The following is a 72,089-nucleotide window of genomic DNA, read 5'->3' as shown; positions in this document are numbered from 1 at the left end:
CCCATATCTCCACCTGACTTCTGCTCCTATGTCTTTCACTGACTTGCCTTGTAACCAGCTCATCTTGCAAATGGATTCCCTTCCAGTTCATCAACAGCACCAAATTGTCTGGGATTATTTTGAAGGCTCTAGCTGTGATATTTATTCACAGGCTGCTTTTTGAGGGAAGCTTCCTCTTAAAGCTTAGTACTGCACGAAGCATTAGTTTCCATGCAATTAATGGTCTTGTATTAAAATGACACAGATGGTCTGCTTAACAATCATTTGCATACTGTTACTTATTTTATGCTCCAACCAATGGAAAAAAATTATTCTATCAATTACTGCAAAATCAGTATCTGAAGCTGATCATAGGACCTTTTACCCTTTAATTTTATCTAGTTTTGGAGTAACAGTAACTATTTTAACTTATCTCAGAGAGGTAGCCCCATTTGCCTCTTCCGGCGTCTTTAAAGTCTAACAAATTTATTGTGGCCTAAGAAAAATACTTAAGCTGCAATAAGTGTTAAATTTCCAAAAGACTTCCTATTGGGTTTTTATGCTGTGATATAATAGGCTTGCTGCAATGAAATTCCTAGGCTTTGTCCAAGTGACACATGACAAATTTGAAATGCTATTTTTTACAGGCAGGCAAAAAGACTCATAAGAATGGTTCTGCTTTTTTCAAAAATAGGCAACGAAGCCTTGTAAAAAAAAAAAATAGGGGTGGGTGGTATTGTTAGGAATAGCTGTTACTGCACTAATGTCAAGCTAGCATGTGTGCAATGAACTTGCCAATGGAGTTTACATTCCTAATGTTCACCACTAGACAACAGCATCAAGAGATGACTTGTATGTGTGAAACACAAACAGAACTTTAACTCAAAACCTCTGTACTTTCCTATGGTGACATCCACATGCTCAGGCAAGAGTCACCAAGTACCAAATGATCAACTGATGACAAATCAAATAATGCCTATGTGAACTGACTCTGAAAAATAACTAATAAGTCCTTCAACAATTGGCAAACATGTTCAAGGATGCAGCATTCTTGAGTCTAAGAATAAGTGGTAGCTAGCATGTCAAAACTGTCTTCTATTACATTGAGAAGATCACGTGGGATAAGATCCCTGAAGACCCTCTGAAGATCTTATTAAATAATTTACATAGAGCAGTTGAAGAGATTAATTTGAATACGGTAAGTAATTTGCTATTTACAGCGTACTATAGTTTATGATGGGGGGAAGCCTTTTCCTCTCACATAAGGTTAATAATAATAATAATAATAATAATAATAATAATAACTCCCAGAGTCAACTCCCAACAGAATATTAAAAACAAGATAAAACATCGAACATTAAAATTTTCCATAAACAGGGCTGCCTTCAGGTGTCTTCTAAAAGTCATATAGTTGATTATTTCCTTGACATCTGATGGGAGGGCATTCCACAGGGCTGGTGCTACTACTGATAAGGCCCTCTGCCTGGTTCATAGAATTTAGGACACCCTAATATATAAACACATATATTATATACAAAGGTGGGACTAATTTCAAATGAAACACATGCTTATTTATGGATGTGCACAGTTTGTATTATTTTGGAATGATAACTTCTAGGATGTGATCAAATTATATACATTCTGCATACCCAGACAAACTGTTTAGGACTTTAAAAGTAATCACCAGCATTTTGAATTATAGTAGTAGTGCACATCTTCTCTGTGCCATCTGGAAAACTTTGCAAAAGTTCAAAGTGCTATTTCGTCACCCTTGAAAATGGCAGATGGCATGTAACACCAGGATATAAACTTTTGGTGTGATCATCTGCATATTGTGGTTGTATTAACAATAGAAAAATTATTCCCAGAGAAAGTTGTCTGCTGTTCTTAATAGAGACAAGACATGTTTTAAGATGAATATTGGATTTATTGTGGGATGGGTACAACTCATGCTTGCCATTTCTGGCAGCACCCACACGATCCCATTGGCATCAAAAGGTTACCCCATATTTACCCCCATTTCGGCATTCTGTGGGGAAGTGGGGGCCACCGGAAAAAAGGTGTGATGTTTGAGGTTTTACAGTGCCCCACATGAACTTGGTGCAGACCTCAGAACATGCTCTGCCATGCACATTGCATAAGCACATGTCTGATGCGCAGGGGGACCCCAACAGACAAATTTGTGTGGGAAGCAGGTAGAAACATACTAGCCAGCTTTTCAAGGCAATCAGCGCCATCTTAAGTGCCCCTGTCGCCATGGTGCGCTGGATCTCTCCGGCGCCCTTCCGCCCCGTTTCCCAGCGCGGTGGGCGGGTGGGCGCGGCGCTGCTGCGCGGCGGGCGGGCGGGCAGACACAGCGCGATCTCTCCGGCGCCCTCCCGCCCCGTTTCCCAGCGTGGTGGGCAGGTGGGCGCCGCGCGCAGCTGCGCAGCGGACCGGCGGACCGGCCGGCCAGTGGGCGGGTGCAGCTCGCGGCGCCCTCCTGGCAGGCCGGCGCCATGGTGCCCTGCGCCACCGGGGGTCTATGATGAGCCGGCCCTGAAGGCAATGTTCAACAATCAAATACTGAAGTAATGCAGCATTGGGTTTCAAATATAGGCTGCAAACATTTGGAGAATATTACAAATGCATTCAGGCCACATCTGGAAAATATTTGATCCCAAAAATTAACAAAAAAAATGATTCATGGGGAGTCCCAGCCTGTGACACTTTGAAAATCCCAATTATTTTTGAAAAATAAACCTCAGGACTGAAAACTACACAGCATAGCCCATTCCCCTCAATATAACTGAGGAGCACAGTTTTACTTCAGTCCCCAGCATATCCCAACTCAAAGAGCTGCAACTGGCTTCCTACCCTATTCTTGCTATGTTAGTCCATATATACCCTAGTAAGAGGCTGGGAAAGATTCAAAGGTATACGTACTGCCAGTGTGAAGTGTAAGTATGAAGAATCAACAGTCTTGTGGGGAGAGTCTTAATAGTACATTGCCTTTCCAAATGAGGCATTAGCAAGCCCGTTGTTGCTCACTGTTACTCTCTTCCTTCCAGTGCCATATGCAAGCATCACTTTGATATTTGATTGTCATTTATAACTTCCATCTAATTAGTTTATCTGCCTTCTCACAATTCAGACTTACGTCACCAAGCTTTATTTTGTAGCTGCAACATTTCTTGTGTTTCAGAAGTGTGTTTTGGAAACACACACCAGTGACGCCCTTGCATGGACCAAATTGTTCTTAGAACATTTGAGCATCTCTTCCCAGTCATTCTCAGTTCTATATTAGCAGATAACAAACAATAAATGGAAGCATCCTTGCATATGACAGTGTGAAGGATTTCAACCTTCCCAATTCCAATTCCATTTTCTCCAGTGTTCTACAAACTTCGCCTTCAGTCGGATAGATGCAGAAGGCTTGATTTGATTCATCTTTACGGAGCTTGATTCACTTCTCACATCATATAAAATGTGATACACATGAATATTGTCCTGGTTTTCATTTCCTGTCACCAATGGTGAAGAGAGAGGGGAAATCAACTGCAGAGAGGTATTGTTGGTCTTGTAGGCCATACCTCTTCCTTTAGTCATGGTCATTTAGAAACAACCCCATCCCAAAATATGCCTTGCCCCGTCTCAATTTTCTTTCAAGAAAAATAAAAGTACTTCTGGGCATGTACGGATCACCTCTCTTACTATTGAACAAACTGTAGACTTTCCCAATGCACACACAATTAAGGTGAAATACTTCTTTCAGGGGCACACAATGGGAACATAAAAGCAAAAGGAGAGCCCTGTTGGATCAGCCCAGTGGTCCGTTCAGAAGTATATTGTATCCAGCAGTGGAGGTAGAAAATAGCCATCTAGGTTAGAAGCCACTGATTATCCTATCCTCCAATGGTCTTGTCAGAGGTTGTTACGGCTACTCTCGAGTAACGACTTTCCACATACTTGTCTTTAAAAGAGTCTTTATTGGTGCACGTTATTTACAGTGTGGTGAGCTGTCGGTTTCATGTCCGCTTATTCCGTCTCAGAATCCGGCACTGCCCCTTTTCGTGACTTGGACCAACATAATAGCCTAGGGACAGCGAATCTCCTCCCCTTTCTCCTCCTCCTTAATTCTGGTGCCGGGGGGGGGGGAAGGGTCTACGCTCTGTCTTTTCCCTCTCCCCCCTTGCCGTCTCTCTCTCTTCCCGCCTGTGGAGCAGGGGCTCTCCCATGCTGCCGGAGACCTGGCTCTCTCCGCTTCCTGACTAGCCCCTTCAGGCCCTGCGCTTTCATGGCTGCTTGGGGACGAACTGCTCCTGATGAGAGGGGGAGGTTCTCTGTAGTCTCTCCCCCTTACAGGTCTGCTCCCTGATTCCTCGTTTTAGAAGCACCATCCACACAACCCTGAGAACAGCCTGAAAAACCCTCTGGAACTTTCAAGCCTTCTGGCATACGATGTTTCTCCTATACCACTGCTGGGTCAATATGATGCAGTCATTAAAGTGTTGACACCTCAACATTTTGTAACCAGTCTATTTGTGTGATGAACCAAGCAAGTGGAAAGTGCTCAAGCCACATAGTCCCGTCCCCCCTTAAACAAACTCTTGTTTGTAGAAATCCACTCAGGCAGGAAAAAAAAACAGGAGATTTTTCAGGCCCCTGCAAAAAGTCCAGAGGTTTTGTTGTGCAACACTTCACAGTCAGCTATAATTGCACAAGCTGCATTTGCCAGTGCATGATTGAACCCCACCCCAAAATAGTGACAGCCTGGAAGCACCCTCAAAGTGGGTTTTGCTTCCAATGTTCTGCCGCAATGGAATGCCACAAGTGTTAGAAGGACATTGGTCAGTATGCTGTTAAACTTGACAAACCTTTTTGCAGAGACAGAATCGCTGAGTGTGTGCAAACCACAGGAAATAATGCTTTTATCACGTTCACCGTTAATATTGAGAAACCAACAACTACCATGAGACTTTAGCCAGAAAGACATGCTTAGCTTCATCGGTGAAACTTCCCTTGGTCCTTCCCCCATTATCACTTCATGGGCCTTTCTGTTTTTAGAGACATAAGTCAGACATGAAAAATAATTATGTGGCACCTTTACAATGAAAACTAACCAATAATTGCAGAAATGGGGTAGATGTATTTTAGACACTTCCAGATTGTCATTTATTATGAGGAGCAATCAAGAACCTCACCTCCCCATGGTCTCATCCAGCATGTCAAATATGTGTCATGCCGGATGCGACCATAGTAGAATGAGGCCCCTCGTAATAAATGATGATTTGGAAGTGTTTAACAACATATGGTCTCTTTTCCTTGACATATATGATTAAGAATATATATATTTAACATCAAAATATAAAATACCATCTGTCAGAAGTAACAACTTGGATATTGGTTTTACATATGCAATTAATTCACTGTACTTCCTAATGTAAATATTTCTCTTGTTTCCTCTCTTTTCTTGTTCTGAATAGATATTTATATTATGATATTACGATATATGTATCGTTCATGAGAAAACAATACGATGACTTGATATATCATTAAGAATAACAGCGAAAGTCTGTTGTCACTTTATATTCTAAAATGCCAGTACTGGATCTACAGGTTTCAAAGCTAAACTCAAATCAGCATCAGGGGAGATGTAGCATTTTTGCTTCCAAGGACCCCACCACTGGTGCGATTTTTTTGAGGTGTATTCTGCAACATGTCACTGATGCGGTACTTGTGTATTAGTGGTGGTTTAGACTGAACCATCCACACACCGTTCCCCTTTACTATTTGTTCAGTGGTGCTCTCCCAATGTAATCCCATTATTGTCATCTGGAGAGGTGCTTGTGCACTACAGCACGGGAAAAGTGTGACAACACACCCACCCGCCCAAAAACATTTGTGGCATAAAAAGTAACAGAATTTCAGCAAGAGGTTCCAGGGCATACACTGACTGGAAATGAAGCAGGGGTATCCATCCTGAAACTTCTGCAGGCACAAACTGTATTGAAAGTTGAATTATGAATCACTGCCCTGGAACCATAATCAATGGTGTAGCATGGAAGAGGGGCCACAGAGGTGGTTGCCCCCTGCAGACAAAATTGTTTGGGGCGCAAAATTTCAACACCTAGGTCTGCCTCAAAATAGGTGCGTGCTTCCGTCACTGGGCTCTGTTGAAAATGGTTTCTCCACGTGAAGCAGGAAGTGACCTCTCCAGACAATGGAGCAACTCTTTTTTTTCTTATCTCTGCATCTGCAATATTCTGGGTGACACAGATGCCGTTAGGCCGTTGAATGTGCATGCATACTCTATCTGTTTCCCTCTCTCCCACCAGCTCCTTCTGTGCGGCCCCGGGCACTGACAACCCATGCTACGCCACTGAACACACGCAACACAAATTGTGATGAATGCCCAATAAAAAGAGGTTCTGGAGAGGCCCATGTTGGGTTTGATGACTCATAAAACCAGCAGCAGATGTGTGCTCATGGACTGCAGCCACCTGTGACTCCAAAATGTTATTTCACAGGGTGCTTGCTGTAGTATAGGGTTGAAGATGGCAAACATTTATTTGGCATAATGCTCTTGTTTGCTGTCTACCTGTGACTGCAAAAACTGAGGCTTTCAAGGATGCTGCAGGTCACAGTACACATGGCTATGTAAGTTGTAATTAAATCTGATTTAGATTATGCCAAAATTTCTAATGTTCTCCTCCCTCTCGTGGCAAGCATGCAGCAATCCTGTTTTGTAGAGATGAGTGATCACCAAATCACAGTGCATTCACTATGCCGTTCAGTTAAAGTCTGGGTGCCACAGTTAAATATATCTCCAGAATGTACACGTTATGAGATACAGCGGAGTCTGTTAATATGTGTTAAAATTTCATGCAAGTTCTGTAAAATCCTGCAGGGCAGAGACAGTGCATTTTAATGGTTATTTCTTCAGGAATGTAATACTCATTTGAGACTCAAAGGTACCTCTGCCACGCACATACCTGCTGTTAACTCTTTGTTTATGAGAGCAAATTGACATCAGAAAATACCGAATGCCCAAACAGAGGCTGAAAAACACCCCAAATACATATTTGATTTATCCACACAGCTTCTTTTCATTTGGATTATCCTGTGCAACTTCTCTTTGTGTTGGATTCTTATACCTCTGTAAAGCCCCTAGAAAACAGAAATCAAGGATCTTGGACGTGCAAAATTCCAGTCGGAACCCCGTCATATGATGCATTTTTTATCTTAATTCCTGCCACTATGTTCACAATGGGATTATCTTTATTTTATTAACCTGTTCATGTAAAAAGAACTGAGTGATATATACTACCTTTCTAAGTATTTGTACACTGCTAAGGGTGGCGAACAACATTTTAAAATCACAGTATCATATAAAGCAAGGCACTCAATAAAAAGACAAAAAAACACAAGAGAGGAATCACATTTTTAATTGAATTTATTGTTTTGTTTGTAAAGTGGTTGTAAGCTGCCCTGAATATTGGACATAGAAACAATACAAGATACATTAATTCATTTTTTTTTATCTGGAAGAAGCAAACCCCATTTGTGTGACGAGTAAATCCCAAACAGATTTGCTGTTTTCAGGTGATTTTTCAGGATACTGCGTACTACAGAGATTCTTAATTCCACTTCCACTGTTCCAATTGAAATAACAACTGTGTTATTGTTTATATGGATACTTACACTGAAATGAAATGGAGATGAGTTGAGAAGACCTAATTATCTAGGGCTTCCCCCTCACTTCCAGCTCACTTTGGCCTCTGATTAAATCTGTGAACATGTAAACAAATTAGAGATGGAAGCTAGTTAAGGTGTTGATAACTTGGGAAAATGGATCGCATAAACAAATTCTATATTTTGGGCTCAGCTCTGAAGGTGGTGGTGGGGAGGAAGACGCCTATTGATTATATAAAACCCCTGAAGCGATATTGTAAAGTAAAAATATTCAGAAAGTACTGTATATTGAGTTCTCTATAAAATCGATTCAAGATAGAATTAAGGTAAATGTCTAAAGGCATAGCTATGAAATAATGGTTGATAAAACAGTTTTTAATATGATGTCATACTGGGTTACAAATCTAAAAAATATATGTCAAAAGGGCTGATTATGATACAGTTGCAATAAAGGACAGTAGGTTTAAGAATTAAAGATGGAACAGTCAAAATGCAAACTTTAAATGTGAAATTATTTTATTTACTCAGAAATTATTTGTCATGAAGAAGAAGAAGAAATACTGTAGTAAGAAACAAACACAAAATGAGGTATGGAAGTAGAATAGAAGACATTGGTTTTATTTTGACCATTGGACATCCATAGATGCTTATCAGACCCAACTCTAAGCCCTTTAAAGTCCAGTCCAGTCCAGTTTATAGTACACTGATTCTGATTTTGGACAGTGCTATCACCACCTAGAGCAGGGGTCCCCAGACTTACCAGCGTTTGGGCCGGTTCTCACTGCGCCGATCGCGCGGCGGGCTGGACAATGGGGGAGCGCGCGCCTGTGCGGGCCGGCGGGCGGGGGAGTGCGCGCCCGTGCGCATGCGCACGGGCGCTTACTGACACGGTGGCGCGCTTCCAGGGTGGACAAAGCACCGGAAATCCATTGTGCGCATGCGTATGGGCCTCCCCCGACCCGGAAGTGCACCAGAAATGACCTCTTACGGGTCGGGAGAGGCCCATACGCATGCGCACAAAGGATTTTCGGTGCTTTTTTCCCGAACCGGAAGAGCGCTGCCGCGCTGCGCGCCATAAGAGCGGGCAGCGGCGGGCGGCGGGGGTCGTCGCGGGCCGGATTGGCAGGCCAATTGGGCCGCATCCGGCCCCCGGGCCGTAGTCTGGGGACCCCTGACCTAGAGGCTGCGGTGTAGTATGGTGACATCTCTACCACCTGCCAAAACCTGGAGGCATGAGCTAGTGTGGTGTAGTGGTTAAGAGTGGTAGACTCATAATCTGGTAAACCGGGTTCGCGTCTCCGCTCCTCCACATGCAGCTGCTGGGTGACCTTGGGCTAGTCACACTTCTTTGAAGTCTCTCAGCCCCGCTCACCTCACAGAGTGTTTGTTGTGGGGGAGGAAGGGAAAGGAGAATGTCAGCCACTTTGAGACTCCCTAGGGTAGTGATCAAATCCAAACTCCTCCTCCTCCTCCTCCTCTTCTTTTTCAAGGATTGCTGAAGTTTCACCAGTCCACCCCTTTCCCCTGCTGGCAAAAGGAAGTAAAATAAAGTACTAAGGAAAAAACCAGGACTGGAGTACATGGTAATATGTTAATTTGTTTTGGGTTTTTTTTTAAGGATTTTTTTTGTCCTCCCTTCATTGAAATAGCCCCCACTACCTTACCATCCCTAAGCAAAGACAGCCCTTTCCAGCCTTAGAGGCACTGCTTTGTCTCCTAATTTCTCAAATGCTTTCTTTATCTGGGCACACCCACAGCATATTTAAAGCACATGGCTCCCCCCGCCCCCCACAAAAGAAAATTCTGGAAATTGTAGTTCACCCCTTACAGATGTTGATTTTCTCCCCAATATTTATTCCTATTTTGTGTTTAGTATATCTCATGTAAATCAGGGACCCAGGTGGCGCTGTGGTTAAACCACTGAGCCTAGGGCTTGCTGGTCAGAAGGTCGGCGGTTCGAATCCCTGTGACGGGGTGAGCTCCCGTTGCTTGGTCCCAGCTCCTGCCAACCTAGCAGTTCGAAAGCACGTCAAAATGCAAGTAGATAAATAGGAACCTCTACAACGGGAAGGAAAACGGCGTTTCCATGTGCTGCTCTGGTTTGCCAGAAGCGGCTTTGTCATGCTGGCCACATGACCTGGAAGCTATACGTCGGCTCCCTCGGCCAATAATGCGAGATGAGCGCACAACCCCAGAGTCGGTCACGACTGGACCTAATGGTCAGGGGTCCCTTTACCTTTACCTTTATATCTCATGTAAACTGCTTAGAGATTGTGTAATATTAAGCAGTATATTAATTGTATGTTTTCATAAACAAACCAACGCATAAATAGGGACCTCAACAGGGTCTCTATCCTAGTATGTCCTAATACATATTATCAGCTCACATTAAAGCTTACAGGATTAGTCTGAACCCAATCTAGATGTGGGGTTCACCTTCCACATTATCTTGGAATTTGTTTCTTTCACTTTCCCCACATTTCATTTTGCTGTGATAGTTGTTAATATATTTATTTGAACACTCCAATGTAAAGTATGAACTTTTGCCAGGATGAAATCATTCTATTGCCCTCGTCACTCTTACCTGAGACTCAGCCCCATTCTACACATACAGGATTGCTCTGTAGATTTGGTTGCCTCAAGGGGGAAGGGATGCAGTATTTTCCTAAAAGCTTGTTTTACTTCATGTTGTGAGAGTTTTACTTCATGTTGTGAGAAATGTGTTCTTGATGGTGCAAGCTAAGAAGAGGGGAAAATGGCCTGAACATTCATGTCCAGGGAAGCAGGAGCTTCTCACACAAACTCATTCATGTGCTTGGAACTGCTTCAACAGTTGAATAAGAAATCTCTTATTTGAGTCCAGATTCTTGCACCTGCAAGAAACTGTTGCATTAAAATGATTACCTCGTGAAACGCTGGAATCCTGTAATAGCATTGCGTGAGTTACAAATTGTCTCTTCAATAAAGGGAAATATTGGCTGGGTTCCCAGTCAATCCAATCCATATAGAATGGACACAAAGCAGGCTATTTTGTAATGAAAGGCAAGCAACTCAAGCCACCTTGTTATGAATGGCATAAACTGAGGTCACACATTCAAGATTATTTAATTCTGTTCCTCCTGTCCGCCACATTCTTAATAAACTTTCTGCACATTTCGCAGTTACATAAGAAAAGAAAAATGCTATAAAAGGCTTGGGGAACCAGCTCCAGAAAGGGGGAAAAGGAAAGTTCTACTTGTTGATAGGCAAAAATATTTAAATACTATTATGGTAGGCAGTTCCATTTCATGAAATATGAAAAGTCTTTATGAAACTAGCAAAACTTGGGTACAAACTTGCTTTTTTCCGACACTAAGACTTTCCTGTTTGCATCACAGCTGCTTTTATAATTCCTAAATTAAGTTCTTAAATGATCACATTCACCAAAATGTGTTCCTTGTGAAGCAACCTCCACCCAAAGACTTCTGATAGTGTGTTGATTTCCCTACAGTAACACTTTCCTTACAAGTGCCACACTCCTGGGTAGGAAACACATGAAACCAAGGTCTAAATCACTACATGTGACCAATGCAGATGTGTTGCAGATGCACATGCCTGGAAAACGCAAGTGGCTGTGATGTTTGGACAGGTTTCACTTTCTTTTAACCCTACAAAGTTTATTATGTGGAGTAAAAGCATAACACATGAAATGACCTGAGTAACGCTGTATCCTTAAGAGACAATCGTGTTTCTGCTTACCTTGATAGAGTTTGCTGCTGTAAACATATGCAACCTGTTTGTATGTGTGATTTCAGCAGGATTTGCTCCTGGATAAATTCTTTTTAGGATACCGTCCATAACCTGCAGTGCAGGGATGGGAAACCTGCAGCCCTCTAGATGTTGTTGGACTTCCAACAGCCCCAGCCAGTATGGTTGATGGGAAAGCTGCAAGTTTGCCATCCCTCCTGTAAAGACTGTGCTGTAGTAGTCATATCAGACTTGGGAAGCTTATTGTGGACTTGGTACTGCTCCAATTTGTGCAGGGTCCACACAATGCTCTCATCAAAATGCTGGTACGTATCCCCTCCCTCCAATCAATTAAAGAAAAAGCATATCGGATTTTCTGTTGAAATGGGGAATATGGCCCAGCTTTTCGGTGATGGTATTGTGTGGCACAAAACTTGCATGCATGAGCAACACCCAGTTCACAATAAACTACTATGTGGAAGCACCCTAGGAACAAAGTGAATAATACTCAGCCAAGTGTATAAAACTCAGCCAAGAAACTTACAGGGTGAGCCTGGGGCCATTTGCTCTCTCTCAGCCTAAGACACTGCCATGACAATAAAATGGGGTGTGGTGGTGAGAGGGGCCATAGACCAGTGGTGAAGCTTATGCTTGCACGCAGTCAGAAGATCTCAGGTTCAATTAAGGGAAGAACTGGGAGACACCCCTGGAAAACTGCTGCCAGTTGGTGTTGACAATACTAAGGGTCTGACAATTGAAGCACATTGCTTTCCCCCAAGGATTCCTGGGTACTGTAGTTTCCTTTAGGTGCCAGGCAAAAATGGTCCTCTTTAACCAGACCTTTGATTGACAGACATCCAATGCCCTTTTAAAATGTGTTGCGGGGGTGTTATTGGGTTGTTTTTATGATATGTATTTTGTTTTTATACTATGAGTTTATCTTGTGAACTACCCTGAGACTTGCGGGTATAGAGCAATATGCAGATTAAATAAATGAATGAATGCAGTGCTTCCCCCCCCCAAAAAAATGTTTAGGGGTACTCTCATTTTGACTCAAGAAAATCAGCATTTTATAGTTCAAATCAGGAGAAATAAATAAATGGACAAAAGTACAAAGATTCACAAAATGTTTACGTTCCCCCAGAAAAAAAACACTGAATGAATGACTGATTAAATAAATAAATAAATAAAACCCCTCACAGAGCTACGATTCCAAAAACCCTTAAGAAACTACAATTCCCAGGATTATTTGGAGAGGGAAGAGCCATGTGCGGATACCGCGTAGATAGATAGATAAAGGCGGGAGTGAGTCTCAAAACAACAGCAACCATAAAACAGGCACGCGCTGGGTATCGTAGCCAATCAGGGTCCCGCGCGTACCAACACACGGTCAAACGCGCTCACGTTGCACGCCGTAGGCGAGTTGTGAGGGGGAGGTAGGGAACAACAGCGCTGAGGCCACGAAGCTAGGGGCAACCCAGGAGGCGGGGCGTTGCCGGAGAAGCAGCTGAAGCGGCGAAAGGGAGTCAGCGTAGGCGGGACGTCCCGTCGCCATGGCTCCGAGTTCGGTCGCGCTATTGGCCGCCGCCGTGGAACGGAAGCCTAGGGAGGAAGCCGAAGACGGGTGTCGCCCTTTGGCCTCCGGAAGTGTTCGGGGGAAGGCTGTTGAGAGTGCAAGGCGTGAGGGGGAAGGCCTGGGACGGTGCGCCGGCTTTGAATGAATCGGGCTGATTCATCGCGGCCCGGCTGAGCGGAAGGCGGCGAGCGGCGGCTGTCGGGGAGACGGAAGGGCTCGAGCGGCAGGTAGGCCGCCCTCACACGCGCGGGCAGTAGCTGGCATGGTTGCCCTCCGGGCTTCGTTGGGTTCACGAAACCCCTTTTCAGGCCCCTACCAGCATGACCCGATAGCTGCGGGGTGAGGGGCGGCGCCATGGGAGTTGCAGGCGAGCCAAGGGGGCGCTGGCGACTTCGTCAGGTTTACTTTGCTTTTTATCTTGATCTCCAGGATCTAAAACAACAGAGGCGGCTGCGAAAGACGCAGTTCAGAAGCAAAGGCCGGCGTGCTTCTCTGACCCATCGGAACTCGGGTTTCTAATTTCGGTGGGGGGTATATATGTTGTTGTTAATGATTGTTTAAAAACTGGGTCATGAGCCTTTTGCTGGTCTAATGCAGGCCTCCCCAAATATAGATGTGTGTGTGTGTGTGTGTGTGTGTGTGTGTGTGTGTGTGTGTAAAAGTATTTATTTATTGTGGCCTGCATTAGAAAATGTATATTTGGGGTGGCCTACACACACACACGTAGGTATGTGTACACACACATGAATACATACACCCACACCCCTCCCACCCACCGTTGGTTTAGCAGCATCATGGGGGTCACGTTTTCCCCAGCCCTGCTTATACAAATCCACCATCGCTGACTTACTCTGTTTGAACGTGTAGGGCTTGGCTATGCCATCATAATCTCTGGCTACGGTCTCTTTCTATCTTCTTCTTCTTGATCTAAAGCTGTTGCCAAGAGAAGGACGGAAGGAAAGGTAGTCAAACTTTTGATTTTTCTCTGCCACGGATAGTACTAGGAAAAAAGGGGGTTAAAACCCTGAGGTGAGAGGGACGTGTTGAGTCTTCAGCTCTGCACCCAGGTACCCTGGGAGTAAGTCCTGTTAACGTAGAGGGCTGTCGGCCTCCCAAGTTCAAAATGCTGCTTTGAACTTGTGGGGTGTTTCCATAATTTCAGGTCCTTTTCAGAATCATGTGTGATGTGTGGAAGTTTTACTGAGGGGTGCTGTTAAAAGGACCTGAACTGAGGATGCAGTCCAGTGATCTCTTGCTGCCTCTGATAAGAACTCTGAACCCAATAACTGCCTGTGGTGGTAGTAGTCCCATCTTTTAAAAGAAAAAATATATAGCTATTTTTAACTGCTGCACCACTGTAGCTGTGAGTTGTGTACCAAAGCTTTTGTTTGTTATATCTTACTGTCTGTATGTTTTTTATTGAGAAGAAAGAATAGTAGTTTATACATTTTGTAAGGGCTTTATAATATGTGTAATCTCTCGATTCCCCTATTTAGATATGTTTGTGTGAGACCCTATGTCCTTCTAATGCAAGTTATTCCTTTATGCTAGCGGCTAGAGGCCTATACAGTTGTTCACACTTCAAGATGAGCCAGTCATTGTAATAATTTTGTATTATTCTTATGTTTTCTTGTGGTTTCCCATCTGCAGAGTAATGAAATTAATGTAGTAGCTTAGTGATTGTTAGCAAATGTTATATTCTTTGACTATAGTATATTAACTACAACAAACCACTTTTTTGTTTTTGTTTGCATTTTTAATATAAAATGTTCATGCTTAGCATCTTCTGTGAAAAAATAAGGGACATACAGAAGAAATTAGATGGAAAAAGCAAGACAAATATTTAACAACAAAATTAGCCCAAACTAGATAATTGCCTTATGTGTAGCATTGGATCTTGTAATCAACAATTTTGTTTTTACAAGTAACTCAGTTATGCTGCATATTTATCAAGGAGCTAGTCCTTTCATACGATCCAAAACTCTAATGTGAGTTGGTTTCATGCTGCACTATTTGGAAATGCCTTGGCAGTTCGTGTCAGGAAAAAGCGCAAGGTGCCTTCTCTTGTCTACCGGTAGCAGTTGAGTTCAAATCAAGAGAAATCTGAGTACCAGGTGGGGGACCCCCTGTCTCTTTCTATTGTACATAATTGATAGCTTTCTCTTGTCATCCCAGAATGTCTGGGTAGAGAATGCTCATATACACATGTGGTAGGTGTTGAAGTTAATTGAAAAATGGGTTTGTGGACCTTGTAGCCTATTAAAGAATGTATAACTAGCTATTAATAGAATGTTTGACAAAACCAATAGTAGAATGTTTACATTGTTTTCTTGGCAACGCTTCCCCCAAGCTTAAAATTCTAAGTAGCATTTTTGCATTGGAATAGTTATTAAAACAATACTGCATTATGCATACATATTTGCAAATACAAATATTTATGATAATTGGAGATCCTGTTGCATTTGTGCAGAACTCCTGGTGTACTTGTTCATTAACTATAATTTTTTTTGGCACTTCAACAGCATCCATCTGCAAAAAACTTGCCCATATGAAAATGTGAAAAATGCTTTTTCAGCTTTCATGCAATGTTTAACTACTGTAAATGGCTAATAAAGGCTTGCATCCAACATTTTCTTGGGACTGGTGCATACTTACAATTAACTTGGATTTAGGGATTGATCTGTAAAGCCTGCAAATCTTTCACCTTGCATCTGGTAAACACCACTTAGAAATGTTACCATTTTATTTAAGGTATTTATATACCACTTAATCGTTAATAAAATAAAATAAAATGGGTTCTGCATTGTGTGACAGTTGCCAGCCAAGATTAAAATGACCTACGGGGTGCTCCTAAACATGCTTTGAGGACAATAATGAAACTAGTTTTTCAAAGTGGATTTAAGAGCTTCCTTAAGGGTTGGTACCACTTGTATGTAACACTGAATCTGTGTGGAGGGCAGAATGATAAAGTTTGCTACAGTATTCCTTCAATCAGCCCTGGAGCCTCAATTTTAAATACAGTGGTACCTCGGGTTACAAACTCAGCTAACCCGGAGGTAGTACCTTGGGTTAAGAACTTTGCCCCAGGATGAGAACAGAAATCGTGTGCCGGCGGCAGCGGGAGACCCCATTAGCAAAAGCGCGGTTAAGGTTAAGAACGGTGTCAAGTTAAGAACCGACCTCCGGAACAAATTAAGTTCGTAACCCGAGGTACCACTGTATTGTGGCAATCTCAAAGTCCATTATATAATTGTTGATATGTTTTAACAATGGCTACTCTGTGTTGCTAAATAGATAATTTTAATTTGCCAAGTTGAATCAAATTGGTATTTAGCACCTATAAATGTGATAATAAGAGATAAGGGTACATGATTCAAGTGGACAATAGGAAAAGGTTACATGATTCATGTGGACAATAGGAAGAGTTTTCATGGGTAATATAGCAGTTAGCTTGTGCTTGGAGAGTTCCTTCAGGATGTATTAGCTAATTCTGGTTTTTTTATTAGCTTAAAAATATTTCTGCACACAGCTCTTCATTAAACTGATATGCGTATCAATAAATAAAGCTTGAATAAGAGACATTACACATACTTTTGTAAACCAAGAAATCTTTAATAAAAATATGTTTTAAAAAAGAAAAGAAAAAGAAATAAAGCTGAGTGTATTGGAACATCATTTGTTATTTTAAATACAATATGCATCTTTCTCTTAGCGTTCTTTGATCATAAAACCCTTTCCTACTGATTGCGCACAAATTTGTCACCACCTGTACTTTAAAAATAAACACTACAATTGCCCAGGGTTTGAAATTAGCCAAGCTCCAGGTGCATTTTGAGACCAGGGATTAGCAGATTGTGAGCACTTTGAGAAGCCTTGGCACCATGTGTGGCGACTGAGACACAGGAAAATCGCTGCCACCGATGACTGAGGGCGCAGGAGAAATGCCTCCCCACCCTGCACACAAGTTAGATCGCTGCTGCTTGTACAGGGAAGTGTCGGTCACCTCACCAGGCTGGCACTGACAGCTGCTGCCACTGCGGGCATGACAGTGTGCCGCTTTGCCTCTTCCTGCCCCACAAGTGAGGTCACTGGCTGACCTTCCCTTTGCCTCTCCCATATGTGTGTGTGTGTGTGTGCGCGCGCACGCACGCACGCGCTAAAAATATGCCAGTATTTGTAAATATTAATTAATTCAAATAACATGATTTTGGCCACTATTGCAGGGGCGGAGCCCCATTTATGTTTGTGTTGTCCAATTAAGAATTGCTTTTAAAAATATGATTAAGAATGTGTCACTGATGTGAACTGTGTATTAGTTCATGTGTTTCAAAAAAAATAAATAGAAAGTGTGACTGAATTGGAAAAAAAATGTGGCTAGACATCCTGTTGTGGGGCCCATAACCTAGGTTTCAGGAGCCATGTGGCAAATGGCTTTTCTATCCTAGTTTCTAACAATGCTATTGACTATACTGTATATATGAGCACTGAATACTTAAAGAAGTGCAAATGCTCTCTTACTCTAAATAGTTGTTCCTTCTGTTTAGGTTGGAATTAAGCTTTACCTACGCTAGAATTTGGACATCCAGCTGAGATCAGGAAGAGAGTTGTTTAAAGGAACATAAAACCAGGTGAGTACAAGGTAAACATAGAATAGATCCAGTTATTCCTTTAGATCAGGCATGGCCAAACTTGGCCCGCTAGATGTTTTTGGACTACAATTCCCATCATCGCTGACGCACTGGTCCTGTTAGTTAAGGATGATGGGAGTTGTAGTCCCAAAACATCTGGAGGGCCAAGTTTGGCCATGCCTGCTTTAGATGTTTGGCTGTGTGTTACTTAAATTGTTTAGGAACATAATTATGTTATCTAGAGCAGCAGTGAGATAAACAGCAGCGAGATACTTCTGGCCCACGGGTATAATTAAGCCATTTTGGCCAAGCCATAGCCACCTGCCTACACCTAATCTAGGACAGGTAAACTTGCAGCAGGGCCAAAAGAGGGTTTGCAGGTACCATCAATCACCTGTGCCCACCACTTTGCAAGTATCAATAATCAGTTGATTAATGAGTATTTCAGCGAACGTTTGTCTGCATTAGAAAGCTAGTTCCATGTTGCACCTATGGTTTAAGTGACTTTGAAAGCCAGTGGTCTTTTACTGCTAGTTCTTTTCTCACTAAAATTATTAAATCTTAGAAACTTTTCTCGCCATAAAAGTTAAGTTAAATGAGTTAAATGTTGGATGTAATATTGAAGTTTGTTGGCTTGCTCCAAAGCTTCCATCATGGAGCTTTTGTGCAATTATAGTCAGTCTGGAGCTACAGTGGTGGTGGTGGGGAGCTTCATTCAGGTGCAGATGGTGGTGTTTAGAGCTGCCCTGATACTGAAGTTGTTGAAAGGCCACATTTGCATTATGTGGGAGCTTTATCTACATGTTGGAGCTCACATTTGCATAAAGAACCCCTTGACTGTATTTATCTACTCATTCAGAAATTAATAGGAACCAGACCAAAAGGTAGCTTAACACTTTGGGCAAATTGCATATTACATTCTTACCAACTATATAGACACCTGAATAAGAGGAAGAGAGAAGTTGTAGCAATCAGTAGATGAAGTATTGAAGGATCCCTGTCTCTTAAATCCCATCATATTCTTAGGTCAGATCTAGAGCAAGCATATCTAGAGAGATGTTCTTAGTGCACCCCACCCCACCCCATGCTATTATCTAGGCCTGCTTGAAGTTATATGCCAAGGGAGGGATTTAGATTGGAGCAATACCATCCACCTGTCAAACTTGAAAGAAGTTGTTGTGCTCCTCAGCCAGGTGATTGTCAGTTAGAGCAAACCTCCTTTGACTGTGTGTGCAGATTGGCATTCCTAGTGCACCTTCTAAGAGGCTCTATTTAACTGGTCACCAGGTGATTGTTAGAGGGTGCCCCTTTTACACCTTTGTTTCCAAATCTCTAACCACAGCTCACTGACGCACTAACATTCATTAATTTAAGCGCTGGACAAAGCAATTTGCAAAGTCTTTCATTCAAGCAGCTCTTCAGCAGACATCATATACAGGTATATGACATCAGGTGTAGGGCAGGTGGGTGTGGCTTGACTGCAGCTGTCTCGCGGACCAAATAGGGAAGCCTAGTGGGCCAAACTAGGCCTGTACGCCAGAGGTTATCCACCCCTGTTGCATGCCTTCTGCCCTGGAAGCCTTTACCACTCATCTTGGGGACTCTGTTGATAGTGGAGAGAGAGAGACGTTCTGCCTCTTTTAAGTTCTGGCGCTAGAGCCTGTTGAGCCTTGGCTCAGGACGTTGAGCCATTCTGAGCACTTTAATGCATGCTTGCTTTTAATTTAAGATATTCAGGATTTCAGAACCTAGTATTGACATGTTGTACCTGGAGATAGGTTAGGACTAGATCAATATAGCAAATGGTAGAATGCTGATGGCTTAATCTTTCCGCATTTAACAAGATTGGAAATGTACAGAACTGTAGCCCTTAGTATTTTAACTAAAGGCATTTAATGTTTACAGCATTCTTTTGGTGTAATGAGTTCATTAAGAAAAGCTTTTGATGCTAATTCAGAAATCTATAATTTGTTCAGCGTCTTTCACATGTAGTTTTGATGCTAACTGACAAGCTGTAAGTTAATTAGAACAGAACTTACTAATGAGGATGTTAAAAAATTTCACTTTTGAATTATTTTTATATTTATGCGTTCTGGACAAATTGATGGGAATCCTATTATACTGGTGATGAGTTTTGTTTACTTTGCTATGCAGATGCTTTTTCAGGTAAGTGGGGTGAGAGGAGAATGTCAATGATTTTTGCAAATGCTATATATATAAAAAACAAGAAATGCTTGTCTTTTTCAAATCCAGGGATAACCCAAAACCAATGCAGTTAAAGTAAGGTTGTTAATTAGTATGGAAGACAGCTTCTTGAATTAATATGTGGTGTTAATTAACAGGAAGTCTGATGTTGTGTTGTAATTACTACCAATATTTTTGACATACTGAGTGACTGAAGGTGAATTATATGGGGAACAATTTAGTAAACAGATCAGAATCTAGGTATGCTTTCTTTTTGTTTCTTTTATTTAGAAAACATGGATAGACTTCTACGACTTGGAGGAGGTATGCCTGGTCTGGGACAGGTTAGTATACAGTACATTATGTTAATTAAATTTTAAAAAGTTTTAATTATACAGTATCTCCTAAAGTCTTACTTTTAACCTTAAAACAAAAAGCCCAATATGATCAAACGTCCGCAGAACGTTGAAATACGGTAAGTGCAAAGAAGAGGGTGTACTGTTGCATGGTTTTGAGTGAACATTATTGTATATGAATTATTGAAGGGGAGCTGTGTATGTTTCTTGCAGCAAAAGCAGCAACAGGGTTTCTTGTGTCAACGTGAAAGCATGATTATTATGGCTTGAACTTTCATACACAAAAGCCTGCTTTGTCTGATACATCAGTGTAAATTATTGCACCATCTTAACTTTCCAAACATAATTTGTCTGTACGCAATGTGTGAAGTTGTAGGATATTTTTGTTAGTCGTGTGGGATCATATGTTCACAGATGATGAATTGGCAAAATCTGATCCAGCAGTGGAAAACAAGTTGCAAATAAAACCTTCCTGGCTTAGTCAGTGATGATACAGTAGTTCAATTTTCATTCATATGATGCAATGGAAACGTGAACAGACCTAGTTTACACAGACCTCATGGTTATCACCATAGCCATAGTACAAATTAAAAACATTGAAAACTAACTGCTGTGTGTAAGGAAATAGATCTGTGGTACTGCAACTTAATGCTTGTTTTTGGGTGCAGGAAGATGATTATTTTAAATAACAGCTCCTCCAATAAAGCCTCCGACACTTTCCACCCAATGTACTTTATTCTCTCTCACAACAAAATGCCATACCTTAAAAAGTCCTGAGGTCTTTTTTTGCAATGATTTCCATGTATGTTTCTATCACTGCTGCCTACTGGCATATTGATAACCAAGTCCGTAGCAATTTCTTTTCAAGCCTATCTTAATTTAAATTAAGCTTGAAATTCCATCACTTTATAATTTCCAACAGATGTGCATTTAGGCTATAAGAATTTCTCCTTAGAATCTATAAGAATTTCTCCTTAGAGTGAAACGAAGAAGGTTAGAGGCTTTGTAACTATTGTAATGGTCCTTCTCTCACCAAATCAGGGAAAAGAACACATTTAAACTTAATTCCTGTGACTCAGTTTATTATAAAATTGCATTGCAATTTTTTGTTCTGTTCTGGTGACCTGTTTTGTAAAACAATTTCATGATGAAAAAGGCAAATAAGCAAAACTGTTGTTAGCAATAGTTCTCCATTAGAGGGAGAGACAATGATAGCAGAATACCTGTTTGAAAAATTATGCATGATATTTTCATGTGATGCTTGAGAGTGGGGTCTCTTGGCTTGAGTTTGGTCTGAACTCTCCAGGTAGCCAGGTAAATGGAGAGGAGTGATAAATGAGGATACATTCAAGATAGGAAAATAACTCTGGTGTAGAACTTCTAGTCGCAGTGGGTTCCAATTACTGGGAATTACTGGCTTAGGTCAGAACTTTCCAAAGTGTTCATGTTGGTGACACTTTTTAGGCATGCATCATTTTGTGACACAGTAATTCATTTTTACTAGTAAACTAGGTTTAACCCCTTTCCAACCCTGGGAGGAGTGTGGGGACCGTTCGCGCGACACACCTACAGACTGCAGCAGACACACTAATGCAGTGGTTTTCAACCAGTGTGCCATGACACCCTGGGGTGCCTTGAATGGTGGTCAGGGGTGCTGCGGGCAACACTGGCCTCTGTCCCTCTTTCCTTCCCTCCCTCCTCTGATACCCTCTTGCATCTCTGCCTCCTAAAGGCTTGCCCAGCTATTTGTCGCAGCAGCCCTGGTTACAAGCTCCCCAGGTGAATGGTGCCTTTGGGGCTGGCCAGGGGGTGCTTCCCAGGCCTTTGTGAGGAGGCACCTCTCTTTGGAGTGGGGGGGGGCAGCTCAGAGACCAGGAGGGGCAGCTGTAGTCACAGAGGACTGCCAAGGAGAGGGGAGAAGAGAGGAGGCTGAGGAACACTCCACAAGGGTGTGTTCAAAAAGGACTGAGGGTCTGCAGGCAAGGGGTGACATAACTGGGCTCCACAGGGGTGAAAACCTCTGCACTAAGGTGTTGCAACACAGTTTGGAAAGCTCTGGCTTAGAGGATTGTATGTAAGTAGAGATAAACCTTGGGCTTGCATATTCTCCTCAAATCATAGCTTCTTTGCAAACTAAGATCACCAATAACTGGTCTTTGGGTAGTAGTCTCAATGTGGCCATTATCTGTTTCCTTGGAGAAAGAAAGGGCCTTTCACCTCTGAGGGGCGACAACCTTTTTCAGGCCAAGGGCCACATTCTCTTTTGGCAAATGCTCCAGTGATCACATGCCAGGGGAGGGTGGAGCCAGAAGCAACAGTGGATGAGGCAACTACTGTAAATTTTACATTAAGGCACTAAGCTAGTTTCTGCACTCACACATCCTCCTTCCAGGGAAGCAAGAAACACCAGAAATAGCACAGTCCAGCCAGGCAAAAGCACGAAGCTGAAAAGTAGAGCTTGTAGGTAACGTGGCTGAGGGGAGTTGGGAGGATTGGAGAGCCACATTCTGTCCCCAGGCCTGAGATTGCCTATTTTTACTTTAAAGTAATTCAGACTGCCTCTGATGACTCTATTTTAAAGAGATACATTGAGTGTATAGGGGAGGTACAATAGAATAAATAAGTGTTGGAGCACATCTGCCCCTTAAATAGCTTCTTCCTTTGAAAGTTTAATAAATGCAACATTTTCCACCTTGGATATTTTTCTTTTAACGACCACATGCAGAAGATCATAATCATTTTTGTTTGGCCAGGGAATTGGTGCATTTGGGCGCTGTCATTTTTATATTGGTCATTTTAATTATTGGGTGTTTACTTATCAATTTCATAAAATTTATATACTGCTTGGTTGTAAAATAAAAAAAACATCAAAGTGGTTGATTGCATGCAGCATCACTGAATCTTATATTAGCTGCCGTGAGCCCTGTTTGGAAGGAAGAGTAGGATATAAATTTAATGAATAACATTTTTCCTGCCTTACAAAAGGTGGAATTGTGGCTGAGAACCTGGGCCTGTCTCATACCCATTCTTTCCAGTGAGCAGTATGGAGACCAGTTCTTAAAAATAAGACTGATTGCTTTCATAATGAAAGATTTGTGTTGTCAACAGCCATGTTTGCTCATGTCTTTTGTGTACAGGACAGATGAGGGATTTCTCCAGTGGGTTGCAGCAGGAGTGGGCATGATTTAGGCTTGGCAGGCCTACTTTGTGTTTTTTTTTCCTAGAACCCCAAGATTACTAACAGGAGCCATGTACAATAGACACACAATGAGGATTTAAAAAATGATTCTGCTTCTGAGTGCATTCAGAACCTAGTAATGTGTTTTCAGTACCTGTAGTGAATTGAGCTGCGTTCCTGTCACATCAAAATCCACCCCTGATCTGCTTTCTTAATATCAGCAGCCTCATTTAGATGGAAAAAGATTTTTTGTTTTGTTTTTTCTGCTGTTCCAACAATTTGGAGCCAGAGCCCCTTGCTGTTATATTGCTAACCACCTAGACATCTACCAGTAAATGCCTATCTTCCATTAGCCTACACCTGGGCTATAGGGGGTAACTATACAATTACCTTGTGTTGACTAAGGATTTGGAATTTACTGATATAATTTATTAATGTAAATTAAACATTTCTTCTCACTGCATTTCCTTTTCTGAATTCTGAAATGTCATTTCTAGTGCACAATAGCACTGACAGCTGGTGACATGATGATGCGGGTGGGTGGGTAAATAACCCAGAGTAACACTGTATACAGCCCTCAAAAAGAGTAACTGCAACGCCAGCTAAGTCTGTCCTTGAATGCAGAATATAGCATCTTGCCATATTTGCTTATTGCAATTTTGGCTGGGTGCTTTTAAGTGGTGTCTTCTGGGAATAAATCTAAAGGTGGACCACTTTCTTTTAGAAAGGAGCAGGGGGGGGGAGGGGTGACCTGTCTCTTAGCCGCGTTAGCACTTCAACTGGAAATAAAGAAGCAAGAATTGCAAATAGCTATTTTGTTTGAATAATGGGCTTGCCAATTAGGCATCAAGTGCTTCCATCTGTGAAATTGTTGATCAGATGGGTTAGCTGGGACACTTCCAGATTAGGGCATTGTACATGGCACTTGAAAACTGTCACTTTGAAAGAGGTTTCAAGTGCTGCACTGTTTGATTCTGTAGAAACTCTTTCCTTTTCTTTTTCTTTTTTAAAAAAGAACTCATTGATAAAACCTGTAGCACCTAAGAGACCTGCCACTGATCTAAAAATCCTATTGTACATGCTGATCTAATGTATGTAGAAGTTGAACTCACAGGGACTGTTTCCCTTTGTGTGTTTTACAATGACAGATGAACGATCTGTTGAAAAATCTGAAGGCAAGCATTCTTCTAACTTATCTTGAACCATAAACGCGTTAGGCCTTTCCTACACTTCAGGAACTTGCATCCTGGCATTGTGGTTACCAGGCATATATTTTTAAAAGTTTCTTTTTCATGTTCTATTGTTTGATTATTATTATTTTTAAGGGTTTCAGGGGTGTCGTTAATTTCCTGTAAGCTCTGCTGCTAGTGCAGCAGAAGAGTATGGCAGAAGTGATGTTAAAAAACAATGTTTTCGGTCACCCATACCCATTCAGATATGGCTTGCAATCCTATGCCAATTCTAATTTAATTTAATTTAATGTGGCATATTCCTCAGTCAGTGGGACTGACTCCTGAGTCAATGTGTGCATGATCAGGTTCTAAAGCATTAATGAAAAGCCCAGAGGAGAGGTGTGCAGAAGTATGTTGGTCCACCTCTTCCCTCAAGTAACCTCTTTAAAAAGCCAAGATATGTGAGGGAGGGCATAAAGAAAAACTTTAAGCAGCATCTGTTCTCATGCTGGGAACTCTGCATTCCTGAACTGGGCTTAGTAGTGATCATCAGGAAATCTTGGGGTCAGGATATTACTATTTTCTCCTTTTCTAACAGGCTATCACATCATCAAGAACACTGGGTACCTTACCTCAATCATTGAATCAGTTCAAGATTCTGAAAAAATAAATGCCTGTAAGCAGCCTATTGTATTGATACCCCTTTAGTGGGAAAGGGCAGGAAAATAAGTTGTCTCCTCCTCTACATTTCCTATACCCCAAAAATTTGCAGAGGATTTCAACCTTTTGGAAGATTGAGGAAAGCAGGAAAGTGAGTGCTTGGCTCCTAACCTGCCTGCTTCTTCCTATGTTTTGAGCTAAGCCAGCAGATCCTGTGCATGCAGAGCCTTCCTCACACAGAGAGAGGATGGGGTGAATATGCATCTCCCATTCAGCTTGAGATACAGCAGGATGTGAGATGAGTCCCTCCCACCCACTCCTATGGTAAAATGGCTTCTGTGTGTTCTCGGTGAAATAGCTGAGTTAAATGTCATGGAAGGTTGAGGGCTTTGTCCCCTGCAGTGGAAATCACAAAGCTTCCATAAATATTGAAAATATCCAAGCAATGAAAGTATACAAGTATCAGGTTGTTTTTTTGTTTAAGACAAGGAATCAGACACACGCAACCTCCAGTAGACTTTTGAAAGCACAGGCAATATTTTTTTCATACATTTTGTTGAGTTCCCTGTATCAAGCTGTATGCATTCTCCCATTCGTAAAGTTTTACTTTTTTGCAGGTTCATATTAATTGTCAATTCTCATGGGATATTTTAACTAAGATTTTAAGCTTTATAATGTCCAGTTTTATAGAATGCACACATGAACAGTATTCCAGGATCTCTGACGTAATCATATGCTTTTTAGAGCAACAGAGAATCTCATATATACATGTATACATAATATTGACAAAATTGCTTCTAATGGACTGGGGAAGGATTTTTTTAGAACATTCTAGTATTTCTAGAAATAATATATCAGTGCTATATGTTTCCAGTCAGCTTCAGTGCTCCTTCCGGTCTCCTTATAAATGTTTCAGAAAGTAAATTCCCTTCATATGACTGTCCACCAGTAATCTCTACAGATGGCATCTAAACATTTGTCTCATGAAAAAGCAAATGGACTTAAGTTCTTTCCTCTGAGCCAAATAGTGGGACTAGTCATTTTAAGTGTGTTGCATAGTGTGGAATGGTATTTTGATGCTTGAAAACTCTTGGAGAATTGCCCTTTTTAGATTTCTTTGGTACATTAAACATGACTTGTCTGCTGCTTATCACTCTGGTGTGTTGGCTTCCTCTAGTGCGCTAATGTAGCTATCCTTAGCTCTGAAGGACAACAAAAGTGGACATTTCTAGCAAGATGTAGAACATCTCATTTCAGAAAACATTTTTGTAAAGCATTAATTGAAAAGGGTGTCTGAGCACATCTAACTGCTACATTCCGTGTGTAGGTAATAACTACAGGTATTTTTTGGACACTACTATTTTTTGTGGTAGGTAGAGGTTCTTTCCACCAACAAGTTAATGTGATTTGCATGTCCCCCACACTCCATCGTTTCCTTGCAACAATACTGTCAAGTGAGTTTGGACACCAAGATAGCAACCGGCCCAACGCCTCATGTCTGAGCAGGCATCTGAACTAAATCTCTGTTTCTCAATTCTTGTAGTCTCACACACTGGCTGCATATGGTATTGCTTAGATGTGTGTACTATACTTTGAACACCTTCTCCTTTTCCAATCCAGCATGGTCTTTAAGGTCAGCCATTGACGCCCATCTGATGGTCCCTGTCCAGCACTGAATCAGCAGTGCAAGGACCCATAGTAGGGCTTTATCTGTGGCGGCTCCAAAACATTGGAATGTTCTTCCCACTGAGATGTGTTTCACCTCACCATTACAGTCTTCTAGGAGGAAAGTAAAGATACACTTTTTTGCCAAGCTGTTGGAGGTGAAGTGTAACTTGTTTGACGGCAGTTTTGTATTGCACCCATTGCTGTTTCATGATTTTCCTCATTTTAGTTTATGCTGTGTCTACTTTGTATTGATGTTTTGATTGGCTTTAGAAATATGTAGAGTTTGCCCTGTGAACATTGCCCTGTGACCATATGGTGTTGGTGGTATAGAAATATCTAAATACGTGGACACCCAATTTTTCCCTGCCTTGCAAATATAAAACATGAGCAGAGATAAAAGCATAGGAGTGTACAGGTGATTTTAACAACTATTGATGGGATTAAACACAAATTTTACCTTGGGATTTTAGCATTATTTAACCTTTGTTAAGAAAAACCACATGTCTTACACTTTCTTCCCAGATATACAGATTGCAATGCCTCTTAAAATATATGCATACTGCTTTTGTTCTGAAACTGCGTATAGGGAGGTATACTATGCATTAATGCTTTTAAAAACCCTTTAAACTTATTCATATTTTTAACGAATAAGTTTCATGAATAATAAATATGAATTATACACGATATAGAGGGGTTCTTCTTTAGAGGCGAGTGGTTTAACACACACACTCAATTGTCTGTAGGTGTAACAGCTGAAAATCTGCACTCCAAGAGTTAAGTCAGCATGAAAGAATTCATTTCCACTTTAATGACCTAGCCTTGCTGGGTTAGGACGATGGGGAACATGCTTCTGACTTGCACTCCTATTGCCAATTAACACCTCCTATAACAGGTTGTCTCAGCTAGTCATTGAAGCAGAGGCAGTAGAAATAGTTTACATGCATCTTGTTTTTCACACCAGTTGTTTAATACTCACAAAATTAAGTATTAAAAGGTTCCCTTTCTTACTTTGCTGGGTAAGAATAAACATGACAGTGTTGGATAGTTGTACATTTGCTTGTGTCTGTTTTGTTGTGTTTATTTTTTAAGGCGTTTTAATTGTGAAAATAAAGGTTGGAGTTGGTTCCGATCTCACCCTCTCTCATGTAAGAGTTTAGTTTAGCTGCGGAGAGCTCATTTGTATTGATTTCGGCAGCAATTGGATTTTTTTTTTTAGTTGTCCCACTTTTTAAAACGTTCATGGCCATATATGAGAATCTTTTAAAGTACTCTGATGGAGTAAGACAATACTCAGATTGAGGTACTGTGTCAATTTTCTCTCTCCAGGTTGGTGGTGGTCATTTTTGTAGCTCTGTCAGTTGTTTAATCTTGCATCTCTTGTATTTAAGAGAAGAAATGCATGATGCAAGTGAAGGGCAGTGTTCTAAAGTAACACTCTGATTCATGATTAATCAGCAGGTATTCTAATAACATAATAAATCTGGCTAAATAATTGATACCAGTTCACACTAAGAGAAAGGTGGAGTAATATACCTAAAAGTGTTAACAAATTTGCTAAAAGGCCTGAGTAGGTAACACTCTGAGGCGTTAGTTTTATGCTGTTATAATGGCAAATGCCTTTTTTTAACACTTAGTCAACAAGGGCTGCCCAAGGAAAAGTCACAGTTTTTATAACTGGATCATATCTGAATGCTCCTGAAGAAAAGTAGCGTCTCGTGTTAACCCCATTTGATTGATTTGTGAGCTGATTATGTTATCTTTGCACGTTTAGGCTTTTGGAGGCATTTTATGTTGCTAAACGTTGATAAAAGAAATGATTTTTAATAGTGTGAGTCTACCTTAAATCCTCCATTCTCTAATAAACGAGGGCTTAAAAGAAATGATTGATACGGCTTACGACTGATATGATTGCCCTGCAGGCAGGTCAGTTCACTGACTAACACTTGGAAGACAGTTTAGTCAGGAAGAAGCATCTGTTTCTCCTCTTAAAAGTATAATCGGGATTGATTTTCCCCCTTTGCTTTGTATGCATTGGGTACAAAAGAACTTTAATGTTGGTTTTTTTTAAAAAAATGAAGTTCTGTTTTTTTATGGCTTATTTTAGTTAAAAGTAAAGGACCAAATTAAAGGCTTGCCTCAGTTTCAGTCCTTGGTGGTGGTGTTAGCACATTGAATCTCAGGGGAATTTGATGCATCTGGTATATCGGAGAAAAGTATATTTACTTTTTGTCACCTTTGTAGATTACTGGTTGGAATGGGAAATGACTGGCAGATGAGGGTTGATGTGTAATCTAACAATTCAGTGTTCAGGCTGCATGCACCTTCATTAACATTGCTGGAAGGTAAAAAGGGAGGCAGCATGAGGCCCCCTGACAGTTTGGGGTTTATAGATATATTTTGTTAACATATTAACAAGCTTACAGATATGCACAGTAGCGTGCAAAGGAATTGGTTATGGTATGGATTTAAGAAGGTTCAGTGTTCCTTGCAACTTTCAGAGGGCATTCTCTAGACCCCATTCTTCAGTATTTAAATTCATCTGATTTTAAAATATGGGTTTAAATACTTGTTCAGATTTCTGGCATTTTGTATCAGAAACAAAAACACAACCAACTGTGTCTTTGCTGTAGGTTTTCAGGCTACAGTGGTACCTAGGTTTGCATACGTTTTGGATTACAAACACGTCAAACACGGAAGTGCGTGTCCTGGTTTGCAACCTTTTTTGGATTACAACCCCCCCCCTTTTTTGGATTATGAACAAAAAAAGTTTGGATGCCCCATTGGCGAAAGAGCGCCTTGGGTTACAACCTGTTTTGGTTTACAAACGGAGCTCAGGAACGGATTATGGTTGTAAACCACTGCATTTAGTCCAGGCATGTCCAAAGTCCATTTCGGGGGCCTAATCCAGTTGGTTTAATCCGGCCCCTGTGGCAGTTTATTATTTCCTGGGTTGAAATCGTAAAAAAAACCCTCGAAACCTTGACAACTGCAATCCTAAAAAAAAAGCTCAACAACTTCAACCCTTTAAAAAAACACCTCCACAACGTCAACTTTGGGCTAAAATCCTTTAAAAAGCTCAAGAACTTTGGTCGGCCCTCATGGCCCTTCACTTCACCAAATCTGGCCCTCTTTGAAAAAAGTTTGGACACCACTGATTTAGTCACTATGGAAGTTACTAACATTCCTTCCATGGAATTGGGCAGCCTTGTAAAGAAGTCTACAGCAGCTACAGTGGTACCTTGGTTTAAGAACAGCTTAGTTTATGAACAACTTGGATTAAGAATGCTGCAAACCCAGAAGTAGGTGTTTTGGTTTGTGAACTTTGCCTTGGAAGCACAACATGTTGAGTGTGTTCCATTTGCAAATTGGGTCCCCCGCTGCTAAGGGAAAGCACGCCTTGGTTTAACAACAACGGACTTCCAGAATGGATTAAGTTCATAGACCAAGGTACCACTGTACTAGTGTGCTGTCAGAAGAGGACCAGAAACTTTGTCTCTTCTGCAGCCACCCACTGCACTTCCTTGCTCAGCAATTCCTTGCATCTCTGGCTATAAAGCTTGTCCTTAAATACAAGACTGCACTTGGGATTGCAATCATATGTCCATATACAGTTGAATGCATTTTGTTTGTTTTTTAAGTAAATGTGAAAATGTATCCACATTGGCAACATTTAAGGGTAGCCACACTAAGCAAACTGAAGGAAGTATAATTGATATACAGTAATACCTCGGGTTACGAACGCGATCCGTTCCGGATCGCAGTTCGTAACCCGAATAGTTCGCAAACCGAGCGCGATGGGCGCCGCCATTTTGCGCATGCGCAAAGCGCGATTTTTGCGATTTTCGCGCTTTGCGCATGCGCAAATTGCGCGATCGTGCGCGCGCGGCTTATGCGCGTGTGCGCGCGGCGAAAACACTTCCGGGTTTGCGCAGTTCGTAACCCGAACTGTTCGCAAACCGAGGTGGTCGTAACCCGAGGTACGACTGTATAGTAGTTCTCTATCAATTAGAATATTTGAGAGTAGGATGTATTGAGTCTGTATTTTGACTGATTGAGTACATTGCACTTTTGCTATGTAAAGTACCTTAGGGATATTTTCTTTAGCAGTTCTAACAAAGTACGTAGAGGCAGGGGTAGTGTGTGTGCATGCATATTGACAACTTGTGGCTAAATTAAGGAACATTGTGAACACCACTGAGGGCAAAGCAGCAATGTGTGAAGGGCCTAGAGGGTAGAAAGTGTCATTCCACTTCAGGTAAAAATGTGAAATTCTTGAACGACTCACATTTTAGTATTAGCTGACTGCAGCAATAGCGTTGGGCATAAACAGGCATTAAAGTTGAATTTTTAAAAAGTAGCACTCTTAACTGAGTTGCTATAAACGTCAATAGTACTATGTAGTATAAGTATCAATTGAGAGATTGATTAAATCAGAATATTTAGCGGATATTCTGAGCTTTTTCAAGAGGCTATAGAAATACAGTGGTACCTCTACTTACAAATAACTCTACTTACAAATTTTTCTACTTACGAATTTTTAGATAGGGTTGCTTCGACTTATGAATTTTTGCTCCCCATGCATTCCTATGTGATTCGACTTACAAATTTTTTCGACTTACAAATGTGTGTTCGGAACGCATTAAATTCGTAAGTATAGGTACCACTGTAACTGTTGCAGTTTTACCCCCAAAAGGTTTGGGATTATGTAATGGACATTGGTGGCCCAAAGGCATGGACAATGGTATGGTGTGATAGAGGTCTCTGTAGGCTAAGGGTGCACATCCTGCTCCCCTGCAGATGTTTCTGGACTACAACTCCCATCAGCCCCAACCAGCATATGGGATGATGGGAGGTGTAGTCCAACAACATCTGGAGGGCCGCAGGTTGTGCACCCCTGTATAGGCCATTGACAAGAAGTTACAATTTCCTTTCCTTGCTTCCGTGCTACTGCCCCCTAGATCTCATACTACAAATAGTTTCTGTCCTTGAGAAAATGTTCAACCAAGACCCATTATTCTCCTTTGCCCCCTTTTCAGTTTCCAGCGCCTCTTTTTATACACACAGACACATACATCTTTTGCACAAGTTACTTACTCCAAATTATCTTCAGGATGTTGGTTTTTCACACTATTCCAGCTGATGATAATGGGTTGTATCCAGTTACGTCATCTGGTTAGTGCCATGACTTCTGCCTAGGGACTTGGCCTTCCTTTTTCTGTACCCTGTTGTGGAGCAGATTTGGAGGTGCGCAAGGCTAGTTGTGAAAGTGGAAGTCCTTGCACCAACACAAAGACTTTGTTGGATGCAACCCAGTGGTGGTAAGCACTAGTCATAAATTAAAAGTTGCCAATCCTTGCCTTCAAATTCCCAGTCTAATAGATATGATAACAAAAGGGGGAAAAAATCTCTCATCCCCCTTGGACTGCAGAGCTAAAGGGCAGTGCATACTGGCCTCTGCTATAGGTTGGGGAACAAAGGTCTCTGGGAGGCTGTACTCCCATCCATAAGCCAGAGCAGGAGGAGCTTTGCTTCCCACTACACTGCTGGAAAGAAAACTGAGCTCTAGGTGCTGTGGGGCTGCAGAAGCATCGGGGAAAGGTCCCATTCATCAGCCAAAGAGCCACCAACTGCTGTTCAAGCAAGAACACCATCAAGGTCTGGCCAGCAGTTGCTGATTCATGCTGGCCTTAAAGAACTGGTGACCTCCTCTACCTTTTCACTCCATTCCCCTTTCCATGTGTGACTTTGTCTTTTTAGCTAATAACGATTTTTTGCTGCACATTTTGGTTTTGAAATTTATTATATCTTTGTCACCTGATAATTTAAAGCCAGTCCGAAACAATATATACAGGAAATTAAAAAATTAAAATTGCACAAATCTCTACTACCTTATAGAGGAAATGAAAAGCAAATGAACCGTTAAACCTGCAGACACTTTAGTAACGCAAAAAGAGAGTGAAAAACCATGACCATTTTAATACATACCCAATGAAATAATTTTTCTCCAATTTTTCTCCCTACTTATTCCTTAAATAATAAGTCAGTTTTGCCATTGACAGCATATGTGGAAAACTTTTCATAGCCATTTGGTTGCAGGTGGAATGGATGGCTGCCTCCACGTTGGCATATATATAATCCTAGTGGCAGTTATCATATATGATAGTAATTCTTTGTTGCAGTCTTACTGAATCCTTCACATAGTTTAGCAAGAACATAAGTGGTTCACAAGGAACTTTGTACCCAAAGATTTTGATTATTTGAATACTGACCTTTTCCCAAACTTTTTTTGCCAGTTCCCACTTCCACCACTCGTGATAAAAAAAAATCCCAATTTTATTCCGCATTTCAAACATTTCAGTGAATAGTTTGTATTGATTTTTAAAAAATCCAACAGGTGGTATATGCCACCTACTCATCCATTTTTTCGCAATTTTCTCTTACCTTCATATTCAGTGAAAAATTATGTCCAGTTTTCCAGCTTGTAAGCTTGACAGCCACCCTCAATTTATGTGAGCTACTATGGAAGAAAATATTGTCTGAAGTGAGATTGAAATGTAGCAAATCCAAGGGAGCTCACTAGACGAATGCCCTGTAAGACTAATTTTTCGCTTAACGGAGAGATTTTTAAAGCGGAGGTTGCCTCGCAATTGTTTTGTGAAAAATTCGTCTAGCGAATCGCGGTTTCCCATGGGAATGCATTGAAATTCAATTAATGCATTCCTATGGGCAAAATAAAAAATAAAAAACTCAATGCATTCCTATAGGATTCGCTAGACGAATTTTTCACAAAACGAATTGACTCACAGAACGAATTAAATTCGTCTAGTGAGGCACCACTGTAAGTAGGAATGGGAAGGGAGAGGAAAGCAAGCATTGGGGCAGCTTCTCATTCACTGGCAGATGGTGGGGCCAGGATGCTATTCCTGGGAGTCAGGGGTTGCAGTCTTCTAGTGGCTGTTGGTTCCCTGGTCAGTGGTGGAGGTCAGGGTATGCCTCCCCTAAGTCTCTGCAGTCCCAAAGAATTATGGCAATTATTTTCATAGTGCCTTTCAGGAAGCATCTATTAATGCAGAGTTGCACAGCCCATTGACATCAGCTGAGAGCTACTGTTGTAAGTTGCAGCTCTTACAGTGATTTGTTATTTGCAGGGACTTTTGGCTGGTCCTTGTCTACTAAGGCCCCACTTCATTGGAATTCCCTTCCCAGAGAAGTAAATACTCATTTTTGCTGTCATTGGAAGGCATTTTAAAAGCCTTTTTCCTGTTTACACCAACTTCTCCCCCCCTCCAAAAAAAAATCCCCCATTAATGTACAGTACTGCTACACTTTTTTTGTTTTATTTCCTATTTTTATGGATTTTTGCTGCTTCAAATATAATTAAAAGAAGCAAGACAACACTATAAAATAAAATAAAAATCACTGATTTTCTTCATCATCATCCTTGATTATAATCAATTTGTACAAGCTATTCTCTGTGGAGTTTATTCTAGGCTTACCAATCACTTTTAGAAAAAAAAGATTTAGTACCACTGTCATCATTCACAGGAAGTACCTTGCTTCCCAGGAAGGGCATTTTCCCCCTCTCAAATGCAAGTTGGCATTCTCCACTTGAGCAATACACAGCACTGGCCTCAGCCATCATTCACACCTAGGACAATTGTGCTAATTTTTTATTAGCTACTCATGAAGCAAAGAGCACAGTATTTTGTTCACAGCTTTTCCACCTAGGGATTGGAGGTCCATTTTTCTCTCACTGCACCAGTGGATCTGCAAAGTGCTCCCATAGCCTTTTTCTTCAAGTCCTCTTTAGCTGAAAACTGATGAAGCAAAGGGAAAGCAAAGGAAATTGTGTTTGTGTTGGTGCCAGTTAATCATGCTAGCCCAGCAGCATTTATATTCACACCACTGTAAGAAACATGCAGTTAATTGGTGAATTGGAGATATATATCTATATTTCTGAGGAGACTTCCTGCAAGATTTAATTCACTAATAGAACTTCATTGGAGTCCAAGCCTGTATCATTGATAAGATTTTCACTAAGCACAGTATTTTTAATTTTTAAAATACTGAGTAGATAGATGATCAAAGAAACACAATTCCCTTCCCTTAGACTAAATCACTAGTTTATATAGGGAAGTGCTCTTTATCAACTTTGGCCAGGATCCAGAGATGTGTGTGTGTGTGCGTGCACATGCTAATCCAATAAGAATACTTAGCATTTGTATGATGCTTTAAAGCAGCCTTCAACCTTGGGTCCCCAAATGTTTTTGGACTGCAACTCCCATCTAAGATTGTCTAAGGCTGTCTTGGGGAGGTTGTACTCCCAACAGCATATGGGAACCAAAGGTTGAAGAAGGCTGCTTTAAAGTGTTGAGAGCATTTCACAATATTGTGCTGTATTCCATTCAACAACCCCGTAAGATTGGTCAGTTTTATCCTCATAGCTCAGGTGCTGGGCTGAGACCAAGAGAGTGGCATGCCAGGGGCTACACACTGGCAAGGTGGGATGTATAGACTTCTGATTCATAGCTCAATGTATTAACAACAAAGGAGGGCGGTTTGTTAGGTTTTCTTCCTCCAGCTTGTAGCCCTTGGTCCTTCAGGTGCTTCCCCTGCTATTCAGCTGAATCTTTTAGGGAGACCAGTTGGAGACTGATGGGCAGAAGAGGGAGATGGAAGATTCTACAGAATGGGGCTCTTGCCTTGTACGTCAAATGCTGTAAAATTGATAGGACAGAATGTGTACATCTGTTGCCTTTCTAGAATAAAACCTTTTATACATGAATCTGAAGGCATGGTGATGTGTTTCTTCTTTGCCTAGGGGCCTCCTACTGATGCTCCTGCAGTTGACACTGCTGAACAGGTTTACATCTCTTCCCTTGCGCTTTTGAAGGTAAGTATTTGTGTTTTGTTGGATGATATTTCACAAAGCCCTGCATATATCTGTCTCCACTATGAACAAGTAAGACACTTCTGTAATCCTTGAATGTCAACAATATAATGATGATGGTGATGTTTTCTATTCTTGTGCAACATTTATTTATTTATTTTTATTATTCATTCAATTTATATCCTGACTGCCATTCATCTGAACATCACAGCATAAGTTGTTGTAATGTTACCATTTTTAAACATTTTCATACCTTGGCTTCTCAAATCCAAACAAGGTGTCTTACTGTCCCATTGTCTTTTGAATTCAAACTATTGAATTTCTGTCTGTTATTGTGGCATGTGCCCTTGGGGAAGGGAGTGGTTTGCATAGCATGGAGAAGTTTCAGCTGTTTCAAGGAAATGAGACCTTATAAGTAAATAAAGCCAATTATAGTACTAAAGGGGTGAATATGAATATGTAATAACTTCATACCTTTGGCGTTACATAGATATTTCAAGTGTGTTTTATTAACCAACAAAGCAGGGGCTGGGGAATAAGAGTCAAATGTATCCCTTGAATAGTCTTTCAGTAGAATTTGATCTTCTTTCCAGATGTTGAAGCATGGTCGAGCTGGTGTTCCCATGGAAGTTATGGGGCTGATGCTTGGAGAATTTGTTGATGACTATACTGTCAGAGTGATTGATGTGTTTGCTATGCCACAGTCGGGAACGGTAAGTGCTCTTCAGTGAATGAATGTGTTATGTCCAGTTGTACCCCAAGATCCTTTCCTTCCCTACATGTGTGACGGTTGTGAAAAGAATACTGATGGCTGTAGTAGTGTGTCTATCCGGGCTGCAAGAAATATAGTGGTCTGTTAGGACTGGACAATGTCAGTTATTAGCTTTATATACCCGGGTTCCTCAGTGGTGTATTGCTCACAGTTTCATAGCTAGAACTGTTCAATTGCAGAAAGTATCAAGCTTTATTGTTTACAGCACAGAAAATGGGATTTAAAATATATTGTGCTTTATCCATAATAATACTTCTGAACCTATTTATAGATTCCTTTTGAGTGTGGCTCAGTTTATGTTTCAGAAATTTCTGTTACATTTAGGGGTTGCTCTGTAACTTGGTACTAATGGAACTTGAGTCTGTAGCTCATAGTTGTTCGAAGGCACAGACTACTGTGTGCTGGTTTACAAGTTACAAGGATGTGCACCCAAATTCTATGGGATGCTGCTCCCATCTTACCTGTATATATGTATTGTGAATTTATAAGCTGCCCTTGAGCATTAAGGTTTCCAGGATTTTAAAGAAATAATAATAAAATATATAAACTTGGAGATAGTAGAATCACAAAAGCAGCAGGCAAAAGCCAAACGAGAAACCACATAAGAAGAGGCATCAAAATAAAATCATGTCAATATTTTTAAATTCCTGGATTTTTTTAAAAAAGATTTTGACACTGAAATAACATCACCATTCATGTCTGGTGAGCTTCTCTGGGAAGATCATCCCAAACATGAGTCACCATAATTTCTCCAGTTCATTTTTATGGGGTCACAGCTCAGATGGGGGCCTCTCGTGATAACTGCAAGGTTCAGGAAGGTTCATGTGGTAGAAGATGACCAGATTCGTAGCCATTTAGGGCTTTATAGGTTATGAATTGTGTCCGGAAACAGTGTGGCTGTTTTTAAGTGCTGCTGACATGCTTCCTAAAAACAGCCCTAATTGGTAACCTAGTTGATGTGTTTTGTACTAAAAGATGTTTCTGATAAGTCTTCAAAGGCAGTACATTGCACTAGTAGAATGTTAGCAAGGCATGGATAACTGTGGCTAAACAATCTGTTCAGGATTGCATCTTCTGCCACCAGCATCTCCAGTGCCTCACCTGTATCCAGTGAAAAGGAGAAATAGAGCTGGGTGGCAGATGTTCAGAAGTACAAGGGATCCCACTGAGCAGTAGTCTCCCATCCAAGGAATTGTCCATCCAGGGAGGAGTGGAACTGCTGAAGTACACTGCTCCAGTTCCCAAATCACTGAGCATATCCACAGTAGTGCAATTCCATGGTTGATGTTACTGAAAGCTGCTACTGTTGAGATGGCCAAGTAACCAAGGCAGTTTCTGTGCTGTCATGGATCTGGATAATTTTCACCCAAGAGTCACTGAAGTTCTACAAGAAGCACCCATTCAAACACTTTACCCAGGAATTGGATATTGGTGAACAGCCACTAGTTATGGTTCTTGGTATCTAAGGATGTTTTCTGTTGTGGCTGCCTCTCAAGTATCTCCTTCAAGGTGGCCAGGACTGCTTCTTCTTGCAAAGAAGTATGATTATGAGAGAGCATAATTGAGCAACCAGCTGGTCAACCACACACCCCACCAAACAACTTGTTGTGGCCCAAAGGTGTAACCAACTAAAACTTGTCCTACAGAATCAGTGGAACAATTTGTATACCTCTGTTGTTGAAGTGGATGTGAGCAGCTATGTCCTCTTAAGTGCTTCTCTAATAAGTCACAATAGGCTACTGAGGGTCCCCTCACATTGCCCTTATTTCACAAATCATTTGGGGAAAGTTCCATTGAATGAAACTGCAAGATGGTGGAGAATCAGTGTTGGAAGGGACCCCAAGGGTCATCTGGCCAACCCCCTGCAGTGCAGGAATCTCCTTGCCCAATGGACCCGGACCCACAACCCTGAAATTGAGAGTCTCCTGCTCTACCAACTGAGCTATTTTTTCCTACTGACTGATTGAGGATGTTTTGTCACCAGCAGTAAATCTAAAACCAAGCAGCAGACATGAATACTCAGGAGGACAAAGAAAATGAGTATTGACTTCTGAATATTGACAGTGGGCTTGCCCAGAAGCCTTTTGTAAACAGAAACTACAATATGAACACTAAGAGGTGTACAAATTGTTCTTGGGTTTTATAAAAATATGCAAATAGTTAGCATGTTACACATTTGAACAACTAAATCATCACATATTAAAATTAGGTTTGCTGGGAAGTATAGAGTGGCTGAAGAGGCGAAAAGTTATATAAAGGAGAGAAATGATTGTATGTTAAATAGTTATTATATATTTCAGACTCTAGGAGATTCTCAATTATTTTATGTTTGTGTCTAAAAAATGGGACTGGAATAGTATATGCATAAGTGAACCAGAATGAAGAATGGAGGAATGAATTAGAGAGTGCCACATTAGTTATAAACAGAAACGTAGAGGGGGGGGGAAGGAGGAAGTCAACAGAGTAAATGAATTACAGGGGAGCATTATTTGGTTAAGGGGTATTATATATGAGAATATGTTTCCCCAAATGTGATTAAGTTTTGATGTATTTTATCTTTCTTTTCTTTTTAAGTGTTTAGTTGTTTTTTATTTGTATTTTTCTTTTTCTTTTTTTTCTTGTTTCTTTTCTATGTAATTGTTAGAAAATCAATAAAAAAATAAAAAAATAAGGTTTGCTAGCAAGTATGAAGAATTGATACTTTTGAAGAAGAATTGAAGAAGAATTGATGCTTTTGAATTATGGTGCTGGAGGAGACTCTTGAGAGTCCCATGGACTGCTAGAAGATCAAACCTATCCATTCTTAAGGAAATCAGCCCTGAGTGCTCCCTGGAAGGACAGATCGTGAAGCTGAGGCTCCAATACTTTGGCCACCTCATGAGAAGAGAAGAATCCTTGGAAAAGACCCTGATGTTGGGAAAGATTGAGGGCACTAGGAGAAGGGGACGACAGAGGACAAGATGGTTGGACAGTGTTCTCGAAGCTACGAACATGAGTTTGACCAAACTACGGGAGGCAGTGGAAGACAGGAGTGCCTGGCGTGCTCTGGTCCATGGGGTCACGAAGAGTCGGACACGACTAAACGACTAAACAACAACAACAACAACATGATGCAGAAGCTACAGTGTGTTCATTTTGGATATGGGAGGACTAAAAGTTTAATTTCTGTCCGTATATGAAGTTCACTGGGTGGCCTTGTACAAATTGTTCATAGCCTTCATTCAGTTCACAGGGATGTTGTGAGGTTGCTATTGCTCTGAGCTCCTAGAGGAGAAGGATTAGATACAATATGTCCTATAAAATGCTTAGAATTCTTAAAAGGTGACTTCTAAAAAACCATGTGACCTTTATATACAGGAGCAGATTGTTACTATCATGAACCATTTTATGTGTGCAAGAAAAGTCTTTTCATAAATATCTGTAAACTAGATCATTTTTATGCTGTTAATCTGTCTCCAAATCCAGGGGGTCAGCGTAGAGGCGGTTGATCCTGTGTTTCAAGCCAAAATGTTGGATATGCTAAAGCAGACTGGAAGGTAAATAATTTCTCAATTGGTTTTTAAAAAAGGAATAAATCATGCAAGTCCTAGTTTCCTCTTGACTCATTCTGCAGCAGAAGCAATTGGTTTAGTCTTGTACAACTAACATCACATGTTACAAAAGCCTAATCATGGGCTTGCTATCTTGTGAGTATACACACAGTAAGATTGCATCCTACTCTGCTTTTGGTTGGAACTATTGCATACATTGAATTAATATTCAGCTGACAGCTTCCACTTGTACAAAATAGACTGTTACCACCCCAACTCTGATTTTTCAGCTATGGTGGTCTGTACACCACAGTAAAGGTTACCTGAGAAAAAGGCATCCAAATATTTAAACAAATTTTGTTACTTCACTTGGGGTCTCTCAACAGTTGTCATCTGCTTGCTCAAATTCTTATACTGCAGCAGAAACTTCAAAATTACTGTTAACAAAAGATTCAACAGCTGAGCAGAATAGTGCAAATTGCTTTTTGACTGAGTTCCTAGTTCTACTGCTGGTTTAATTGATATTTAATCTTTTCCCACCGCTTTTTCCTGTCGTCCATGTCTGAAATGGACATTCTGCTGTGAAAAGCCAACTTTTGGTGGCAGTGAGTTTGCAAAGGTATTTGCTGAAGTGCTGAAAGGGTAAAAACTGTATTGGGAGATGTGGTAGGAGGGTGAAAAAGTGAGTGCCTGGTGCTACCAAGGCTAATATACAATCCCTTAATTGATTGCACTCCTTTGTCACATGTTAATGTTTTCACCACAATCTAGTGAGCAGCGATTTAAATGTTTCTCACGGTGCCTTTTCACATCTCAGGGTTTCATTTCCTACTGAAAACATCCATATTTCATTGCAGCTTTTCATATTTTGTGATGGTAATCTTCAAATGCCTTCTTTGTTACAGACCTGAAATGGTTGTTGGCTGGTATCACAGTCACCCTGGCTTTGGCTGCTGGTTGTCTGGTGTAGATATCAACACTCAGCAGAGTTTTGAAGCCCTGTCCGAAAGAGCTGTAGCTGTAGTGGTGGATCCCATTCAAAGCGTGAAAGGAAAGGTATGTATTCGTTTCTGTTGCATACAGAAGTATGTATGTGGCAGTGTTAATAATATCTCATTAATGAGAATCCAGAATGCCTCTATGGGATTTTTAACTTAAAAATCCCATAGAGGCATTCTGGATTCTCATTAATGAGATATTATTAACATTGTCACATCCATACTTCTGTAGATGGAAATAGCTCAACTTGGTCCTGTAACTGCTGTCTCTTTTTTTGCTTTCCCTCTTTGCTCTTGAAGAGCCCTCTGTGCTTACTTGCGTCATTTATGAATCGCTTCCCATAAAAGATTTGACAATACAGACATACATAAATACAATTTCAGTCCAACAGATGAAGAAACTGGGATAAATAATATCCACTTGAACGCATTTTGGAATGGAAGTTTTCAGAAGGGGTGGTAGAGACAATGTGTTTCTGATATGTAAGGAGAGGGCATTCTGAAGGGTAGGTACCATCACACTGAATTGTCCAATTCCTACATTGTGCAAAGCGGACCTTCTGATAAGATGGCATCTGCAGGAGGCCTTTTCCTGCAGAGAACGGTGATCAGTTGGGTATATAAGGGGTGAGGCAATCTTCTAGGTATCCTATCTTGTGCTGAATAAGGCTTTCAGCACCAGCACCAGTACCAGCACCTTGAAACTCTCCCAGTAGCTAATTGACAGCCAGTGCAAGCTTTTTAGGAGCTGCGTAACATGATGTCAGATTCTGAACCCAGTGAGCAGTTGAGTTGCTGCATTTTGTTTATAGGTAACATCTCTTTTTTAAAAACAACAACAACATCCTAAGGCTATAATCTTAAATTAGAAATTTATATGAAATATATGAAATGAAATTAAAAAGCGAGTCCCATTGAAACAGCACAGTTTTTCAGAGTAAATGTGTTTAGAGTCAGATTAGGAGCTTGCCTGTGATGTAAGCATTTGCGATCTGCAATTTTAGTAGGGGCTTTATTTTAGGGTTTTTCTTGTAACAATTGCTTACATACATTTGTAAGCAGCCTTGCTCTTTTAAATTGAGGCAGAGCTTAATTTTTTAAAAGAAATAAATGAGTTCAAAGCCTGGCAACATAAATAATCTGCCCTATTAGATTGAGCTGGATTCGATCTTTCATGGATAGAAATAACACTCTTGCTTTATAGAGCAGGAACACAACACTTTGTGTGTCCAAATGTTTCGGAATAAAAACTTTCCCCAAAGACTTTGCAGCCATTCACGTTTTAGGGTAAGTTTGCAGATGAATGATTATGTGAAATCATTATGAAAAGAGATTAACTTGCAAAGCATATTGGGTTATAGTTTGTCCTTTGTTGAAATCTCTTTTGTTCTTGTTTGGTTCTTTCTTTTTTTTATTTCTTTCTAGCCCCATATGCCATTTTCCTATTTCCTGCCTCATGACAGCAGGGAGCAGCTCTATTATCACCTTCACAGAGCTGTCTGCAAATGTGAGAGGCAATTCGATTTTGCTCAGCCACAGGGAGAGTGGATTAGAAAAACTTCAGAACATACAGAAATTGGCTAGTTGGTTACTGCTTTAAAATACTGCTGAGGTGTTTTGTTTGAGCATGCTTTTCTATTGTATTGCAGAATAGTCATTAAATTAATAGTATGTATGGCATTTATACAGTTTTATAAATATTTTAAGTATTTAAGTCTTGTGTTAATGGTTTTGGGATAGTAATGCAGGTGAGCAGCTAATATTGCTGCTGTAGTTATGATGAGATGTCAACTTGCATGCGTATTATAACAACATATAATTGTTGTTTGTTGTTAACTTTCATTTTTAAAAGCCAAGAATGTTAGTGCAAGTGTGTTGATTTAACAAAACAAAAAGGAATTAAAAAAAATAAGATTCAAGCAAGTATCTGAAGTGCAGGATATTATTCAGGCATATCTAGAGCTGAAGTACTTTCAGAGATTCTGAGAAGGAGCACTTTGTGCATTGTTTTTGGTGCTAGTCTCCAGTTTGCCTTCAAGATCTCTCATTTGATACAAAGTATTGTACCATTGTTTTTGTATTGTTTCAGAATATAGCTTCTGCTATTATTTGAGCCCATTTAGTATCACTTTGTGTAGTAAACAATAACATGTATAAAGAGTTACTTAGCCTGGTTCACCACATGTTTAATTGGCAACTTTGGAATGAATAGAAGAGGAAGTGTTGTTGTTGTTGTTGTTGTTGTTTAGTCGTTTAGTCGTGTCCGACTCTTCGTGACCCCATGGACCATAGCACGCCAGGCACTCCTGTCTTGCACTGCCTCCCGCAGTTTGGTCAAACTCATGTTCGTAGCTTCGAGAACACTGCAACCATCTCGTCCTCTGTTGTCCCCTTCTCCTAGTGCCCTCAATCTTTCCCAACATCAGGGTCTTTTCCAAGGATTCTTCTCTTCTCATGAGGTGGCCAAAGTATTGGAGCCTCAGCTTCACGATCTGTCCTTCCAGGGAGCATTCAGGGCTGATTTCCTTAAGAATGGATAGGTTTGAGGAAGTAGAGTTTCTTAATTCTAATAAATACCTATGTAGCCCTTGGACATGATAGGTCTTAATGAGACTTTCCACTTCTGAAGCTTTCCTGGCTGCTGCTAGGCATTATGAAGCCTCTAAACTGTATCCACAGCCATTTCCTTTCTTCCGCTAAACATTTCACTTGTTTCTCATCCTGCATTTGTTGAGGGATGCGATTGAGATGTAGGGGCCTGCAATGAATCAAGCACAGAGCATGATGTTGGAATAAGCTCTTGTACTCCTCCATACATCACTTACTGGAAATTTTGGGATGGTAGAGTGGTGTTGCTTGAGAGGGCTTCCTCAACCTTTCAAGAGGCTTGGGTTCTTTGGAAGATGAAGGAATTGATTCACAGATACTCTTGCTGCCAAATCTCATAGGGAATTGCCTTAATATATTTAAGTGATTAGGAGAGAGGACTATCTTAAGTCTTCCTAGTTGCTAAGGCATGCATGAAAAAGAAAGAAAGTGAGATTAGTGCTCTACTTTTTCCACACTCTGCTCCCCTTATTTTGTTGAGCTAAACTTGTAACTGATCAAACATGTGTCCAGATAAATGACCATTTAAAAATAGGTAGAACCAGATCTGGCCATGAATTGAGTCTTGTTAAAAACTCCAGCATAACAGGCCAAAATCAATTAGGGAAGATTAACTTGAGTTGATTTCACCACATAAAATGGTTATCTGAAGTGGACTTAATATCTATACCTTCTCAGGGTTTTGTTTTTTATTGTTTGTGAAAGGGCCATGGCTCGTTTGTAGAGCATCTGCTTTGCATGCAGAAGGTGCCAGATTCAATCCCTGGCATCTCCAGGTGGGGCTGGGAAAGATTCTATCTGAAACCTTGGAGAGCCACTGCTGGTCAAGGTAGTGCTGAGTGCTGAGAGACCTGGACCCGTGGCCTGACTCTGTTTAAGGCAGCTACATATGTCCTTATTATCTGCTTATCCACTCTGATGTAAGGAAGAGATTGATGGAGATGAAGCTTCATTTTATCTCTCAGTAGAAACTACTGTATTTATCCCAGGCCATAGCGAATCCACCTCCTAAGCAGTAGCTAATAGATGTAATTTGTTGGAAGCAAGCAATCTGCCAAAGAATAACTGCACCTACCTATGATGTAACATGGTGACAAAATGACACAATGAGTGTAAAACCCCATACGGGGGTGCTTGCCACAAGTTCAGGTGCCCCATTAACCTCAGTCTGCCATATCATTTTCTGTATGTTCTGTTTTCCACCCCAGCAGCTACTCTCACTTTAGAATCTGTAGTTCCTTTGTTCTTGGTTTGTTGTGAATTATTATAAAGAGAGAAAATGGGATACATTCGAAAGTGCTTGTGAATGGCGAGGTATAGTAAGTAAAATTACAACATTCCTTTTGCAAATGGATGGTGGCTCCCCTCCCCTTGTGTTTTGCAGGGTACTTTGGAGCAGCGAGCACCATGAGACCAGTCCCGTCCCCCCCAAGAGCATCTTATTTGCTTAAACCTCATATAATTTTCCCCACACAATATGAGGCATCACATCTTTACTGTTCCTTTATTTTATTGTTGGCTTCTTCCTGCAGTTTTTATCTTCAGCTTGCTCGTTTGTGAGACATTTTTTTTAAAATACTGTATTAAGTGTCCTTTTTGCTCAAAGAACCCAAAGGGATCAAATTTTAAATCATTTTTTTTCATGTGCACATTAAAATAACAAAAATTGAAACCCTAATGAAATGTTGAGATTCAACATCCCCACTCTTTCTTTCCATTTCCAAATGCACACTAGTAGCAAAAACCCCAGCTTGAGCATGTTAGCTCACTGACAGAAAGTGCAGTTCTTTCATTCAAGACCAGTGGCACATGGTCTCATCAGGTTGCCCCACCTACCTAACCTAGCAGGTGCATTCTGCACTAGCTGCTGTCTCCAGACGATCCACAAGTGCATTACAATAGTACAAGCAGAAGGTCACCAGAACGTGGACAGTTGAGGCCAGGCTATTCTACTCCAGGAACTGCTGTAGCTGGCAAACCAGCCTAAGCTGGAATTAAGCACTCCCAGCCCCGGAAACCACTTGAGATTCAGGTGATAGGTTAGAATCTAGGAGTACTCCTAGGCTTTGGATTTGTTTTTTTCAGGGGGAGTGAAACCCCACCCCTAGAAGACGTCATCCACCTAATTCCCAGGCACAGGAACCTCCCACCCACACTGCCTCTGTCTTACCAGGATTTAGGTTTACTCACCCCCATCCAGCTTTCAGACACCAGTCCAACACTTGCATAGTCATTCCTGGTTCGGATGATGCCATCATCATTACTGAATAGCATAAGAGAAAGAATAGACCCTTGCAAGAGACCACAGGTCAAAAGTCACAGAGCCCAAGCAACAGTCCAATAGTATTACTAATATTACTTTCTAGTAAGGGCCCTACAGATAGGAGCAGAACCATCCTAATACAGCATCTCCAGTACCCACCCCCAAGTAATACCAGAAGGTCAGTGGTGTCAAAAGCTGTTGAGAGGTCAAGGAGAATTAACAGTCGCCGTGCCCTGCCTCTCTATTGAGATCAGTCAGTTCAACCTAGGCTGTTTTGGTTATAAAACCTGGCCTGAAACCTGCAGTGGCTTCGTGACCACCTTCTTGATCACCTGGATGGTAGATTTCTGACTCACACAGGGACTTGTAACTGCCCACTTCATCCTCAGAAAACCAAGGAGCATTCCAGGTTCCCTTGGCCAGAGAGTGTGCTTACGAGTGACCATGTAAATAGCGGTTATCTGCTGTGCTCAGAATGCAACTACCTGTATGCAAAGGGGTTGGATCACTTGTAGACAGCTAATAATAATAATAATAATAATAATAATAATAATAATAATAATAATAATAATACCCCACCCATCTGGCTGGGTTTTCCCAGCCACTCTGGACAGCTCCCAACAGAATATTAAACAGAATAAAACATCAAACATTAAAAACTTCCCTAAACAGGGCTGCCTTCAGATATCTTCTAAAAGTCAGATAGTTGTTTATTTACTTGACATCTGATGGGAGGGCGTTCCATAGGGCAGGCACCTCCACCAAGAAGGCCCTCTGCCTGGTTCCTTGTAACTTTGCTTCTCGCAGTGAGGGAACCACCAGAAGGCCTTCGGAGCTGGACCTCCTCAGTGTCCAGGCAGAACGATGGGGCTGGAGATGCTCCTTTAGGTATACTGGGCCGATGCCATTTAGGGCTTTAAGGGTCAGCACCAACACTTTGAAATGTGCTCAGAAACGTACTGGGAGCCAATGTAGGTATTTCAGGACGGGTGTTATGTGGTCTCGGCGGCCGCTCCCAGACACCAGTCTGGCTGCCACATTCTCCCATGTAACCCCCCCCCCGTGCCTCCCCTTCAGAATTAACCCACTAGACTGGCCCACTCCTTTTTTTTATCTGTCCCAACCCAGATAACAGTTACTGGGAACTAAGACCAGGTGATCCCGCCCCCAAGACAGCCTTTTTTCTTTATTTCAAGCAGACCAGACAGCAATGTCTGCTTTTGGGGAGCAGAGATGGTGGGTGTTGCTTGCAGTTGCCTCTCATTTGCTCCCCACATGCTCCCTGCTGTCCCCTCCTCCTGCAGCTTCAGAATGTTGGCCCCATATACATGGTGCAGATACTGCGCTTTGGGCCTTGATCCTTGATGTCCACTTAGCTATAGAGGTAACTGTACAAGACACAGAGAGGGGGGAGGGAAAGACTAATGAGATGGCAACATACAGAGAAACATTATTCTTGTGCTGTCGTAGAAAATGACACCTCCTTTTTTTTCATCGAAGTGCCGACTCATGGGCGAACCATGATTGAAAGCTGAATATGGGTGAGCCCTCCAAAGCAAAATCCTGAGCTGAAGAACTAACAATGGCTGGCAAATCTTGTACTCTGTGGGAGGTTTGGACTCCCACCATAAATAGTTTGTTCCTCCGGTTGGTTGTCATGGAGTGATTTTGGTTCTGCATCTACTGCTAGTGCTGGCCAGGTATTCTTACAATGAGTTCCATCTGTTGAAAGGGCTGTGTCCTTGTGAGCTAGATAGGACCCGGCCACTGCAATCCATTCTGCCTTCAGTTTGTACAGATGGGGCAGCCCACCTCTTGGTTGGCAAGGCTACTAGGTGCACTTTATGTCACCGCTACAAAATTTGCATTGGTTCCCTAAATGTTGCCATAGCAAAAGTCAAAGGGCAGATTCTAGTTTCAGAAATCCATGAGCACGTGGGCCCAGTGTGCTGTAGAAGCAAGAGCCCTTCCCCACAATTCCCACCCCCTTCTGGTACTCCTCCCTGGCATCAGCCTAGAGTGCCTTCAAAACACAGCCATCTTTGTGCCAAGTTCTGGTTGCAAAGGGTGTGCAGGTAAGTGATCTTGTTTGCTGTTCCCTGGTTATGGCACTGACTGTCCCCTTGGAGACTTCCTGTAATCCAGTGCCTGAGGATCTTCCAGAAGTAGCTGAGGTTCTCTTTTGACAGCCTACAGTTCAGTCAGAGAGGTAAGCATCATCAGCTTCACTGTTATTTCTTGTACCGTAGCAGAACATAATTTATAGCAGTGTTTGCCACAGTGCAGTAAGTTGTTCCTGTGGGGGCAGGCAGGGAAGAAGCAATAGTGGGTTTAGGAAAGTAGCCTTTCCAGGGGGCCTGCGCCAAGGCTTGAAGCATAGAGCTATGGTGCTGCAGACAGTTTTGCCTGAAAGCAGCGATTGTGGGTCACCACTGTGCATTCTGAACCGTTCAACTAGTGCTGCCCCCTCTTTTATTTTTGCTTTTTGTGCTCTCCCCCCCCCCCCCGCTTCCTCTTTCCCACTGTTCCCTGTTAGTGGTTTCTGATCTTTTCAGTGCACTGTACCCGACCCTATAGTTGTTCCCTTTTGCTCTCAAATGCCGCAGCTCTATCTTTCCCCTATCTCTCAGTACTTTTGCTAATACCTCTAATTCCTGCTTTCCTGTCACATTTTGTGCTTTTTCAGGTTCCAGTTTTTAAAAGAGTTTAGAAACACTTTGTTTGTTTGTTTGTTTGTTTGAAATTGTGTCTGCTACATTGTGGCCTGCAATAAGTTTCTCCATGATGTAATTTGTTTTGGTGAGATTGTTGTAGATTCATCCACAGTGCTTTCCTGTATGTAAATTGCTTCACAGCTTAGGAGTGTTTACATGCAGAGTGTTAATCTATACACTGAATAGTGCCCTTTCTTAAGCATTTTATTCTTACCTGTCTTCTGTCTAACTGGCTTATTTGGACAAATATGGAGAGCTTAGTGAATTGGTTGAGAGAAATGCCAACGAAATCAAGAAAACTTAATGTTGATTTCTCTGGCCTCTCTGCATTACTGTGGGCTGTGTGACTGACACATTCAGATCTTCTGTAATGCAAGAAGATGACTTTGGCACAGATCTTTGGCTGCTTCTAAATGCAACTTCAGTTCTGTCAAGTTGACAACTTGGATCTGAAGCCTAACTCATAAGCTCTCTTTTCAGTCATATCACAAATCCTCAACTCTAGTACTGACTCCAGTGTCTCGCTTTTCCCCACCTTCCTTTATATTTTGGAGTGTTTGTAAGGGAGGAGTTAGAAAGCTTGCCAAAGACATTAGTCTTTGTAATATCGGCATGCTAGACTACCATCTTTGAGCAGTTCTATAGATTGTATGCTTAAGGCACATTTTTGACATACATTAAAGCTAATTTCAGTAATACAGCAACTTATGTCTGAACATTTTTTTCCCTCTTAACCTCACAAATCTTAAACACATGAGTAGGTAAAGGTAAAATTAGTCCTTGGAAGCACTTCCAGAAATGAGCAGTTGCTCTCACCAGATTGAGGGAGGTTTTAATGCCACTCTATTCTGCCATGGTCAGACCACACTTGGAGAACTGTGTCCAGTTTTGGGTGCTAGAGTTTAAGAAGGATATTGACAAACTGGGACATGTGCAGAGGAGGGCAGCAAAGATGATCAAGGGACAGGAAGCAAAGCCTTATGAGGAATGGTTGAAGGATCTGAGTATGTTGAGCCTGGAAGATAAGAAACTGAGAGGAGATATGATAGCCATCTTCAAATATCTTAAGCGCTGCCACATGGAAGATGGAGCAAGCTTATTTTCTCATGCTTAAGAGAGTGGGACCCAAACCAATGGATTCTGACTAAACATCAGGAAGAACCTTCTGACAGTAAGAACTATTTGACAGTAGATCAGACTCACTCGAAAAACTGGAGGCTCTCCTTCCTTGGAGATTTTTAAGCAGAGGTTGGATGCCCATCTGTCATGGATGCTTGAATTGAGATTCCTGCATTGCAGGGATTTGGACCAGATGACCCTCTAGGTCCCTTTCAGCTCTACAATTCTATGATTCTGTGGCATAGAAGCTGATACAGGTTGTGATGCTAGTTCACCTTGCACATGAAACAATGTGTGTGTGTTTTGTGCGCGCACACACACACACACACACACACACATATATATATATAGTATTGTGAAATACACATGCACAAGTGACATAGCCTAAATCAGGCATCCCCAAACTGCGGCCCTCCAGATGTTTTGGCCTATAACTCCCAAGATCCCTAGCTAACAGGACCAGTGGTCAGGGATGACGGGAATTGTAGTCCAAAACATCTGGAGGGCCAAAGTTTGGGGATGCCTGGCCTAAATGTTAGCTTTGGCAAGATATTCTCAACTAGTTTACTGTTTGTCCCAGAACTGTAGATTACTGTTTGTCCCAGAACTCCATTAAGGTGATCCATGGAAAGGTTTTGGAACTGTCAAGAATTTGTCTCCGGCTCTGCACTTGATTGATTCTCTGCCCTGCCCCTCAGATGATGGATAATCAAGACTGTTTGATTAGGGCTGGATTATCGAACAGGCTAACAAGGTCCTAGTGTGGACCTATGATTTTCATAATATGGTGTTGGTGCAGCCTATTAATTTTTCCCTTTGAAAAATCAGTTAAAGTGGCCTTTCTCAGCATCCTGGCTTAGGGCCTGTGGTTTTCATAATATGGCATTGGTTTTGATACTGATACTGACACTGAAGAGATAAGCTCATTTTATTAAGTGATCAGCAGAGACCCTAGCAATTTTAAAGTCGTCCATAGAGGGGGGGAATTAGAACTGCTGGCTTACACCTTGTTAGAATGTGCCAACTTCACATACCTTGTTTATGATAATAAACCTCAGACATGTACCAAGGGCGTTTGCACAATTTACAGAATTACATCTAACAAGTGGCTTAATTCAAGTGATCAAACCATAGTTTGGAAGATCGTGAATAAGCCATAGATTCACACATAGGCTCGTCACCCCCTCCCATATGACTTGTGGCTTTCTTTTTTTCTGGTTAGTACAGTCCATATTTCTCCACCGTCTGAATATGCAAAGTTTGGGACATCAGTTTCTGAAATCTGTTGGTGTGTTTCTGATTCTACTTTTGGAAGGCAAGCACTTAACAGTTAGCTAATTCAGACTTCGTGACAAACTATGGTTAGTGCTAAGTAGGTAACGGGGAAAACCATGCATGAGTAGAAGGGGAAATGGGGAAGGAAAGTCTTGTGTGATTAGGAGAGGAATGAGGAATTGCATGCAACTGGGGCTCATTTATGTTCCACCTAACAGTGGTTCCATGGTTTGGTAGATCTTAGTAGACTCAATGTGGGTTTCCTAATCTGACCATTAGTAGCAAATTGTATTCCAGTACCAATTTTCTCTTCTGTCCTGTTAACTTTAATGTATGTATAATGCACATCTAAGAATTTGTAAAGTTTTTTATTTCATCTTTTGCTATGTGAAGATGAGATGTGTGTTTGTCTTCTAGGAGCTGAAAATGAAATATCTTCCTTAACAAATGCAATTTTTGTATGCTGAATAGTTTTCTTTAATGCAGTGGCACTCATTTAGTGCTATGCTTTAGATAAGCCAGTAGTGCTTGCTTGCTTAAATTCGAAGGGTTATTTCAGTTTATTTCCCTCCCCTAAACTAAAAAGTTCCAAGTAGACTTTTTGTTTAAAAGTATTAATTTTTAAATGCCTTTTACCATGGTGGATGTAGAATAATCCATCTATCTTCATTAAGGCATATAGCCTTGAAACTTGCGGTTTTTCTGCTTGTGGCTTAGAGATGCATGCCTTTGCTTGTCAAGATAAATGTATTATTCTGTAGCTGTCTCCCCTCCCAGTATGGGTATTCAGGTTGCATAGTAGACCTGACCCAAAGCAAACAAATTCTCCAAGGATAAAGAAATAAAATGTGCATACTCCTAGGAATCTCTTTTCCAGAGCTAAAATTGACATTTTTATAAATAATTTCCATGTAGCAGACCTCAAACTCACAATCAAAGCAATTCAGTGATATGCATTTGGCATGAGTCAGTTTCTGTTCTTAGTGCTTTTCATTGGAAATGGCATAAAAAGTAAGATTTCTCTGAATTTTTTATGCTGTGGGCTTACAGGAGACCAAAGATGTTCTTCAGTTGTGGTTGTCTGAGTGTGCATGGCAGCATAAATAACGAAGTGGTCATAAACCTCAGCTGTGCTTCAAGGGTCATGTGTTCCATTTAATTTTTAAAGAATTTAGAAACCAACTAAGCAGTTGATAACAGGTCAGTTGCAGGTGATAAAAGAGATTTTAGATGGGACATTACTTCTTCTGCACCTAGCATAGCTACATTATATCCTTTGCACAGAATTTCTTATGCATTATTATGTTTCTTCATAAAACTATGGCATGAACAATAGCTGCATGACTGAATTGCAACACAATACATTTTTGAAAGAGCTTCTGTATGTCATAGGGTTTAGTGGGGGGGGGGAGGTTTGCTGGAAATATATGCCAGAAATAGCTTCTTTTCTGAGTAACTGAACTGAATTAACTGATTGCAGTTAATCACCTTAGATGTTACACCTGTATTAGTAGCATGCCCCCAAAAAATGTTTTTTTACCTCTGATTGTGTATAGATATTTTAAAGGTTTTTTTAATTTATTTTTTTAAAATACCTTCCAAGTATATAGACACCTGTAAAGGCTATAATTCCACTGGAAGGTCTCGGATTTTTAAAAACGCAACAATACATTAGAAAATAGTTTTTTTAAAAAAAAGTAGTAAAAATATTCTCTTTACTGGTCTATAATTGGTTAATCATATTGAAAGAACTGATTAGGATGATAGCTTGTTAAATGGATTATTTCATGGTTTGGATAAAATGTATATAGATGACTACTTGGAAATTCAGTTGAATGCTAGCTTTTGACAAAACAAGCAATATCATGGACCTTTGATCAGAAGACAGCTGTTGATACAAATATGGAATGTAGCTGTTTTTCATACAGTTTTAAAACCAACACAGATGTATACATAGGTGCAGTTTTTAATTTGTATTGGCAGCTTCCAAATATTTAGTATCTATTTCTAAACATTGCAATTACTAAACATGGTACTGAATTCCATGCATCCCACAAACTAATTATATTTGCAAGGTCAGAATGAATACACATATTCAGAAAAAATATAAGGTTATATAAATGTGTCTTCTACTTGGCTGTTATATCACAGTTTGTTGATCTGGAGTATAATGTGTACAATTCACAAATTTGTCTGATAACAGAAAGTGGTGTGTGATTGTGTTTATTTTACTAACCAGTATATTCACAGCAATCACTTCCAAATATCTCTCCAGTAAAGATGTGTTAATTACAAAACAGACAAGGTCTTCTATTATATTAAAGCTACTAACAAGAAGACAGCAGGAATCACACATGTAAATAGCATCATCAACCCCTATTTTAGTCCTCTGTTTTGATCTGTGAGTTGCGCATAGACCAAAGGTGCTATTAAAGACTCACTGTATGAAATAGGCAGCATTATATGAACAAAATTTATTCAACAAGAAAACAGACCTTTAACATGAATTTAACAAGCCTGAGAAATTATAAACTATCATATGCTGCAGATTCATGCAGTGATAATAAACAAAAAAAAGGAAAGGAAGAGGTTTCCTTAAGCTAGCCAAACCGCTAATGGTTTTGTTATAAGCTGTCTACTGTTGAAGTGACCTCTGCAAAGTCTCAAGGCACTTGCACTAGGCAGGATTAAATCGTCCAGTTGGTGAAAAGAATTGCTGTATAGGACAACATGTGATAACAAAAAGCCACCTTGATCTGTATACTTTTTCTCACTTTGCTGTTCCACAGAGCTCTTTATTCCCCCTTCTTAGGGAGAGGTAATTGTCATGTAAGCCTTTAGGCTGCATTTTAATGCAATTATGCATTGTCATGGTCACAAGAAATTTAGAGGTCTAAAGAACTCTCTCAAGTGGTTGCAAAAGCGGAAGCGATATCAATTTATTTCCTCTTGAATTGACCCTTGTGAGATCGGCGTTCCAACTACTGTGTCCACAAAGTTTCTGCTGCTAAATATAAGGTGACTGCACTGCTGTCACCGCATCACAATGAAATTCAAAGTACACAAACCTAAAGAAGGCTTGAGCTACTGCATATATCGCAAGTGCTCACCAGGGCTTTATCCCTGAATCTTACTGTAGCATAATTAACACCTCCTTCATCCATTGCTCATTAGTGCACTGGACATTAATGAGCCTATTTATTTTGATACGATTATCTAAAGAAGGGACTCGTTTGTTCTTGCTGTGCAAAAAAAGCAATTATAAGATTGCATAGAAATCAAAATGCAGGGTGTGTTGCTGCATTTATGCTTTTTTATTGCATCCCAGATCTAATTTTAGGTTGCAGGTTGTTGAGCATGTTAGTTTTCCTTAAGACAGTTGCTATAGTGATCACAGTGAATTCCTTTAATCTTGGTGTAGTTAAAATATTCTTTTTCTCATTGGTTGTAATGATGCTGTTAAGTAGAAGCAAAATGTCGCTCAAGTCATATTTTTGTCCAGTAGTTTATTAGAAATGAGTCTTTCTTAATTCCAAATCAGATGCCCTTATGCATTTGCTGTCCCTAGGCATAAAGGCCAGTATAATTTTCTCCAGGGACATATATCTGAGCACTGATCAACAGCACAGTCAAATAGGCAGACCACTGGTGATTATCAGAGACATGGAATTGCCTCTGTTCGAGGAGCAGCATGGAAATTGATTTGAAACAAAGCTATTGGATGAATGTTCAGGGTTCCCAAAGCGTTTGTGCTTGTATAGTTCCACCGCAAACCACTAGATGGCTAAAGGCATTTCCATAAACGTTGCCCAAATATGACCTTGTAAAACTGGGCTGCTGTAATCATAACAAGAGTTGTAAAACCTGATGTTTGGCCATTGATTTAGCATCATTTGCAGCAGGCGATCTTGAAAAGTGCATATGGAGCTCAAATACAAGTAGAAGCAATTTTGTTAGAAAACGCCATTGCAGTCTTGGATGGCTTCCATGTTTTCTAGTGGAGCAGTCAGAATCCATTCTAGGAGTGTATGTGTTAGTACTCTAAAATATGAAGCACCTTTTGAATCTGATACACTGCCAAGTAATTGTATCTTTCTCCTCAGTGTAAATTCTTTATTTGTGTTGTTTCCTATCAAGTAAGCCTCTAGAGGACTGCAGTGTAGAATATTTAGTTATGTTTTTACTTACTTTTTATTTGTACTCCCCTTTTTGCTGTGGTTGGGCATTTGCAGGTGTTCACAAATTAAAACATCTGGTTCAAATGCTGCTTCAAGAGTTTGGGAAACTGCTAAGAAACCAACGTTACATAAAAAAAATACTAGATTTATAACTGAAATTTAAAAGCTGGCGACGATCTCTAAAATACTATGCTTTTGTAGTTGCTGTAATGGTGTCAAGACAGTTCCCCCAATCTAGGAAGGGAAATCTATACATGGAAATGACTTTCCACAGGGAAATCATCTTTCCAGGTTTCTCCTGCATGCATAACAGGGACAGGGGTACTAACAACTACTTTAACACTCTCTCTCTCTCTCTCTCTCTCTCTCTCTCTCTCTATCTATCAGAGGGGTACATGGCTAATATCTCCGCAGTGTCAGCTGTGACTTTATTTCCTTCCTTGTTGGTTGATCAGCCCTGATAGTACAGGAGATAAGAGGTGGAAAAGGAATAGTGTCTGAGAAGCAACAGCCACAAGGCCAACCTTTCCCTAATGTTACTGTTGTGGTGGTGGTTTGTTTATAACCCATCCTTCACCATAGAGTGGGTTACAACCATTTAAAATACAGTGTTAAAAACAGTTTAAAACCATTAGTGACAAGGATAGAGTGGGTCCTTTCTTATCTATCTATCTATCTATCTATCTTGGGTGTCAAAGGCCATACATTCTGTCAAAGCATACATTGGAAACTCTATAGTGAAATTGCCAGATGTACCTCTGGGAGGGGAGGGAATTCCACAACTGAAAATAATACCGAAAATGCCCCCTCCTGGGCTGTTAAGCACCCCACTCCACTCTTGGTACATATGCGTTTGGGGTTTTCTTATCAGGATTATACATAGCATCAAGCCACCTCTTACATACTCTCATTTCTTTCTTCTCTTTTTGGTTGCTTCTGCTAGGAAGCCCACAGTATATGCATATATTTGGATCTCACTGTCTGGGAATCTAAATTAACTTTTTAAACGGGGGGAAACCCATCAAGTGAATGACAATGTTAGTTTAAAATTATTTACAGGTAGGTAGCCGTGTTGGTCTGACGTAGTCGAAACAAACAAACAAAAATTCCTTCCAGTAGCACCTTAGAGACCAACTAAGTTTGTCATAGGTATGAGCTTTCGTGTGCATCTGAAGAAGTGTGCGTGGCGTGCACACGAAAGCTCATACCCATGATAAACTTAGTTGGTCTCTAAGGTGCTACTGGAAGGATTTTTTTTAGTTTAAAATTATGTATTTAATTAGGCCAGATAATCATAAGGATAGAAGGAATATGCAGGTGTTACACACACACACACACACACACACACACACACACACACACACACACACACCAAAAAAAGAACCCCCACCAAATATTTTTGCATTCAGTTACCTCTTACATTGAACAACTTCAGTTACTCTGTGGTACTAATGTGCAAATAATAGGTGTTTTTTTGTAGACTACCCAAAAGAAATGGCGTAGTGCTAACCTATTGGGCTTGGTGTGTAGGGGCTGAGCATGGTGTAAATCCACCTACTAACTCCTGAGTTTTCATTCATTTAATGCAAGTTCTAAAAAAAGTAAGACACCTTTTGTCCCATACTGTTTGAGGACTTTTTCTTATAGAACTAATTCCCCAAACTTCATACTTTTGATGGTTTGCTGTTGGTATAAGGACACAGGTGGTTTCCTGAGTCACATCAATGATTCATCTAATTTAGTATTGTCTACACAGACCTGCAGTGGCCCAGGGTTTCAGGCAGTTTTTTCTAGTCTTACCTAGAGATGCCAAGGATTGAATCTGGGACCCTTTGCCTACAAACTGGGGTTCTGCCAGTGAGCTACAGATGTCCCCTTTTGAGTTAATATCAGCCAACAGGGTTGCCGCCGTTTGTAATTAAGCTATGAAGGTTGTGAGCTGAAATGTAGGAGAAGGTTCTTCAGCGTCTCTTTTTCCTCTAACTTCATGATGAGAGCTTTGTTAATTAGACAGGACTTAAACATTTGGTGTGCCATTCATTAGCAAGTGCTTAAAAAAAACTTTGGTTCAGGAGTACAATTTATGCTTTTAATTTTCTGAACAATAGAATCTATAGTTGATGCTTACAGTGCTGTAGGAAAATTCCTATTTGTAGCTGTGTTTGTTACTCATTGGCCTTATGGCAGTGCTTACAATGAAGAATGACTTGCATCACATATTATTCCAACCATACACTCTTGCATTTGTTATTTCTCTCTTCTGCCATGTAGGCATAAAGGATATGTAATCGCCCAAAAGTTGTTTGTTCCACCCTCTGATCCAAACAGTTTAAACTCTTGTTTGCTGCCCTTTGGTACCCAGCTGAAGAGCAGAATCGAACAGCTTCTGTAGCTTAGGGATTGAAAGAAGATAACCTCTGGATTTGTTTTGCTCACCTTTGGATTTCTTTTTAGCTCTGCTTATTTCAGTTCTGTGGGGTCTCATTGGTAATTCTAACCTTTGAATCATTGATTCTCCTTACTCCATGCAGCTTTCCTTCATTTTGGGATGCCTCTTAGGAATGAGTCCTGGCTGCCTCTCTCCTGTACTCTTAATGTTTCTTGGAGTCATTGTCTGATTCAAGCGCTGCTTCCACACAGAAAACATATGCATTAGGAAGAAGCCTAAAAACTTTGAGTGTTCTTCATCCCGTGATCTCATGCACATCCCATTTAACCTGCCACTGGCAGTCCCCTAGTGGAAATGTGTGGTTGTGTGTTGATGCAATTGTCTGTTGGTATCATTTCCTAAGGCTCAGCGTGGGCTTTCGCCATGCTATTCCTACAAAATTGTAAAGCTTCAATGTGCTCCTTTCCTTCAACAAGCTTTGCACATTCCTAGTAAATAATCCTGCAAAATAGGCTACTGTTATTATCCTCTTACTATGGATGGAGAGCTGAGAATGTAGCTGGTAGTTGAGGTGAGATAAACTGGGGTTTTTAGACTCTCAGCTCACACTACACTACACCGGCGCTGTTTGCTTTGAGAAAAAGGAAAGTTGGATCACTGCTAAGCAAATCAGCTTGAAGGACTGAGGGCTAAATTGAAAAAAACAACTTGTCTCTAGCATTGTAGTCTTTTGTGTCGGTTGCCCCACGTCAGAATTTGCAGTGTCTGTTTTGTCCTTTCTGAAGGCTCCATAGGCAAAATCAAGAGTCGCCTTTATGGCTATGGTTTGAGAGCTCTTCAGGATTAAACAAAAATAAGTAAATAACAAAACGAAAACACCTCCCCGAAAGTTGCCCACTGTATATTTACAGTTGTAAGTGACCTTGATTTTTGTTCCCTTCCCTTTTTTTGGTTTTGCTTGGTTTTGCTCCTGGCCATGACACTGACAAGGTCGTCATAATCCATCCGACAGTTTATAACCTCTTTCCTACTTGCAGGGAGTAAAAAGCATCTGACTAGAAGGGAATACATGGGGAAAGTTCCTTGCTGGCTATAATTTTGTTGTCATTTCAAGTATTCCAGTAGTATAATTGATGTGACAGGACTGGGCTTTAAACAAGGTCCCTTAGCTTGTGCTCACTTTCAGATTTAGTTTCCCTGTCATTCAATTTGACTAGGTAAGATGTAGGTGACAAACATATTTTTAAAGTTTGTGTGTGTGCGTGTGTGTGTGTGTAAACTTAAGCCATCAAAATAAGAGTGTATAAAACTTAATTTATTTTTTCCCCAACTGCCCCAAAAATGTAGTAATTGGTGTCACTTTACAATACTCAACCGAGTTGGTGTGCTGATGGCAGAGACAGCAGGTGGTTCTTTTTTATTAATATTATAATTAAATAATTTTCTGGAGAAAGGCCAAAAACAGATGTGAGCTGATCGTGACTTCTCCACTGTTACTTGGTGCAATCACTTGCGTTTTCTACGAAGAATTGACTTTGGCGTCTTGTTTTTACAGGTTGTTATTGATGCTTTCAGATTGATCAATGCTAATATGATGGTCTTGGGACATGAACCAAGACAAACAACTTCAAATCTGGGTCACTTAAACAAGCCATCTATCCAGGTAAATTCAGTATTTGGTATATATGTGTCTATATTATTTATAATACATATTATAAATATTTGCATACATACACACACACTTTTTTGTAAATGTAATCTTACTCCATAACCCTATCTGATCACTGAGGTCATTAGGCAAGGCCCTCTTAGGGGTACTACATCTTTCTCATATTCGTCCTATGGTTACTTGGAGCAGGGTATTTAACATTAAAACTCCATCTTTATGGAACATTCTTCCTCCTGAAATTAGATCGGTACCAACTGCAGCTTGTTTTTGTTTATCCAGGCATTCCTATGTTGTTAATATCAGCTTTGTAGGCCACCGGCCTTTGTGTAAGTTGTTGAACTGTATTTTAAACATTTGTTATTTTTGTATTTCATTTTATAGTCCATTGCTTTGAGCATTTTGAATATGAAATAGTTTATAAATACAATAAATTACATTTATAAAATACTGGCTCTTACTACAGAGATGCAATATTACAGCCAAAGTTGTTAAGAGATTTCATTTTGCATAAAGATCTATAGTGACTCGTTTTTACAACTGCCATGCCCCTTGCAGATTTATCAGATTTTTATAGGTGTGTGTTAAGAGTAAATTATTTCCACATTGTTTTTTTTTAAACACTGGTGCTTCTTCTGTTCTCTCTTTCCGTTGGTCCTAGTTTTTCATATAAGTGCTGAGTTCATAAGGGCAGTTCCATTGAATCATCAAATTAATTGCTTGGAATATCTGTGCTGACTCTGCTAAACAAATCTGTACTTCTGGGGTTATAGCTTGCCTCCATTAGCACTTCAATCTTAGCACCTCAGAAAATAGGCCTTTTTGGATATTTTCTCATAACCTGAGATTTTATTTGCAGTGTGATCCAAAATACAAGTCGTGGGCTTGCAGGCATCCTCCCATGTTCTCTTTAACCACGAGTAGAAGATAAAGGGGATCATTCATTCTATCCAAAGTTGTGCATGTAAAAAGCTTATTTTTATGTAACTTGGGTTTTTTAATGAATATTTTTTACTGTCTACAGTAAACCACTTAGAGAGCTTTTGTACTAGTAAGGCATATAATTTAAAAAAAATAAAAATAAACGCCCTATATTATTTTATCTTGTAAGAATAATCTGGCATTTAGGACTACAGTTCATGGAGTTGGATATAAACAGACCTCCATAGAAGAAGCATATTGTTTCTTAAACAAGCATTCCCTCATGAATGATTAATGCTCTGTCGCTATCATTCTCATGCTCTAATGACGATAATTTCAAAAAATATATATATTATTTTTTCTTTCAAAATGAATTTTAAAAGGCCCAGATAGTTGCCACAGAGAACCTTAATTATTTCTCCAAAGATTAATTACAGCAGCGCCAACAGCAACATATGCTGTAAACACTGGACTTGCATTGAAAACAGCATAGTACCACTGTTGAGTTGGAATCATAGGCTCCAGCATTTGCTCTCACCCTGGAGCCTTCCTATCTAGTCATAGCCATAAACTCCTCAGACTTCAAAATGTATATTGGTAGCATGAATGCAGTAGCTTAACAAAATATCGAGTAAACAAAAGAATGCTTGTTTAATAAGGTGGAAGTATATTACTCAATTTGAATCTGTGCAAACTGCAAATCATAATGAGTATGGAAGAACCCACTAATGTTTTTGATTGGGTGCAGGCAAGCCTGTGCTTGTCTGTTTCTAGAGAATATATTACTGGGCTTTCCAAGGCAGTATGTAATGACCTCTCCGGCAAACCCCAAAGTGTCATGCTTCATTATTATTTTCTTTTAGAGAGTTTGGTAATACCTTGGTCTCAGATAAGCTGTTAAAGGCATTGCCAACCTTTGCAGGTTCTTTATTCCAAGCCCAAACCTAACAATTTGTATATTCCAACATTCCTTCTAAATTACCATCCATTAATATGTGTCATTCCCTAGAAACAAGAAACAAGAATTCAAATAGTTATGTGTCTGCATTTGGAATAACAGCTCTTGTCGTATAGGATTTTGTTGTAGCAGCTCCTACTGTCAAAGAGACAAGCTGCTGTTTGGCTTCTAAAAGCGATTCTATCTTTTTAGCGATAGAAACTGTGGCACCAGAACAGGCAGAAAACCCTCTGTCCTTCAAAAAACAGCAAGTTTCAGTTGAGGCTGTGGCTCTCCCTTGTGCAGATCTGATATTACTTTGGATCCTGGCCAGAAACGGTTACATGCATTTATTTAACTTTCATTTTTTTTGAAGACCTATGAGACAAATACTCATGTTGAAAGTTTAACTATTGTAGTGTGAACATTGTCTGCTTTGCTTAAGGCCATTTTAAATTAAAATTTTGGGTGACAGAATAGGAGTTGTATCCATTGTTGGTCCTACTCAGGGTTGACTCATTAAAAAAAATGAACATATCTACTTTGGGTCTATTAATTTCAGTAGGTCTGCTCTGAGTATAACTTAGACAGATACATCCTTACTAAAAGGATTAATCATCTCCTGTACCTACTTATAAAGTCAACTACTTGTACCCTTTGGAAATGTGTGTTTCATTTTGGATGCGCTTCTAGCAAGATATAAAGTACAGCAAAATATGTAATTGGTGGCTATATGTTTGGGCAGCTTTGGATATAGAAACCTAAACACCTTTCAGGAAAGTTTTTCAAATAAGCTAACAGCTCAAGTTCATATTTCTAGACTTTAGTCAGATTCTTGCATGTATTCAGCAGAAATTGTCGGGTGTATTTTATTTATTCCTTTTAAATGTTCTAGGCTTTAATTCATGGATTAAATAGACATTACTACTCCATTACCATCAACTACAGGAAGAATGAACTAGAACAGAAGGTAAGTTTTGTTCCTAGCACATTTTCAATTATTTGGGGTATTATTAAAAAAAAAATGCTTGCAAATGGCTTAAATTGACTTGCAGCATGCTGCAGTGTTGTGATATGAATTTTAATTTCTAATATCTTTTGTTGTCATTTATGTCACTCTCCCCCCCACACCTTTATGTCATATGGTGAATGCATTGCCTTGCCCAAATGAACCTCATCCTGAACTTCATTGTGGAATGTTACATTTCTTCCAGAAGGCACCTGCATGCCTAACTAGTGAATGCTAAATGAGCTTTTGGTGAAAATCAGTCTGTCTTAAGTCAATAATTTAGGAACATCTTTGTTTAAATTATGGAGGAAATGTGGCTATTTTTAAAACCCACTTATTTCTAAATGCTATTTTCCATTTCTTTGGTCCTGTATGTAGAGAATGAGGTATTCCCTAGGGTGTAGAACTTTTATAGATTACCAACAGTATCTTAAATTGTCTTGTGTAGTTGCTACAGTACAGAATGAATATATTTATGCCTTCCACTACCTGTGAGTGGCATGGTATAACATTCTGCGGTGGCTGAATATTCCAAAGAAATTTTCCAAAGAAATTTTCAGGACAGTCATATGTAAACTCTATTCCAAAATCAGTCCTCAAGTTTACAAAGTCATGAACGATGACGTCAAGGTCCTTGTTTCATGAAAACTCAAGTTTTGTATGATCCAATTAGAATTTTTCCTTAAACTTGCTGAGGTAATTTTGGGAGGCACACTTAAGTCATTGAAAGCTGAACATAAGAATAACTGCTGGCAAGTTAATAATTGCTTGTTGTACAGCATACTCTTTTGTTGTTGTTGTTTCATTACAACCAAAATCTTATCTGTGCTTCAAATGATACAATAAAAAAGTTGTTCTAGAATTCGATATACTGGTTTCTATATGATTGAGGGCACAAGGAGAAGGGGACGACAGAGGACGAGATGGTTGGACAGTGTTCTCAAAGCCACCAACATGAGTCTGACAGACTGCGGGAGGCAGTGGAAGACAGGAGTGCCTGGCGTGCTCTGGTCCATGGGGTCACGAAGAGTCGGACACTACTAAAGGACTACTAAACAACAACAACAACAAAAAAAAATATACTGCTAGTTTCCTTTCTACCTTACAAAGTCTTCTAATTTTCCCCAAATGCAGAATGTTATTGTATGGTATGACAGCAATAATAGATTCCACTTGGCTTGTTCATCACTGGCAGTAAATGTTTTTTGATGGAAGAGCTTTGATCCAATCACGGAAGAGCTTTGATCCAATTGATGCTTTCACAGACAGAAGAGACTGGGATTTTTGCTGATTTGCCCTTCCACCAAGTTCGAGAGAGTCCCTCAGCTCTCTGGAGCCAATTTTCAGTGTAAGGGGATGCTGAGGACTGCGGGAGGGAATGGTTGGTTCTGTTATTAGAAGCATCTACTGGATCAAAAGCACCAGGGTGCCAACTAGATTCTGCCCTTTAAGACAGCCTTTTTCTATGTCAAATAACTCCTGTGCTACCGTAATTATTGGAGGGTATAAAAATTAAATAAAGGCTATACTCAAACATTACAGTTACATAATTTTATTGACAAACAGAATCTATCCTTTGTTTTGCTTGGAACCAGCTCATTAAAGGTGTGCGAGAACCAGGTGACAAATCATTTGCCAATTCAAAAAAATTAAACCAGGAGAAATGAAATACTTTTATGTTAGCGTTGGGCCTTCTGAAATAGACCTGTGCTTTCAAGACATTAAGAAACGTATAAATGAATGGTTCCTTTGGATCTTAGTTCCTGCAGAAAAACCTTTCTTTTCTCTCTGCTCTACATTTTGGAGTCTAGGCCTTAGAACTAACCTGAGGAGATTTTATTTTTGTTCATTACACTGCGAGCACTTTTGTAAAGGTGAGAACAGTAATTGCCAAGTGTGACAAAGAAGAGATTTTAGGATTCAGGGCTATTTCCATTAGCATGTGAAGTCTTCACCTAGTGTGCAGGCATCCATTTCAGTCCAGTGTCGTCCTCTGCACATTCATGACTTCATTCTCATGACTGGGAATTGGACCTCTGCAATTCTGACACCAATTATGTATTGGAAGCTGATAGCCTGGCAGAATGCCTGAAACCACATGATCACAAACCATTTTTAGCACTCAATTGGGTCTTTATAAATCCCCCTGTGAGGGTGGGTTCAGGTTTTACAATTATCTTTTAGAGCAAACAATTTCTCTCTCATCAGATGATCTCCAATGGATACTCAACTCTGGGGTGAGGAGTCAACTTACAAAACAGAAAAATGATCTGTGATAGCCCCAGTTAATTCAGACTTGGCAGCAGTGTTCTAAGCACTTTCCGTCATCAAAAACTTTCCTCTCTCTTGCCGTGTGTTGCTTCAAATCTTGATAGACATGGAATATCTGCATGATTCTTCACAGTTCAAAGTTTATTGCATAATTGAGGCCACAATTATTAATACGCAAACTCCTGCCCTCGCCTGGAGTAAGCACTTCCACAATCAGTAATACTTTGTTGACTTTCCTCACCAGATGTTGCTCAATTTACATAAGAAGAGTTGGATGGAAGGTTTAACCCTTCAAGATTACAGTGAGCACTGCAAACTCAACGAGACAGTAGTGAAGGAAATGCTGGAATTAGCAAAGAACTACAACAAGGTACCACATTACATTCGCTTAAGCTGCGATGTAAGGCCTATCCTGATGATAGTCTGTGGGTGCCCCAGACTCGTTTTTGCCTTTGGAATTCCAGATTCAGATATCCAGTCCACATGTACTCGTGGGGAAAAACAAAGAATAAAAATCAGGGCACTTAGTACTAGAATTGGGGGCAAAAAAACGCAAGCTGAAATGGCATTGTTGACCATTAAAAGTGTCTAAGAAGGGAGCATGAAATTGATAGCCCTGCTGGCGTCTCCTTTCTTTTTTAAAAAAAGCTAGGAAAGTGCACAACATAGACAGGCTTAGCCTTTATAATATATATAAATATGTTGCAAACCTAGCAAGAGAGAAGGGCTTATCCCATCAGAAGCAAGATCCAATGATACTTGCGTGTTCCTTGCTGGTCGTGCCACTTCCTTCCATCCTCCGCTTGTCTCCCCCTCTATCAGAAGAGGGTTTCCTTTTCCGTGGTAGTCTGTGAAGGGTGGTGTACATTGTTAGTGCTACATATATAAATGCTACACTTCACAGACCACTTCCAGTGGCAAGGAAAGCACTGTTATACGGGGTGGTGGGGGGGTGGAGATGTGGGCCTTGACTGTCTCCCTAGCACAGCTTCCTTTTTCATTGGGTATGTAGTGATTAAAATGATGCTGTCACTTCAGCTTCAGCCTTATAAAAGAACGTTTAATTTTGGGGGGCTCCTGATTTAATAAGATCTCAAATGCTAACCTTTTCTGCATATCCTTCACAGGCTGTGGAGGAAGAAGATAAGATGACACCTGAACAGCTGGCAATAAAAAATGTTGGCAAGCAGGTGAGGTGTAATGAATTATACTGACGTGAAATAACATGTTTTGTGTATTTTTGTTTAGTCACATGCTGATGATTTTTTCCTTTCTCCTTAACTCCTTACAAATGGTGCACTTATTTCCACTGCAACAAATTATTTGAAGTCTTTGACTTGAGATAGTCTCAACAGTGGGGCATAAAATTGTCATTTGGCATCTGCCACTGTTTCATTTGGTACATTTTTCTACCTAAATAAACCATCTGGCACCCTAGCCTTAAAAACAGTGGGTTTTCCTAGTATTCCTGCACTTAGGCACCAAAGCCAAGAGAACAAGAATATCCATATAAAATTCTGTCATCAGCACAAAAATTCAGCCATTACCAATGCACAAAGCCCATTGACGTCCTGGTTTTCCTTTGGATTTTGGGGCGCTAAATCCCAGAGAACTACCCAATTTGTTTCTTGTGCCATAAAGAGATGGGAACGCCTTCTTTTTCAAATGGCATTCCGAGGAGGGGGGGCATTCATAATTGTTTCCATTTACTTGGAAGTAAAGTTGCCCCCCGATGACCTTAAAATCCATGATGAGGGAGTGATATATCCTGCAGGCCTTTTTCCATTGTACACCCACCCAGCTGCGTCATGTGGCAAGCTAAAGGTATAATAGCTAAAGGTAAAGGGACCCCTGACCATTAGGTCCAGTCGTGACTGACTCTGGGGTTGCGGCGCTCATATCGTGTTATTGGCCGAGGGAGCCGGCGTACAGCTTCCAGGTCATGTGGCCAGCATGACAAAGCCGCTTCTGGCAAACCAGAGCAGCGCACGGAAATGCCGTTTACCTTCCCGCCAGAGCTGTACCTATTTATCTACTTGCACTTTGACGTGCTTTCAAACTGCTAGGTTGGCAGGAGATGGGCCCGAGCAATGGGAGCTCACCCCGTCGCGGGGATTCGAACTGCCGACCTTCTGATCGGCACGTCCTAGGCTCTGGTTTAACCCACAGCGCCACCCACGTCCCTAAAGGTATAATAACATGGTAGCTAATATGGGGGTGATTTAATATTTTCCTACCATACAAGGTAGTGGTTGTAAGGACAGCACTATTTGAATATTACCAGATGCTATGCAAATACCCAATATTGACTCTCATGGCAAGGACTTGGACATGAGTTTCAGTGAACAGCATGCATATCCAGGCGTTTCTAGTGTAGGAAAGTCAGGCAGGACATTTTTCAGCTGGAACTCACTGGAACTGAGTTCCGGCACCTCTTTGTCGTATTCCGGTACCTCATTGGTGCATTCCAGCAGCCACCCTTCTTTGGGGGACTCAAATTTAATAAAATGGGGGCAGATGGCACAGAGTTGTTGAGCTTTTTGTAGGGGGGGTGGGTGGCCAAAAATCACCAGCATGCATCACAAAATCCGCCTCTTGTCTGTCCCCTCGCTAACAGAAGATGTCATTCACCCGCCCAACTGCCGCAGCATCAGCCAATCAACACCACCCATTGATGCAGCAACCAATAACACGCACAATAGCCGCTAACAGCCACGCCAGCAACCAATCAAACGTCCACCCTATGCACTACCATGTATAAGGCGGCCCCCATTTTTTAGCATGATTTTTAATGGAAAAGTATGGTATTCTGATATTCCAGAATGTGGGGGGGTTGAAGGTTTTTACAAACAAACAAACAAACCCCTTTTGTTTGAAGAAAGAGGCAGTACTGAAGTTTACTGTGGGTTGTACCCAGCACCGATCAAGCAGATTTCTGCTCAGAACGTCCCTTTCTTTTCCTCCACCCCATACCCCCAACAAACCTGATTTGGAGGGTCAAACCCTCTGGAGCAGATTTTGAAAAGACTACCAAGGGTGGAGCTACAGGCAGAGGAAAAGAAAGTTCTGCTACACATGCGGAAATCTGTGAAAATGGAACTGCAGCATTGCATGCAGCTATTTACTTATAAACAATAATAGCCATGGAACAGAAGATGTTCCCTTATCATGTCATTTAAAAATTGTGCTGCCTGAGCAAGTACATCTACATCTATAGCAGGTATGCATGGTAGGGCCCACTGATTATTAATAAGAAATGAATCTTGCTTTGATCCAATTGCCTTGAATTGTGGTTATCTGAAGAATTCCCTTCTCCCATCCACACTTGCATTGATCTTGTTTGGAGGCCTTCAGGTTCCCTCTCCTAATGAAGAGAGGCAGGCAGATAATAAAGAGAGGTCTTTTTGCAGTGGTGATGCAGTGGAAGACTTGCCAAGTGCCTATCCTGATGTCTTTATAGCCTTGGGAGAAGGGGGTCTCTTAATTACAATCTAATAGGTGCTTCAGATATTGGATGCAGTTTCTTCTTGCTGGGTTTTATCCTGGTTTAAATTGTTTTGGCTGCTTTTTATGCCAATTTTAAGTTGTGGGGGTGGGGTTGCTAGGCTTTTTGCCTTTGTGATTTATTGTGTTTGGATTTAGTGGTTTTAATTGCGAATTGTAATTTGTGTGGTTGTTTTTAAATTAAACTACCCAGGGGACTTAGTTAGATGGGCAGTATACAAATGTAATAAACCTAAGTTGCAGCTTAGGACAATAGGAGAGAGGCTGAGAAGACAAAGTCTTGTTCTGGCTGTGTCATTGGGTTTGCTTATTAACCAGGTTCATCTTGGAAAGCATAACTAATCTTGGCAAAAGATAATCCTCCTTTGTCCAACTGTGCAGTTTCTTAACGGAGACACATGAAACACTCAAAGAGTGGACAAAAATAATGTTTAATTCACTATCAAACTATGGATAAGCTACTTGTTTGCAAATCAAAATTTTCTAAAAAGAGCATTTTAGCATCAGGGTCCCCCCCCACTTCACTATCCCCCACCCCCAATCTGTATTTTATGGTTTGTTTTCATTTATTTAATTGGAAAGCACTTTTGTTTTGAGTGAGGATATCTTAAAATAACATGGGATGGAGTCCCAGTTCCATTGGAAGCAAATGGCAAAGCTCCCATTGATGTCAATGGAGCCCAGAATTCATTAATGAACTTGATAAATGAATAAGAACGAGACAGTGTTATAATGGATTGTTGAAAATCACTATTAATTTTTAATGGAATGCATACCCAGATATTTAGATAAGTTTCTTTTTCAACAGGGTGACATGTTTATGGTTTAATAACAACATTGCATTTTGCAGTGCAGTACTGTACATGTCTACTCAGAAGTAAGTCCCATTGAGTTCAGTGGTGCTTACTCCTGGGTAAAGGGCTGTCCGATTGTGGTTGTGATCTGATGCAGTCTGCTAGTGTTGTAGTTGGATTAAGGGCCAGACTACCTTTGCCACTGCTCATCAGTTCTTTCCCCCAACAGATGTGCGCTTTCAGTCTCTGTAGCTACAAAAAGATGGGGTGGGACGTATGTGGGTGTGTGGTGTGCCGTTATCCTCTCCCTGCAGATGGGAAAGCACCTTGTTGGTGTGGCTTTCAACGGACAAATTGTAGGAAGGATAGTGTTGAGCAACCCATTATCCTCTAACCACTCTTCCCGCTCTTAATTGCAGCCTCTGAGGCTGTTTTGCGCTATTATTATTATGATGATGCTTATTTTTATTATTATGCTTATTTGCCTACGGCTATTCTCATGGCAACTATTATTACTGTGACTTACTTATTAAAATTGTATACTGCCCTATATCCGCAGGTCAACTAAGACAGTCAACATGGGGGAGCATAGTCTAGAATAGCAAATGTTGCCCTATTCCCTTTATAGTAACTCCCTGCCACCACCTCTTATTTAACTGCCCTAAAGCAACCACAAGGGGGAACTGCTGTGTTGGAACAGGTTTTGAATAGGTGCCCTTTAATATGAAAAAGCAAAAAAGCAGCACCGTGCAATGCCACACCACTGTGTTTATGGGCAGTGTGTGTCGGACTCAAAACAGTTGCAGACAGTTAATGTTCACGCTTCTGAGATCTCCCCTGGCACTTCATGGTGGTAGGCAGGTCTGAAATTTAATAAATGATGATGATGATGATGATGATCAAGAATCCTCTGTACATTCCAGTGTTGTCACAGCTTTCTGTGCAATGTAATCCCCCCCCCCCCATTCACCTGGATTGCACACAAGGAGCTGCCCAAGCCAATACAATGAGTGGGAAAGCAATTGCACATGTGGAGGGTTTCGTTTATCAATCATTGTCCTCCACTCCTGTAGCCACAGGAATTGCCCATCAATGTCAGGGTATTAAGGGAAAGAGAAGTATGTCTCTTATTGTTAGGTCCTCATTTGTTCAAAATGCCATTTTCAGGACAATAACATGCTTAGTTTGTATGAACACTGTGTAGCCTCAATCTAACACTTAAGGTTTTTTAATTACAAACTACATCAAATAGCTTGCATAAGAGAACCCTGAGTTTTAATTGCTTATTGATGGCATCAGTTCTGCCGTAAAATAGAAACACAGAACAAATAATTGCAAATGTGATGTTCCGATAAGGTCTACGAATAATATTTTCTACTTGTATTTTAGGACCCCAAACGTCACTTAGAAGAACATGTGGATGTGCTGATGACTTGCAACATTGTCCAGTGTTTAGCAGCTATGTTGGATACTGTTGTATTTAAATAATGACTTGCTTGTAAATGCTGTTTCCAGTCTCTGATCATCCATTGTTTCAAGCACTGAGACTAAGATATGCTTGGATGTCAAATACATCATTTGAAGTCTAAGAGCATCTCTCTAACACCTTTTCATCTCAGTTTATGCAATTACTTTGGATATGTTTTTATGTCAGGGTCTTTGCAAATTCCAGAGCAGTTCTGGAACTGAGTTAAAAATGTGGTTGGGGGTTTGGTTTGGTTTTTCATTTTAATATTTGGAAGAAAATTAGCAGTATATATATATTGATTATTGCCATGTAGTTGTTTTTTTAAAAAAATAACCTTAGTGTTCTGCTTGTGTTGTTCATAAATTGGGGAAGGGTATATTGTTGACAATACTGTACAAAGTTCAACAAGCAAAGAAATATATTTCTGTAAGCTGATGGGACATGGAGACCTGTGGCATGTGGTCATTTGTTGTTGTGGCACATATCTCTTCTATGTATAGGAAGCACTAATGCGGTCTTATTGTGTGAGGGAGGCCTGAACCCCAGAAACTTTAAAAGAGCTTGTCAGTCTTAAAATATATACACAAAGCAATACTAGGGCACTTCTAAGCTCTTCTCAGCACTGAGTTTGCTGCTGTCCTATCCCACTCCTATCTGTAATTATAACTTTTCAGGTCAGAGGAGTGTGGCTTCCAGGCAGACATGAGCCGGTTTATGTGGCCTTGACCGCAGGGCAGGGCAGTTCACCTTATTGGGGAATGACTTCATAAATTTGTGCAAAAGGTGGAAACAGGATACAATGGTATTGGAAGAGAATTTGGATTGCCCAGCTTGATGAATGGCCCCTGCAATGTGCTGATTAAAAACCTTGAAAGTGGTGGCAGGTTTTTTGAGAATGTTTATGGTGACCCAGTTAATTTGAGCTATCATTTTGAGCAAACAAGAGAGGGGCAATTTTACAGCAGCTAACCCGGACACCTTTATGGGATGTGTGCCCGAAAGGGGCAGTGGGGAAGCAAGATATTGAAAGAAGCATGCTAAACCATCAAATGCTGCACAAAACAACTACTTTTCTAAAAACCCTTGTGAGCTAATCATGAAACTGGCTCAAGCTTCCTGTCATTACTGCCATAAGCGATGGTGAGCGTTCTGTCTTATTTCACTACAGCTCTGTAAAGTACAGAATTCAGTATCTCAAAAACTTACATTTTCAGTCGCTTTTTCCCAATTTTTTGTTCTTGCTCTTAGGACTGCAAAGAGCCTTGAAAGTGTATGTGAATTCAGAAAAAAGGGTACCGGTAGTGTACACAATGCCAGAGTAACAAACCTATTAAAAACAAACTTGCCATAAAATACAATAATTCTTTGTCAACAAATTCTGAAAAACACCAAATCAAAAACATGCCTTCGTAAATTCTTTTATTATTATTATTTGTAAAAAAGAAACTGAAAAATACGCATTTATTCAAATAAGTATTTGCACATTAAAAACCATAAGAAAAGATGGAACCGTCAAGACTCATTCAAGAGAGATTTTTAACCTCTGAAAACAGTTTTGTAAACTATCTCTTACTAATAGATTCGAAGGTGAATAAAGGAAGACAAATTTACCAATAAAACAATCCCGATTTGTCTGTTTTCTTTCACTCTTAGATAATGTTTAAGTTCAGCCACTACAGGAGAAGTCCACATCTTTGCTGTCCACTTTTTAAAAATGTGCTTGCTTCCAGTACCCGGTGCATAAAGTTCTGGTAACTACTGTCATACATGCTGTCTTAGTATTCACTCTTGAATATGCATTGGCAAAAGATAGCTAACATATGAAATGTAATAGAATTACAATAACTTCCCTGACCCCTAGAATTTCTGTTTGAATAAAAAAAATTATTTTGTAGTTAGAATGCAAGCCATTGGAGCACTACAGTTTTTACACCTCACCTAGGGTAGTAGAATCAGAATAAATAATGTGAAACAAGCAATATT

The 72,089-nt window shown here is 40.6% G+C and overlaps 1 protein-coding gene across 3 annotated transcripts; it reads left to right on the top strand.

Moving 5' to 3' along the window:
* Positions 1–13,015: 13,015 nt before the first annotated feature.
* On the top strand, positions 13,016–71,728 carry PSMD14 (proteasome 26S subunit, non-ATPase 14). 3 transcript variants are annotated; one of them, XM_035132487.3, is made up of 13 exons: positions 13,016–13,182; positions 13,385–13,479; positions 17,500–17,583; positions 20,059–20,111; positions 35,623–35,694; positions 36,285–36,404; positions 39,929–39,999; positions 40,899–41,049; positions 59,092–59,199; positions 61,956–62,030; positions 64,585–64,710; positions 65,468–65,530; positions 70,028–71,728. In XM_035132487.3, exons 4-13 carry the CDS (start codon positions 20,064–20,066, stop codon positions 70,124–70,126), a joined length of 933 nt encoding a protein of 310 aa, XP_034988378.1. In that variant the 5' UTR covers positions 13,016–13,182; positions 13,385–13,479; positions 17,500–17,583; positions 20,059–20,063; the 3' UTR covers positions 70,127–71,728. The 3 variants fall into 3 exon arrangements, with proteins under 3 accessions (XP_034988378.1, XP_034988369.1, XP_088532929.1); XM_035132478.3 differs by lacking the exon at positions 13,385–13,479; XM_088676803.1 differs by lacking the exon at positions 13,385–13,479 and having other exon boundaries at positions 17,483–17,583.
* The last annotated feature ends 361 nt before the right edge of the window (positions 71,729–72,089 follow it).

This window comes from Zootoca vivipara, chromosome 1 (genome assembly GCF_965207765.1).
Source record: "Zootoca vivipara chromosome 1, rZooViv2.hap1.1, whole genome shotgun sequence".
Taxonomy (NCBI): Eukaryota; Metazoa; Chordata; class Lepidosauria; order Squamata; family Lacertidae; genus Zootoca; species Zootoca vivipara.
The sequence above is the reverse complement of the archived record's forward strand: the minus strand, read 5'-3'. Positions and strand labels throughout refer to the sequence as shown.

Bases quoted from the DNA above. Each gene is read 5' to 3' on its own strand.
- PSMD14 (XM_035132478.3), top strand. From the start codon at position 20,064: ATGGATAGACTTCTACGACTTGGAGGAGGTATGCCTGGTCTGGGACAG. The intron at 64,711-65,467 runs GTACCACATTAC...TATCCTTCACAG, and splicing joins TAGCAAAGAACTACAACAAG to GCTGTGGAGGAAGAAGATAA. The intron at 65,531-70,027 runs GTGAGGTGTAAT...CTTGTATTTTAG, and splicing joins TAAAAAATGTTGGCAAGCAG to GACCCCAAACGTCACTTAGA.